This window comes from Staurois parvus, unplaced genomic scaffold, assembly GCF_062004578.1.
Source record: "Staurois parvus isolate SC_StPar_1 unplaced genomic scaffold, SC_StPar_1.0 ptg000530l, whole genome shotgun sequence".
NCBI classification, from domain to species: Eukaryota; Metazoa; Chordata; class Amphibia; order Anura; family Ranidae; genus Staurois; species Staurois parvus.
Window position 1 is genome coordinate 4,823,939 of NW_028318326.1, and position 72,089 is coordinate 4,896,027.

Here is a 72,089-nt window from a genome sequence, read left to right on the forward strand (position 1 = left end):
TTGGAGATTTTTCCATCTTTCCTTGGCTTCTTTATGCACATTAATACAAATGTTTAGCTGGGGTGCCCAAACTTTCGATCCCCACTGTAGCTCTGCAGGCTCCTGTTCTTTTCATGTATATGTAGAGGTCCCAATGGCTTTTTATTTTGTTTCTTTATCAGACACGTACTCCTGCCAATGATCAATGATCAAGGCCGATCATGCAGATTAAACCGGCAGCTCTGTGGGCAAGGTGGAATGTGTCAACAAGTAAGACTGGAACAGTAGATGAGGCCAACACCGCTATTCACACTGGGGAGGTCGATGTGGCATCTGTCTCCTCCATTTTCATGGCCTTCTTTTACACTTCTAATACATTGTTTAAAACAGACAACCTTGGACAGCATAGTGGCTTTGTGGTACTTCTTGTAGCACTTAGGGTCCCTGGTTCAAATCCCAAAGAAGACACTACCTGCATGGAGTTTGCAGGTTCTCCCTGCACTTGTGTGGGTTTTCTCCCACAGTTTAAAGACATGTTGGTGGGTTAAGTGGTTCCTATCTAAACTGGCCCTTGTGTATGTGAAATAGGGACCTTAGATTGTAAGCTCCTTGTGGGCAGGGACTGATGAAAATGTGCTACATGTAAAGAGCTGCATAAACTGTCTGTGCTATATAAATAACCTCAGTGTTTAACAGTCATTATTTCTATTATGTTAATGCGATGGCAGATTTTGAGCTTTTTTTTAATTGTGGATGACGAATTGTATTTTAACTTGATTACTCTCAATGATATATTTTGCATTTCCTTATGACCTTGTATGATTGGTTTTGCTATACAAGTTCCTTTTGTATTTGTTTATGATATGATAGATTTTATAACCTTTTATGATTGTTCTAACTATTCTTTCTTAGCATTCCTGTTTCCACCATAACCCTAATGAGGGGGAATGTCAATGCCCCAAAACACGATGGATTTTCTATGTTTCCCTGTTATGAGCAAACACAACCAGGCCCAGCTCTACTGCTTGGTGAACTAGGAAGCCGCCTAGGGTGCAACCATGGCTGCTGCTTTCCTTACACTTCGCCATGGCCAGATCTAGGGGGGTGCTGGGGTGGGGGCTGAATACAAATGCATGTCACACCATGACCACCATCAAGAGCTAAAAATGAGGCAAACATTTTGTTGCACACTGTCAAAGGTTTGTGAACATCTGCAGTGTAGATATTGGCACAATTAGGGATCTAGTTCAAGGCACTGTATGCCATAGGTCACCACAGTTTGAGAAATACATGCATTCACAGTTTTGAGTAAAGTAGTTCAAGGTTAAATTGGAGATTTGCCTTCATTTCCTCTTAGAATAGGAAGAAATGGGAAATCTTCAGCGGTGTAACAGACATTTTTTAATATGGGGAGGAAGGGTTAATACTTCTTTTTGTGCATGTCTTTTTTTGTGGCATCACAAATGCCAGAGTGCAGATGACATGGGACACTGCATGGTGAGCTATCTGAAAAATGATCTGCCTATTTGTGTCTGTATCAGAGCTTATTACTGTTAGCTCTCACCTGCAGAGCGCTCAGCTGAGAGACTCAGAGATTGCAGGATGAGTGGTTTCTTTGAAAGTTCAGTTCTCACACAACAGATAGAGGGTATACATTAACATGTGCAATGCCATTCCAGATGCCTCATATATGAACACAAAAAGAGACTTCTGACACAGGAAAGTGAAGATTTACTCCACTATAGGCTGTTCGTAAAGGGCAACAAATTACACCATGAAACTACATTATCAATGCACATCTTGTGCAGGTGAAAAACATAAGGTGCAGGTAGGAAGGATCACCTTCCATAGCTGTCCTGGTATCCACTGTCACTGGGACTGAAAGTGAAGAAAAATTTACATTTCTGAGTTGTCACCAGAAAAGGAGCAGGCAAAGGAAAAATTCCAGTGGTGACACTTGTGGCGACAACTATGTAAGAAGATATTTCCCTCACTTTTGAGATATTTCAGCTCACTTCCTGTTGTGCCTGTGGGATAAGACATGAAGAAAAATCTCCTCAATGGGACTCAGACTGCAAACAAACCTTACCAGGCATTTTAACTCTTCCTCACTCTGTCCAAAATAATTAACAAAAAAGTTTTGGTTTTGAATATACTTGTAAGCCTCAGCTCAAAAAATTGAGGTGGACCGAATTCTGACTGAGAATAGAAAAGGCTTTTCTGGACAAGGAAAGTGACAGCTTACATTTCATTTTACACCTTTCAGTCTACATTTTAATCATGCAGCTTTATTCCTGCAACAATATATGAAATGTTCAATTTTTAATGACAGGCCTAGGTGGAACAATACATTATCAGACGTCAAGAGTGTGCTTTTCCAACTTGTGTCAAACTGTGCTGAATGATCCCCTGAGAACACCCCAGACCTGACAGAACATTATATGGAGGAGTTTATACATCAAGGTGGGTCCTGTCAGCATCATCCTTCAATCTTTTACTATGTCCAGAAAATCAAAACTAGCCATTTGTTCTTAGGTGGGAGGAACAACGATGATCAGAACCAGCAGTGAGAAGCACTGGCGACATCTTTAATCAGTCAATGATTTATACAGCAGTTTGTTTGTAGTATTGTGTTCATATAACCAACACATCAATCAAAACTGCAGTTCACCTTTCCTTATTCCAGCTCACTCAGCTTCAAAGAAAACATATAAAACTGTTTTGATGTCTATTACCAGGTCCTCCTGTCACATATAACTTAATCAGTTCATTGTCCATGTATTATTATTCTTATTGTTATGATAATTATTATTAATAAATATGATGAAATTGCTTAAAAAGAAGGTAAATGTATCAACCATTTAAAGTGATATATCCATACCCAAGACTTTTGTATTGTTTTGGATAGAATTGGAAAAGGTTAGAACCCCATTACGTTTTTCTGTTCTCTGTGGCTCCAGGAGATTCCCCTCACTTTCTGTTCTGGGGACAACCCCAAAATATGGGGGGGGATTCCTCTTTCTAAAGAGTGCATGCTTCTGTCTTTCTTACCTAGCTTCCTGGGATATCCACATCATGCATTCCAGGAGACTTCAAGGCTATGTGAAAATAAAAGTCAATATAAAATACAATAATTAGAACAGTGCACACAAATGTGACCAATGTGTTGACATAAAAAGTCCATGCAAAGTTTATATATCCATCACTGTAATGTGCAAATCCAGAACTTCCAAGGATCTGTGACCTAGCTTCAGTTTTTCACCACCCAACAAAACACGAATCAGCTTACCAGATATAAAGACCTTTAAAAAGAAGGTATGACTGCGCTCAAGCAACTGCCACAACCACTAATGAATATCTGAAGCATTCTCCGGTAATGTACACTCTCAACAAGGTCACACAATTATAATATGCCCAAAACAGAGGAGCCGCCATAATATAGTAAATAATATTGTATAGACTGGGACTTACAAACACTGCAGTAAAGGCAATTGAGAAAACACAAACACCGTTCAACTGAGCATGTGCAATGATGTTAGCGCTAGCTCCGCCCTACACGATTGGTCATAAAAGATGTTTTGGGACAGATGACAATGCCCTGAGACAACAAAACAAAATAATTGTGTATATATTTTATTACCATTTACCCATTGTGGTCCTCAAGGTGGTGGGTTGCTCGGATCACAGTTGCCCTGGGTATCCCTCTCAGCTTAGGTTTGATTGAGGTTGGTGCTTTTTTGGGAGGGAGGGTGGAAGTTAGGGGTCTGCAAGAGCGGGTCTGTGTGTGGGGCAAGGGTGGTTGGGGTGTCGGGAGGTCCTGGAGATGCTCTGGGGGGATGGTTGCTCAGGGGGATCATTGGGTTGGGGAGGGGCCATTGGGCTTGTGAAGCTGTTCATTATTTGTTCTGTTTTTATTGTTCAATTAACTTTTTGAGAAGATAGCTTTTTGGGTGTTTTATTCTTTCTTTACTTGCTTTATATTTGGTATATGTCTTTTTTGGTTACACCTACCCAATATTGAGTATGCTTGCACCACCTCTTTTTAAAAATTAAGCTGCTAGGCTCCAAAACCACCATTTGTTTTGGTAGGTTTGTTTATTTTGTATTCAGATCAGGGGCGGACTGACAACTCATGGGGCCCCCGGGCAATAGGAGATTATGGGGCCCCTGTGTCCTTGCCCAAATTCAAAAAAGCCTATGAAAAAGGTACCAGGGGCATCTCATGGGGCCACCTGCTGACCCCAGGCCCTCGGGCAAAGTTTCCAAATGGTCAGTCCGCCCCTGATTCAGATGATTTTGAGTGCTGCTGTTTTATTTATTTATTCATTTTTGAAGCATTTATTATCATTATATTTTTTATTTCTATTGAGCACTGAACTCAGATTTTTTTACATTTTGATTTATATAGGACACACTGTGCATGTGTAGCTGAATATCATCAGGAGGAGCAGCTGCTAGGTCCTGGAAATGACAGCAGGTCTCTTAATAATTTCAGTAAAAAAGGTGGCAGCACAGGACCTGACGTCCAGCAGTTTTTTGACAGATCACAGCAGGATAGCACTGAAATCGCTAGGTGGTTGAGCATGGTATTTCAGCTCAACCTTGTGGATAGAGTGAGGGGCTATCTTAAAGCACTAACAATGCACCTAACCCCTATATATCAATGCACCACAATACATAAATGGTTCACATCTATTTGTACTGGCTTGCTGAAAGCGCATGTCTTTTGCACCGGCAAAGTGTGTTGCAGTGGCATACAAAACAGAGGGCACCACAATGCACCACATAGCTGGTCATGTGTTAAAGATCGCTGGAGTAACACCCAACAAAACATTTCTTTTACTGCATGCTACCACAGTGCATCATTGTAAATTGCCGATAAATGTGTTGTAAATTGCAGGAACATGTACACAAACTGATGAGTGCATCAGAGGTTGTCCAAAGCATTCACCATTTGAACTGACTTTTTTTTTTCTTTGCCATCAACATCTCACATGGAAAATGATGATATGTTTTCAGTTCTTGGGTGGATTTGGACCATGTTCTAATCTTTCCAGAGCTCTGATTCATTGTAAAATGTTGCCTCTTTGCATAATAATTTAACATATCCAAATGATACTAAATGTCTCAAAATGAAATAAATAAAAAAATGTTGGGGTTGTTGATTATAGCCAATGAAATTTCAGCTCTAATTTTTCAGCTGCAGTTGAGAAGATTGAACAAAACACCTGATTGGTTTAACTCCTCACGTTTTTCTTGAATCTAGTTTTTTATATATGAGGCACAAAATAATTTAATCTAACAGCTTGTGCTTCACGTAACACCCAGATACTCATACACAGACATCTTTTAAATCTTTCTTCTGCTGTGTAAAATACCAAACATGCACAGCTTGCAATATATGTTCTGGCATTTATGAAAACATAATTAACCCAGAACCTACTTATTGAATGTGATGTAGAATGTGCCGTAATAATAAAATATTGCAATAAGGGCTAATTTTTCTCCTGAAAAACAACAGCGTTGATTATCTCCTCACAAATGGGTCTCCGTAGTCTCTTTATATATCCACGGAGACAACTTGTCTTCCAATTGAAATGTATTTCTGCAAGCAAATGTTTGAAGGGTCACAGCAAAGGTTCTTCCAATACCACCAGGATTAATTTAAATGTCTTTTCGACTTGGAAAATGTAAAAAAAAAAAAGTTTTACTTTTTTAAATTAGTAAAACTGAAAATAAAAAGGTGTTTTGAAACAGTGCCTTATTTTATACCATATTCTATGCCAGAATTGATTGTAATTTTTAAAACCATTGGAGTCTAGGGGGAATGGTGGTTTTGGAGCTATTGAAAAATAATTACGTTAAGTTTATAATGCATGGTGTGAGAAAACCAGGCAAATGAGTGTGATGCATTTAACTGCAGGGGAGAAATGTATATTTTTGTAGCAAATTTCCTTAGGAGTATATTGTCATGGAACTAACACAAGTGTTACAATACCCCAAATGAACTGAAGCATATATTAATGTAATTATGATTATATATTTTATTCATTTATATGCCAAAAATACTGCATTGGTTTACAGTGTACATAAAACCACTGGCATTAGTCTAGGCTCCAGAAGAGCTTACAGTCTAATGTCCCTACCACAGCCATATAGATACATTATGACCAATTAAGGAGGAGTCTTTCTAAGGCCTACACCCTAACCCACATATACCCATCTTTGCCTCACTCTGTTGCTCTGTCTGAGGTGTTGTGAAATGCCCAGTGCTTCCAGATATGGGTGAGCATGTGACCTCTTCCTATGTTTAGGCATGAGCATTCAATTGTCAGATCTGAATACTGTTGCATAAAGGGGAGGTGAAACCTTTAGCTTACATGGGGTTATCACTCCTGAGGAAAGCAACAGAAATGGTGAGTAAAATTGGGTTCATAGGTGGGCTTTAGAGAGACTCATTCAACTGACTCTGAATGGGCCATCTTGTGCTTTATGTACTATACTGCTTATATTGTTTTGGATAGAGTAGGGCAGGGATAGAGCCTCTCTCAAGTTTGTATTTCCCCTTACATCTTGTCAGGACAGGAAGAAATGGGAAATTTCTCTGATGGGGACACAAAAAAACATTTTAAAGCAGAACTAAATGGTATCTCAGCACTACAAACTGAAAACGTTCTTTATTCGTTTGGAATATTCCAATCAAACTGACCCATCCATCCGTGTCTCCATGGTTTATTTTGTTGGGAAATCAGCAAGAAAAATACCCACCAGCATTTGTGGCTATGGCCATCTTGAGTAGGGGTAGCATTAACTTCCTGAAGTCCATCTGCCCTTAGCTCAGGCATGCACAAAGAAGTGTGTGCTTAGATGAGAAACTCCTCCTCCAGATGAAAGCAGAAAAAAGTCCATGAAGACTCTTAGGATGCATGACATCATTTTGGCCTAGGTGCATGGAGAATGCCACACTCTCAACCCAACTGGAGTGTGAGTACAGGTGTATGACAGTATCAGCCAGCTCTGCTTCACAAACCACACACCCCCATGTGTTTCACCCCACCCACTGGGGCTTAGTCATAGAGGTTGAGAATGAAGGAATCTACTCTGAAGGCTATTGTATTGAGACAGCGGGAGCATCTGAGTCTGTATGAAAACTCGAACATCTGTCACTGCAGTCACATTTTGCTGAGTGATTTTCCACCTGGCTCCTTGGAATTTTTTTGGGCAAAATTTGTCAAGTCAAGTAGTGCCAACTATGCAACCCACAACTTGAACTTCAGCCAATGCAGCAGGAATCAGCTCATATTCGATCTTTCTATTGCCAGCTTAAGGAAGGGTTATCATTCTTGACAATGCTTCTGCTGCTGTCATATTCCAGCGATGTCACAGACAAAAATAATAGACAGAACCTTAACTCTTATCCACTCTATCCAAAAAAAAAGAAAGAACTTTTGGCCAGAGCTAGGCCATAATGACATAGAGTCATTTTTTTAATGTACAGTGCCTTGAAAAAGTATTCATACCCCTTGAAATTTTGCACATTTTGTCATGTTACAACCAAAATCATAAATGTATTTTATAGGGATTTTATGTGATAGACCAACACAAAGTGGCACATAATTGTGAAGTAGAAGGAAAATGATAAATGGTTTTCAAAATGTTTTACAAATAAATATCTGAAATGTGTGACATGCATTTGTATTCAGCCGCCATGAGTCAAATTTTGTAGATTCACCTTTCCCTCCAATTCCAGCTGCAAGTCTTTTTGGGGATGTCTCTACCAGCTTTGAACATCTAGAGAGTGAAATTTTTGCCCAATCTTCTTTGTAAAATAGCTCAAGCTCTGTCAGATTGGATGGAGAAGTCTTGCCACAGATTCTCAATTGGTTTTAGGTCTGGACTTTGACTGGGCCATTCTAACACATAAATATGCTTTGATCTAAACCATTCCATTGTAGCTCTGGCTGTATGTTTAGTCTCATTGTCCTGCTGGAAGGTGAACCTCTGCCCCAGTCTCAAGTCTTTTGTAGAATCTTAACAGGTTTTCTTCTCAGATTGCCCTTTATTTGGCTCCATCCATTTTGCCATCAACTCTGACCAGCTTCCCTGTCCCTGCTAAAGAAAAGCATCCCCACAACATGTTGCTGCCACCACAATGTTTCACAGTGGGGATGGTGTGTTCAGGGTGATGTGCAGTGGTAGTTTTCCATTACACATAGTGTTTTGCTTTTAGGTCAAAAAGTAAAATGTTGGTCTCATCTGACCAGAGCACCTTCTTCCACGTGGCTTTTCACAAACTGCATATGGGACTTCTTATGGCTTTCTTTCAACAATGGCTTTCTTCTTGCCACTCTTCCATAAAGGCTAGATTTGTGGAGTGCACGACTAATAGTTATCTTGTGGACAGATTCTTCCACCTGAGATCTGCAGCTCCTCCAGAGTTACCATGGGCCTCTTGGCTGCTTCCCTGATTAATGCTCTCCTTGCCCTTGCATGTCTTGGTAGGTTTCCAGCTGTACCATACTCTTTCCATTTTCAGATGATGGATTGAACAGTGCTCCATGAGATGTTCGAAGCTTGGGATATTTTTTTATAATCTAACCCTGGTTTACACTTCTCCCCAACTTTATCCCTGACCTGTCTGGTGTGTTCCTTGGCCTTCATGATGCTGTTTATTCACTAATGTTCTCTAACAAACCTCTGAGGGCTTCACAGAACAGCTGTATTTATACTGAAATTAAATTACACACAGGTGGATTCTAATTATTAATTAGGTGACTTTTTAAGGCAATTGGCTCAACTAGATTTTAGTTAGGGGTATCAGAGTAAAGGGAGCTAAATACAAATGCATGCCACACTTATATTTACTTGTAAAAAATGTTGAAAACCATTTAACATTTTTCTTCCCCTTCACAATTATTTGCAACTTTGTGTTGGTCTATCATATAAAATCCCAATAAAAACATTTACGTTTTTGGTAGTAACATGACAAAATGTGGAAAATTTGAAGGGATGTGAATACTTTTTCAAGGCACTGTGTTTGGACCTGGAGATTGTCACTTTCTGTGCTTCACTGTCAAATTGTACATTGGGGGCTGTACCCACCATTTCTGAATATCTAATGATCAAATATGGCTGCTCTATGTATTATGTATATACTGTACATACAAATGATATGAAGAAGTAATTACTATAACATTAACACACACTGATAAGATTATCCCTTTAAAGCCCAACTCTAGAACCCACCACCCATACTCCCCTCCCAAGAGGCATAGATGTTATGCTGTTTATGAACTTACCTCTTCCAGCTGTCCTCAGGCTGATCACATGAAGTGCAGGGCCCCCTTCATCTTTGCAGTGAGAAGTTCCCAAAGATGCATAGAAGCATTGGTGCTACTCTCTGTATCATTACACTGTGAGTACATGGTACACTCACAGTATGTCCTCAGTCTTCCAGGGTAACCCACATGGAAGAAAAATATATTTCAAATATATTATTAAAATATTATTTCCAAATATATTGACATATATTTGAAATACTACAATTTTGGCCATACTCAATATATTTCAAAATATATTTATATTTCAATAAATATATATATATATATTGAAATGCATTTTTATTACAAAATATATGAAAAATATCTTTAAAAATACATTTTCAGATATACTGTATGTCTTTAAAAATACATTCAATCTACATTTTTGGAATGCATTTACAAATATATGTAAAAATATATGTTAAAATTACTTTTTTATATGTTAAAAAAAATCTGAAGAATATATTTAAAAAAATATATTTTTTAAAATATTTTTCATATATTTTGTAATATATAAAAAACACATTTCAACATGCAGTGTATAATATACATATATATATATATATATATATATATATATATATATATATTGAATACGGCCGAATTATAGTATTTCAAATATATGTCAATATATTTTAGAATAATATTTTAAAAATATATTTAAAATATATTTTTCTTCCATGTGTGAAGTAACATTGGGTATTAATCAACCCAAAAGATTGGGGCCATCTAGAGTAAAATAATAGCAACCGTGGGGGAAAGCTCTGGACCGAAGTTCAGTATTGCAGCCAAAGCTATTTTTACTTTTTGTACCATTATTTTCCTTTTGCTGTTGTTTACTCAAAAATAAATTAGCACGTAATTAAGTTTTAACCACTTGAGCGCTAAAAGGTTTTACCCCCTTCATGACCAAGCCAATTTTTGCCATTCAGCACTGAGTACTTTAACTGGTAACTGCGTGGTCATGCACACTGTACCCAAATGAAATTTATGTAATATTTTCACACAAATAGAGCTTTCTTTTGGTGGTATTTGATCAGCACTGGGTTTTTTAATTTTTATTTTATAAATTAAAAAAGACCAAAAATTTTGGGGGGAAAAAATATTTTTTACTTTCTGCTATAAAACATTATAACAAATTTAGGCCAAAATGCATTCTGCTGCATTTTTTGGTAAAAAAAATCCTAATAAGATTGATTGCTTTGTGTGAAAGCTATAGTGTCTAAAAACTATGGTAAATTTGCTGGAATGTTTATTTTTTTATACTAGTAATGGTGGTAATCAGCTGCTTATAGTGGGACTATGATATTGTAGTGTGCAATCTAACACTGGGTGGGAACTGAATAACTGACACTGACATCACCAGTGGCACTAACACAATGATAATACTGTACTCTGTCACTGTATTAATGACACTGGCTGGGAATGGGTTAACATCTTGGGGTAATCAAGGGGTTAAGTGTGCGCCTAACAAGTTTTAATGTGTGTATTATATGCCACTTTTTAGTAAAAATCTATTTGTTCCTTCTCCCTGCCGTACAGGGAGAAGAAACAAAGAGATTGTTCCCTCTGTACATAGCCCTGTGTTGTTTGTCTACATCGGCTGTGGCTGTGTCGGCTGCGGCTGTGTCCAATCACAAAATTCCTCTCAGCGTGAGACAGTGAGGAAGGGGTGGCTCACATGCGTGCCCTGAACTTGGAAGGACAGGTACGTTGCTGTGCCTGTAGGAGCCACCCGGCCACAGTACAATGTGGGTGGGTGGTCCTAAAGTGGTAATCTTAATATATAAATACATATACCTAAAAATATATATACAGTATATATAATAAAAGACTATATATGTCCTTTAAAAAATTGGGAAAGAAGGTTGGGCACTTTAGGCTTAGGCTAAAAATACCCTGATTTTTAGTTTAATTTTCTCTCAGATAGAAGCATCCTTGCATATCTTACATGGCAGAATGTGACTAGAATAAAAAGACAGCAAGCTGATTAGGTATGACGGCACGGTAAAGTAAAGGTTAGCAGTAACCAAAATTAATGCAGTATTCATTTTTCACAGAAAACTATTGTCAAACAGTTGGAAAGGTAACGGAGAAATGTAATGTAACAGCATTTTATGGTGCCTTTCAAGCAGAAAGCTGGTGTCTGGGCTCCTTTGATATTAGGCCTCAGTGTCCCAGTGTAAAGTGACAAGGGAGATGGACACAGAATTCCATAACAGAGATTTATTAGCTGAAAAATATGGATCACGGTCTGTCAGCTTCAATCTGCTGCCTCATACAGTTCCCCTCTCTCTGTGTCTCCAACCAGAGTCTGCTCTTGTACCGCTAGCAGTGAGTGTGCCACATCGGAGGATTAACCTCTGCACAACTGAGACAGGGTTGTACCATGGCCTGATGGATTATGCCACTTATTCTAAATAGAATTTCCATACTAAAGAATAACTGCTTAGCTCAACACATCTAACCATCACACACACATTAGTGTTCCATGTTTATTTTACAGTAAAATGTAGCAAGTATGGATTTCTGTGTGCTGAGTAACTAAAAGATCATTTCAAGAATCTGAATATACACCAGAATATTTATTTATGTACAAAATGTACAGATCACAGAGGACAATTAGGCTGGCTTCAAACATATGCATTGCAGGAATGCAGTGCCGTGGAATGCAGTGCTCAGGGGCGGACTGACCATTTGGAAACTCGGACACTGCCTGAGGGCCCGGGGTCAGTAGGGGGCCCCATGAGATGCCCCTGGTACCTTTTTCATAGACTTTTTTGAGTTTGGGCAAGGATACAGGGGCCCCATGATCCCCTTTGCCCGGAGGCCCCATGAGTTGTCAGTCCGCCCCTGGCAGTGCTATTTATTTTGAATGGTACCCCAAAACACTAAACCAGGGGTCTCCAAACTTTTCAAACAAAGGGCCAGTTTACTGTCCTTCAGCCTTAAGGGGGGCTGGATTGTGGCCAGTGGGGGTAGAAAATGTCCCCGGCCTGGCATCAGTGAGAATAAACATTTGCTCAGGGTTGGCGGTTAGCAAGAGGAAGAGAAATGCCCCGTTATGGGTATCAATGGGAGGAATAGTGCCCCATTGTAGGTGTCAGTGGAAGAAATAGTGCCTCAAATCACTGGGAGGTATAGTGCCCCAAGGGCTGGATAAAGGCTAGCAAAGGGCCGGATCTGGCCCTCAGGCCGCTGTTTGGAGACCACTGCACTAAACCAACACTCACGGTGAAAACTGCACTACCCTGCATAGAGGTGCACTGCATTACAAAAATTAGCACTGGTGTGACTTTTGGTCCATTGTGACGCATTGGAAACCCATTCAAATGCAACCCACATTAACATACAATATAACACATGTGCAGTGATGCACCGCATTGGTGTAAATGGAGTCTTGAAGATAAACTCCAATCAGAATTGAGAATAAAACCATGCAATGCATACACAAAGCACAGGCTGTCTACTGAGCATTTCAGTGTTTCATCCAGTTATGGTTGTATTGCACCACTCCACCCTAATCTCATTTGTTGGTAATCTGGTGTTTCTAGGAGCCAGTGCTAATGATCCTGGAACATCCCTTGTGCTATTCAAATGCAGCAAACCTAATGTGAGAAAATGTACTACTAAGAAGCTTTTCACAATCATCAAGCAGATTCAGACCTACTTCTGAATGTGATTAGGTGGCAAGAAGCATGCTCCCACTACTCTGCATCTGATCTGGTTAAGATGGCCTGTGCGAATTTGAAACAATTCATATTCAAATACTACAGAATGAATCTTCTGATATTGGCACTGTTGCAGTGTTTTATAGCATCAGATGATTTTCTCAAATGGTTCCTGGAGCTTCTTGTGTTAATTTGTGTTACAGTCTACATAGCCCTACAAACAGAGGTCCCTATACTATGGACATGCAAGTCTAAATACCTTTTGAAAGTAGATCAAGATCCAGATCATCCCCTGCAGCTATTACCTTTTGTACCACCTCCCCCTCCCTTTAGATTGTAAGCTCCATGAGCAGGGCCCTCCAATTCCTTCTGTATCGAACTGCATTGTAATTGTATTGCCCCCCTTATATTGTAAATTGCTGCGCAAACTGTTGGCACTATATAAATCCTGTATAATAAAAATATTCGCTAAAATCTCACTATATTTTAAATATTCAACTTTCATGTAAATAATACCATGTGATTCTGCCAAAAAGGTTTCAGATCAGGTACTTCTTCCTATGGAATGATAATGATCTTTCTCCCGCTGGTTCTTCTGCATTTTCACCCTGTCATACTTCGTCCCATTGTAAACTGTAGTTGGCTGTGCACATTCATTCTACTATTGGCTCCATCAGGAAACGTATCCTTAGAAAGGACATGCTTCGTTTATTCATGTATGTATTTGTTTAATAAATAATCATTTTTATTCAAGTTTTACAAAAGAGAGGTAGAAGGTAGCCTCTCCTCCCAAAAAGGCATACATCACTGTCCACAAGAGATATAATACAGGGAGCAGAACACATGCAAAAATAATAAAGGGCATGCCGCGGTAATAGGAGCTATAAATACTCTCATCCCCAATGGACACAGCTGGGGAACCAAACAGTAGGGGAAAGAGGGAAGGAGGGAAGGGAACTCAGCCATGGTGGGTCTGAAGTTTGTACTGTCATCATCCAGTTTCTATAATAATAGAGATAGAGTTGGAGGTAGAGAATGCAATCTAGGTGCTCCATGTGTTAGTGAAGTTAGCTATTGTGTAGTCTAGCCGTCCATTCTTCCTTTCGCATGATGAGATTCATTTCAGTGGTACATTCCTCTATAGTGGCAAACGTGGACCTCCACTGTCTAGGAATCAGTATTCTACCAGCAGAGAGAAAAAAATCTCACTAGGCCTCTTTTAGTCACTCTAAAAGGACCAAAGTTAATTAAAGAAAGTGCAATCTCTGGGAACTCCTGCAGGATTTGGTCATTACCATTGTATAGAGATCAAAGATGGCCCACCGTAATGGTTGAATATGCTTGCAAGACCACCAGATATGGGGCATTGTACTCTCAGCATTCCCAATTCTCCATCACTGACTGGGTACCAAACAAAAGATTTTCTGCAATGTGGAAGGGCAGCAATACCACCAATACAGAATTTTATAGTTCTTCTCTTGTACATGACTGGCAAACTGAAGCTTAAGAAGTATGTTTATTTCCAGTCCTCATCATAAATAGAACATCCCAGCTCATGTTCCCACTTTCTAGTGTACAATTGTCACAAAATACATTTTTCTGAATATTTTTTAATGAAATATTTGTGTTTTTCTGAACTTTTACCTTGAAGCCTATTTCCACTTTAGGAGCCAAACTTGAGAAAACCCTATCACATGTTCGTTGTGTGTTCCAATTTACACAGCATACCTCAACAGAAATTTTAAAAAATATGTTTCTTACCTTTTAGATGTTTCTTAGGAGAAGATGTCATGACATACTGCTAGCATTTCTGAACAAACTCAGTGTGGGACTGTTTCAATAGAAAGGCAAGGGGCAGGCTGAGTTTTCACTCATTAACATATAAAGCAAAATCCCACCTTCTAAATCTATAAACCTATGTTGGGAAAGACAGTGTTCAAATCTAGTTTACAACTGACAACGAGATTTGTCAGACAGGGTTAATTATGGCAAACACAGCTTTCTAGCCTACTCATAAAAAAGAGAACTAATAAGGATTTCCCAGTGCTGGAGTTATCAAACGCAGCCACAAAAATGGTAATCATTTTTTTAAAATTGTTTTTAAATTTTATGCTACAGTATGTGCATAGGGACATGTAACAAATATAAAGTAGGTGTTCTCCTATTTTGGCAGCAAAATTGGAAATATACTTTAAAGCATTTCTGTCATTATTTAGTTGTAGATTCTGGGTGTACAAAGTACACCCCAAAACACGTTTTCAAATTTCAGAAGCTTGACTTGTACATCCTGGTCTTCTCCTTTTCCAGGCTGTTCTGTCAGAATAATAACTGCGACCCAGCCAATTTAACAGCCAGTTCCCTGTCCCACTGTATTTTGAGGAGCAGCTGCAACCTGTGAAATTGTATTTTGCCATCAATAAATACTATGTAACAGTATATTGCTAAAACCTATTTACACCCCTTCTTTTACATGCAGATCAAAAGAGGGCCTTTTGATCTGCACATAATGTCAGTTATAGCATCCTTACAAGTTACCAAGGTTTTACATTTTTCTCACATTCAAATATGCGTATTAGTTTTAATATCAGTATTGGCACTTAAAGTGCAGTGAGCATGTCATTTTTTTTTACTATAAACAACTTTTATTGTCAAGATAATAGAGAAAATGGAACAGTACTTACAGAATCCACAATGACAGTACTGCAACAGCAGGAATACACATAAATAGAACAACGTGGATACGCAGATCCCGTAATGGACAGAATAACAGAAATGGTAATCAAACAAAACAGAGACCACGAGGATCCAAAACTTTCTTGACAATACCTTTCTTTTTACTTTTTACACCTTATTCCTTCCTGACCAGATGTAAACAGAAATGGGGGAAAGGAACAAAGCCCAAAACATGTCTTCAAACAATTAAAAAAAAAAACACATCAACAACAACCTCTGGTTCACCCCTGACGTCTCATCAAAAAGAATGGGAGATGCACATGAACTCCCCCAGGGGGAGAGTGGAGCCACGCACCTGATATAAAATATCACATCTGCAGAAGTCGGTTCACTATCAATTGAGGAGCGGTGAGCCCAGGTGTATCCAGCCAACCCTGCCATACCTGCTGGAACTTACGATAAGCAGTGCGATGTTGGTATGTGAGTTTGTCCCATTGGAGTAAAGAGTTAACATAATCTACCCATTGCTTACTAGTCGGAGGAGCCGATGATAACCAATACCTTGCTATCAACTTCCTAGCCAGATATAAAAGTCTAGATACCATAATATACCCTCCTGGCTGGAACAGTTCTTGGTCCAGTGCCTCCAACAGACAATGCAAGAGGTCCTGAGGAACAGTATATTGCGATAATAGAGAAATATGTTGGAGAACCTCACTCCAATATCTATGGCAGTGAGCATGTCTGATTAAGCATCATACAGTGAGAGCTCATATAAAAGTTTTTAAACTTTAATAAAAATTGCTTCTCTTTAACACCTTGTTGACTGTGATCCGCCCAAATTAAATCCTTCTCCTCTTCTGAATATTATTTTTGGCTGATTTTCAGTTTGTTAAACTTTTTTTTTCTATGTAAACTTTTTTCATTTTGTAAGTTTTGTTCTTTTCTTGTAGCTTCACAATAAAAAATACCCCAAAATAATTTTTTCAACATTTCTAAATAACTTAAAATGTGCACTTTTTATCTATAGTGAAACTAGTAGTTTTAAAACTTTTACTGGTCAAACAAAAATAAACTTTTTTTTCTTAGCTTTTGTGTATCTGCTGTTGGTAAAATCATTTTTGCAAGACAAATATTATCAAAAAGCCTTGTCTGTACAGAATGAAATTTATACTTTTTGCTTCTCCACCTAAATTTATCTCTGAATTAACAGGTTCATAGCTGAAATGTAAAAATTGCTCTGGCCCATCAGGGGTATTCAAGCACTAGAGGTGAAATAGTTAATACAATGAATATAGTCTTCACTGAATAAAAAAACATGGGAACCAGGATGATCTTTTTTTCCAAATATTTTCCAGACATTTTCCACTTGCCTGTGCCAAAAACAATTACCTCCCATTAATGACGCGTGCCACACATGCAAACCTATTATCACCTTTGAGTAGACACTGTGAATACTGGAAATATTCTATTCATGGGGGACCTGATGGCATATGTACAATGGAAGTCGAGAATTTTGATCTCTTTCCTCTACTTGCCGATGTATTTCCTGCGATTGTGATTGGAAGACAGGGGCCATAATGATGTGTGTGAACCTGCTGAAAGAATACAAGGTTGTTGATTATATGATGGAAGTGTGGAAATCTCTTCATACTTCCGACACACATTATTTCAGAAACTTCAAAGCACGCTGTTAGTAATACAACATCCTATGCTACAAAGAAAAAAATATCCTCTCTCATTATCCCTGAATGAAATACAGCTTAAGTTCAAATTGTTTTTGGTCAATTGTTTTAAAATTTAGAAATGTTTAAATTGATGTTTTATATGTTTAATAAAATTATTTTATACATTTATTTTACAAATAGGTTTTCTATTAGAAAGGCTAAGCATTGCTTGCATGCTTCTTGGCAACCCATGTATTAAAGATTAAAGTAGTTACAAAGTCTAAAGGTTTTTTACTTTAATGTATTTTTTCCATTAAGGTGAAAAAAATCCCCACTGGGGGATTGATTTATTAAAGGTAAATTGGCTGTTCACTTCACAAAGGATCCTGTTCCAGAGCTTAGTAAATGAGAGGAAGTTCTACTGTCTTCCATCATCCAATCATGAGAAAGCAAAAATGCTGTTTTTTTATTTTCCTTACATGTGATTGCAAAATGAAGCCCTCCCCCCCATTTACTAAGCTCTAGAGCAATTGCTCTTGCAGAGTGCAGCTGTACTTGCAACATGCACAGTCTTTTGCTTTTAGTAAATCAACCCCTATCTGTCCTGTCCACCTACATCCCTAAACACTTACCTGACTGCTTTCATTGCTGTGTTGCCTCAGAGTAGACACTGAGAGCAGCAGAAGCCATAGACGCTTGCTGTTGTTAACCAAACGTCTGTGAGGAGAGAGCAGGGGGCATGACATATTGGTGCTGTGTGTGTCAGTGAATGCACACAGCCCTGCTCGGGAGCAGGCACGCATGCAGGGTGCCTCCTTAGCACACAGTTGCTAAGGAGGCACCTGAAGAGTGAAAAAGACAGCTCCTGCTGTCAGAGAGGAGGTAAGGAACCACTCTGTGCAAAATCATTGCACAGAGCAGGTATTTATAACATCTTTTTTACACTAAAATAAAAAAGTTGGCATTTAGAATCACTTTAAGACAGATAGGTCTGCCTGTGCAGGGTGAAAGGGTATAACGTGTCTTCCTCCACTGTGTTATTTACCAACCTAGGTACTCTGATACAAACATTGAGTCAAAACAGGTATGCAGATGTATAGTTCTAATATCCCTGTGAATTAATTCTTGAATTGATTCTCACAGTTCTGGGGCTCAAAAAGTAATTCAAGTATTCAAGAAAGAGACAGTCAAAAAAATAGCATTTTCAAAGGAGGCCAGCAATGACAACCTAGGTGTTTCTTTCATGAAACCTTACAGTCCTTGCAAATAAATGATTGGTAATTTGTTAGTTAATTCATTTAATTACCTAATTAATACACATCAGAAAAATATACAGGGAAGCTGTTTTAACTATCAAAGGATTTGTATTTCTTCCCATCCAGTCCTGAAATTTAGACAGCCCTGCCAAAAAACAAAGCCAGTCTGGTGAACAGATTTTTTTGTACCGCAAGTTCCAGTCACTTTTTTGTTTAGTAACAGTCAGCAGCTACAAAAACTGCTGACTTTTATTAAACACAGACTCACCTGTCCCAGGGTCAAGTGATGTGCTCACCCGTGCCGTCCCTTCTCTCTCTCTTCTCTCCCGGCACCGGAATCTCAACTGTGGACCTGTGAAGTGTCCCAGAAGACTGCGGGAGGAAAGAGGGGGGCCGAATTTTCATCTCACTTCTCTGCAGCGAACTGAGCCATAAGTGGGAGAGGGTAACTCTCAAAACTAGGTATCTGCTCCCCCCCCCCCCAAAAAGTGCCAAATATGGCAGTGGAGTGGGGAGAAGAAGGCAAACAAGTGGAGCTTCTGCTTTTGGGTAGAACTCCGCTTTAAGCAACACAGCTAGCTCAACTCCTCCCTGGCTCCAGCCTGTGTTTGGACAGAGAAGTAGCAACAGCACACTGATAAAATCAACTGCTTTATCAACCTGTCAGTATATTTGAAAGCTCCACATCTGATTGGTTCCCAGTACTGCCCCTCCCACTACCATTATGAGCTGTACAAAGCATTACAAGATGCACATACCAGGTCAAATTCATTTGCTGCATTTAGATAGTACATTACATTATTTATATTAACTGCATAACTGCTTTTGTTTATGATTTGTTATATCCACATGGAGTTCAAATCAGGCATCCAGTGGTATGTTGTGAAGAATGCCAGTCTGACATCACGAAAAAAAGCTCTTGGTTGGAGTAGAGGTGGAAAGCAGATACTGCTGAGACTTGGCATTTCTGAGAAGTGGTCACCTCATCATTATGGAGACAAAACAAGAGAAAAAATAATCATATTTTTACTGTTTCAATTGAACACAATATTCCTGATTTACTTCAAGTAAGTCTTACATAGCAAAGCTATTTCCTTTTATGCCTTTTGTAGCTGCCGAAAATTGCATTTCAGTTGTTTAATCTGAAGGTGTTTTCCTTCTTTAGGAAAATGAAGTATTAAATCAGGTACGTAATATTAAACACATGTGTGTGAAATATAAGAGACATGCTCGAGGTGTCAGTTGTGATGTATGAGTAATCTAAATGCAATAAATGTTAACATTATCAACTCTCTTCAAAATTGAATAAACACAAAAGGAATAACTGGTAGTTTTCACAATTTTGTAATATTCTTTTATAAAACAGAAAAAAAAAAACATTTTTCTACTGTCTAAAGCTTTGCTCAGATAAAATAGCAACATGCTGTTTTGTGTCTCTGCTTTACTGAGTATTGAGAAATTCCTAAAAGTACACCTATTCAGTCACGTCAGGTGAATACAATCCAATGGTCACATCAAAGTTACACAAACATAGACATTATTATTATTATTATACAGGATTTATATAGTGCCGACAGTTTGCTCAGCGCTTTACATTATGGTGACAATAATGCCAAGTTTGGTAGAACACAACCTACCTACAAACACTGAGGTTGGTGGTAGAAACAGGAGCACCTGAGTGCAAATAGCCACACTCAATATATTCTCATCACACACATTCCAGGATAAGGCCTAGAAAAGCCTTTCTCAACATTTTCAACAAGAATCATTTACATATTTTTCCAGTCTCAGGGAACCTCTGCTAAAATGACTATATCATTGAGAAGAATCCCCCCTTTACAGATAGCTAAAAAGATCATTGTTCTCAGTGGGAACTTATCTGAGAAGCACAAATTGCTCATTGCTCAAGGAACCCCTAGCAACCTCTGGAGGAACCCTAGTTGAAAAACCCTGGCCTATAGTAGGAGGGTGCTCTGCAGCAACTGACAGACTCTTGGCTGGAGTCAGAATATAGAGAACTACAGTATGTGGACTTGAGGAAGGGACCCTACCTGGCCTACAAACGTTACCTTATTTGACTAATGTGACATTGCTCTAATAATTGAATACATGTGTTTCCAATGCAGTGCTGGTGATGTCCCATTTAACTATTATTTATGCAGTGTAAACTGCTACAGTCACTACAAGCACCCATCTATTACCAAGGTCAAACATCTGAAAGGAGTTTGGTCCTAATCTTTGATTGAAGCACATAGAGAAGAATATATGTCACCAGCACACTATAGATCCATAATCAATAGTCCAAAATGTTTACTCCAATTACATTACACAGAGTGTCAGTGCAAAGTTTCAAGGCCATACAAGGCCTCTTCGTCAGGCACCACTGACAAAGAGGTCCTATGTGGCCCCAAAACGTTGCACTGACACTGTTTATAATGTGATAATTTAAGTAAAACATTCTGGACTATTGATTATGGATCTAAGATGTATTGGTGGTGTATGTTCTTTTCAGTTAAACAGCCAATTACATTTAAGGCTTACCAGAAAGCAAAATTACTGCTGCTTGCTAATTTTTAAGATCTCTAACCAGAAAGGAAGACATGGAGCAATGTGGGCCTGAAGAAACTCACAATAAAAAAAAGAAATAGCAAGCCTACATTTAATTTGAACTTTGGCATCAACAGAATTTACCAACAACTGTGCAGTGTAGTGTGATAGTCTGTGTGGTCTGGTCTGTGACATGTCCTAAGACCCAAGACCATGTATGTCATTTGGAAGGATATTATCCTGAAATGGAGAAATTTCGGGCAGTCCCAGAATATGTGACTGATTGTGCCTACCTCTGGGTATCAGAATGGATAATATTTGAAAGGATTGTATAGGTACAGTAAATCTTTAAAAAACATACTTATTGGCAAATATTGACAGATCTAATATAAAACAATCTGACTGTGGGTTACCAGCCCTAGACCCTTTCAGGATCTCAAAAGTGGGCTGCTCCACCATAATAGGAACAGTTGGCAAGTATATAAAATGCTGAATGACAATAAATTTAAATGAAAGAGAAATTCTAGACAAGTGAAACCAATTTATAACCTGCTATTGATATCCAGAAAACACTGCTATGGTTCTCAACTCAGAGAGTTCCTCAGTTTACCCTAATCTGTGTTTTATGTACTTTACTGAAGCCAGAATGCAGAGACTGCCATGCAGGGTCACTGGGAGTGGACTTCCTAAAGCATATGTAACTTCCTCTTTGTCTGCTTATCACATATCACACACCATTTAAATTGGATTGGTGACTGTGAGGCACATCTCAGTACTGTTTGTTAAGTTTTTTTTAACATCAGGCATTACATATGTGGGAGACTGTAGGAGAAACCCACAACAGGTGTATTTAGGAATAGCAATGAGCTTGTGTTTGTTAAAACTGGGTTTCAAACCTGGAAATCAGCTGTCATTCCTGGCCAATGATTGGTGGGCAGGGGATTCCCTGTCCCTCAGCTGACGTACACAAAGGAGGATGTTTGTGCCGTCATTGACCTAATATAGCCACAAGACCATATTAGGTCAATGACATTGACCATGACCTAACATGGCCATATTAGGTCAAAGATGTCGCAAGCACACTTGCCCTGTAGCGGATGTACACAAAGGGGCGAGGATGCTTGTGACATCATTGACCTAATCTGGTCATGTGGCCAGATTAGGTCAATGATAGCATGAACATTTGTGTATCTTAGCTTGTAGGCAGGACTATCAAAACCTGGGCATAACGTTTCATTCCTGGGTACCGCTAACAGGCTTCATGCCATAATTTCACATTAGTATGTGGCCCCACAACCCAAAGAGAACACACATTTACCAGCACAAGCACATATGCCCATGCCCGACACTTCACCCACCTGAGCCAGACTCCTGGTGGAATAAATCCAAAACAAGGAGGAGTCGAGTCCAATATATGTTCAGTGCTTTACATCCACATCATCGGAGCATGTAGAGCATACAACTTCACTGCCACCTGAACCCTCCAACTCTCTGATGTAACCCACTATTCTTATGTTAGGTAAAAGCACCAGCTAGTGGCCAGACAAACAATTGTATGAACACCCCCTTACAAGCTGTGGAACAGAAATTCTCCATCACTGCAGTTGTTCTCAGATCATCAGATTACTGCTGATTTTAATGGACAGATGTACTATAGCAGTGTTTGCATGAAAAGCAAGAGCCCAGCAGTTAGGCTGTGCTCCAAATGTGCATCACTTTTGAATAAAGTATACCTTTAAGTGGTCTCTTGCATTGTTGTACTAACTTATTTTAACATTATTCGTCTCTTGTAAAACCATCACTGTACACCAATATTAATAATCCAGCTATCACATTGAAAATTAAGTACTTTTCAAAACTGTATCTCTTCCAAGCCATCTGTTTTTTGGTCATGTGGCCATATTAGGTCAATGATGGCATGAACATTTGTGTATCACAGCTTGTAGGCAGGACTATCAAAGCATTCTCCATCACGGCAGTTGTTCTCAGATCACCAGATTACTGCTGATTTTAATGGACAGATGTACTATAGCAGTGCTTACATGAAAAGCAAGAGCCCAGCAGTTAGGCTGTGCTCCAAATGTGCATCACTTTTGAATGGAGTATATCTTTAAGTGGTTTCTTGCATTGTTGTACTAACTTATTTTAACATTATTCGTCTCTTGTAAAACCATCACCGTACAACAATAATAATAATCCAGCTATCACGTTGAAAATTAAGTACTTTTCAAAACTGTTTCTCTTCCAAGCCATCTGTTTTTTGGTCATGTGGCCATATTAGGTCAATGATGGCATGAACATTTGTGTATCTCAGCTTGTAGGCAAAACTATCAAAGCATTCTCCATCACGGCAGTTGTTCTCAGATCACCAGATTACTGCTGATTTTAATGGACAGATGTACTATAACAGTGCTTACATGAAAGGCAAGAGCCCAGCAGTTAGGATGTGCTCCAAATGTGCATCACTTTTGAATGGAGTATACCTTTAAGTGGTTTCTTGCATTGTTGTACTAACTTATTTTAACATTATTCGTCTCTTGTAAAACCATCACCGTACAACAATATTAATAATCCAGCTATCACGTTGAAAATTAAGTACTTTTCAAAACTGTATCTCTTCCAAGCCACCTGTTTTTTGTTGATTTAAGGATACCTCTGCCAAACAGAAAGCAATAAACTGCTGAATGATGTTTTTGCCTAATCCTGCAGGTTATTTGAGCCTTTTAATTGCCACCCTGTGCTTGTCTTGGAACGCAGATCTATACCTGCCTATTACAGCTGAAATTTCATAGAGAGACCTCCGCAGTACACATGATATGAAGCAGTTTATTAAAATAAAAAGTGATGTATCATTGCTGACAGATGTTACGCATTGTTTTGATTGCTCGGCTTCATAAATATTATGAATATAATCACAACCGCTAACCGCAGTGATACAAAAAGTAATAATGATGTGTTGTTTGAGATAGCACCAGTGACTGCTGTATTTCCTTGATGGTGTTACAATGGCTTAATAAATGTGGCATAAATCTTCCTCTGGTGTTCAGCTGTTTCCTTCTACCCATAATGACACTCACTGCTTCCATACAAATGTGAAATATATAGATTTCATTGGAAAGGCAAGCCATACATGTGTGGAGTGTATTAAAGTAATATATAGCATTTTAATACATGTAAAGTCTTGCTGACGACCAATGCTACCGGATTTAAAATGATTCAATCTGGTCTTCCTTTAAAGCTGTACTCCCTTGAAACATGAATATTTTGAGTTTATTATTCCACTCTAACTTATGTGCAAAAGAATCCTAAGAATCAAAACTGGATTATGATTAAAGTATATGTAAACCCATAACTTGTAAAACAACCCATTCAGTTTAAAATAGAAATGAAAGGCAAAACATTTGTATATACTGTACATATTAAAAAAAAATTATAAATACCTTTTTTCTCCTTTTTTATAAGAATTCAGCTACCCTCTGCTCTCAACTGCACAGAGAAATGGGGGAGGAGAACCAGCAGCACACAGGACTTCCCCAGTGAATGGCTGTGCAGGACCAGCACAGCTAGAGAACTGACCACGCTGTGCTCTCATGCTTCATGTAGTTAGTGTTTGTTAGTAAAGCAGAGGAACTGGCAGGAACACCAGGGATTTCACATGAAGGAAGCAACACGAAGAGAACAGGATACAATTTCATACAAGTACATGGTACAGCAGGCACATATCAGGAATATGATGGGTTTACATATCTTTAACTGACCAAATGATCCAAAATTACTTATTTTTTAGCTTTAGGACTCTTGTCTAAGTAGCATCTTTAAAATAATGCTAATCATTGAATAAAGTTCCGCTGTTACTCACTGTGAGCAGGTAGACTCTTTTCTTTAGAGAAGAGACATGCAATGTCTCTTCTGAAATAAAATCCACCAACCTACGTATAAGCAGCTCAGCTTACAGTGCTGGCCCAATCTCTTTCTGCTGAGATGACTGGCTCCTGCACATGCACAGGAATGGCATCATCCTGTGCTGGCCAATGAAGATGGCCAAAGACGGCACACAGAAGAAGATGCCAGCACCAGGGAGGGACTGAGACCATCTTAGGAAAGGTAAGTAAAGCCTCTCTTTACTTCCACTTTAAGAAAGTCATCAAAAGCTGGTCATACACTGAATGAATTTCAGACTTTTTTTGAGAACAAAATTCTTTCAATGGTTGGCTCTATCTCCATGCTCCATTTGACAAACATTCATCATTTAATCAACCTGTTGAAAACTTTTGAGATGAAGAGCGGCTGCATACAATCTGATTAAGCTGCTGACCAGCAATTGTCAGAATACCATAGCCCAGCAGGGATATTCATCCATCCTGAATGAGGAAAGAACAGAGGGCACACAGGCCTAGTGCATTGCCATAAAAAAATGTTTAATAAGAAATAAAGTAGGTGTTGTACTCACAAACGACAATAAAGTCATGGCACGTCATAAAAGAACTACAGCATTTATGCGCAGGAGGTGTATTGCTTTAGTGACCTATGGAAGCAGGGTGTTCCAGAAAAGGTTAAGGCTGGTAACAGTGGAGTAATAATATTAGCCACCCTCTTATTCCTGAAAGGCAGAGCCACCATGAGACCTCTTGGACTTAAGAAAGTACCTTAATTACAGGGAATGGATGACATACAGTATGTTGCACCTTTTTTACTATTAACATTGAACCACAGTTCTACGCCCTGTAGTTTTCTTTAAAGACACTCACTGTATGTTAGTTGCTACTATAGCTGAGAGGCCATGACTGTACTGTGGTCACCTAACCCTTAGTAAAGTCTTTCTAACCACAAGATTTCTGGTGTCTGTGCCAGGGTTGGTCTCTAAAAGGACTCAAGGAGCATGGGAGGAAACAGGGACTATTTCAGCAATTTTTTGGACATATGTGAACCTTATTACAGCAATGAAGGGGTTATTTCCACAGATGTTGTATACATCCCCTTTTAGAACTCTGGATAATAAAATTGCATTTTTAGTATGTCAGCTGTGATGCACCATGTGTGAAAGAGAGAAAGAGTGAACTTAGTGAAGAGTAAAATATGAAACAGTTGAACAGCAAAATTAATTAGAAAGACCGGACCACTGAAACCAGAGTTAGTTGGCAGCATGGTGCGCAGTTGCAGGTGTGTAATAAATTACTATTAATGACGCGTCCTTGTGGCTTTACAAATACTAACAATCACTTGACACACTCTTTTGAGGAGGAACCTTTTTTTTGACAGAACCAATTGACAAATAGGCAGTAGGGTCCATCATATCATATTACATACCACAGAGGACTATTTTCTAAAGAAACATAAATAAACAGGGTTGGAATGTTTTCACCAAAATCTATTATTCTTATACTAATATAATAGTATAAGAGCGATTTTCATAAGTTCACATATACATGCACACTTATAGAACAAGATAGAAGCTGCTAACTAACAACCAAATGTGTACCCATTAAAATACATGGTTAGAAATAATAAAACCATTTCATTTGTAATCAAATTCTAATTTTTAGACGTATAATTGTTTACCTTCCATTTATAATATCTGATAGACATTGCTTATCGTTTTTACCCAAATGGAAGAAAAATATATTTGAAATATATTTAAAATTTATTCTTCCCAAATATATTGCCATATATTTAAAATACTACAATTCTGACCATATTCAATATATTTCAAAATATATTTCAATAAATATATATATGTATGCATGTTGAAATGCGTTTTATTACAAAATATATGAAAAATATTTTTACAAATACATTTCAAATATACTGTATGTCTTTAAAAATACAAATCTACATTTTTGGAATGCATTTCAAAATAAATGTAAAAATATATGTTAAAAAAAATCTGAAGACTATATTTTAACCTCTTCACTCCTAAGGGTAAAACAAATCTAAATGCGTAAGCACAATTTTTCAACATTGACATGTGTTAGTAAAACCGTACATATCATCACAACTACTTTGTACATTCAGGTGAATTATACAGCGTATTTTTTCATTTGGTGGTAAATGGTAATGGATATCTCCTGATTTTTTTGTGTGTTTCTTGTTACTACCATAACCTACTACCAAAGACAACCCAAAATAAATTCTCCAGCTCTTGATGATCGCAGCGATACCATATACGTGTATGTTATTTGTTGTTTGTACCCGTAGTAGAGCCCAGAAACAATAGTGCGCATTTTGTTTTTGTCTTTTTTTTTACCTAAAACACTCTGACACTGACATTGACACTAACTGACACTGATACCAATTTTTTTTTAAATCCTGACCTTTGACCCTGACCTTGTACCAAACAATAACCCTGGCACTGAACTAGATCAAACCTTGATCTAGATATTTTTCTTTATTTTTTATTTTATTTTTTAATATTTATCTTCTTTTTTTTTTGCAAACATTTTTTTTTCTCTCTATGCCAGGAGTTAGAGCGATACAATGTATCTCTCTTCTCCATTCATAGAGAGAGAAAAAAACAAGAGAGCTGATCACTGTGATAGCCAATCAGAGGCTATCACAGCGATCATGTAACCTGAAATCAGGAGTCCCGGGTCCCGATCGTTAGAACGGGACCTGGGGCCCATGACAGCACGGTCTTTGTGCAGGGAGCGCGCAGTGCAGCGCGCTCCCAGCACAAGGAGAGGTACATAAATATGCGGTCTCAAGGAAAAAAGCCCAGTTCCGTGAGGCCACATATTTGTGTGACGTCGGCATCAAGGGGTTAAATAATATATTTTTTAAAAAATATATTTTCTAAATATATTCTTCAGATTTTTTTTAACACATAATAAAGTCAAACTATTGTTTGCATTGTTATTACAATGCTGATGTTATAAAATGAAAGTGTAATGCTGTGACCATAGATCTCCTTTAACCTCACCATTATGTGGACCCTACTATTTAATCTTACTTTTTGAGCCATTAATACTTATCCGAATTCCTAAAATGAACACTTAACACTTAAAGCTCTCCAGGCAAATGACACAGAAGCCAGTGGCCTATCATGATAGCCAGACAGCTAGCATTTACAGAAGTAGATGAGCAACAGCAGCCCCATATTTTGCTCTTGATAAGTTAACTTTAACCTGACCCTAACACCTACACCTTTCCTTTAGGGCTTATTCACATCACCGTGCACCCTGGATGCACAAGCCCAACAGTAAAGCCATATATCCCATTGATGAAGGCAAGAAACGGTGGCATGCAAGTTGGTAATAATAGCTCTTTAAAATTATGCCTGTGTTAGTGCTAGACACCAGCAGTTCTGGATGCAGAGAGTGTTAAAGCAGACTGATTTACATGACTTTGCCCTCTTACCTACCAGCTGAGATTGAGCTCCTTGTTCTGGAAGTAGTTGCATGTAAATACCTTCTGTTATAAGAAGGCAATGCTGAATCTGACAGTACCATAGACACTGGCTTTTCAGGTCCTTTGGAACCACCTGACCCAATAGCTAATCCTGCAGATTTAGGCTCCATGCACACCGGGCGTTTTGATAATGCTGGTAACGTTAGCTGATTTTTCAGCTTTTTTGTATTGGCGTTTAGCGGCATTTTCCACGTTTTTCCACGTATATGTTTTTTAGCGTTTTGTTAAGAAAAAAAACAATTTTGGGGGGTCAAAAAAGTCCACAAATGTCACTTTGTGGTGTTTTACCATGTTTTTCAATGTTAGATCATTTTTACAACTAAAACCTCTAGTCCTGGGTTTTGTTTCCAGCCAAAATACGCCCCTGCCAAAATATGTTGATTACAGTCTATGTGTGCATGAACACATAGGATAAAATGCTAGTGGTTTACTAGCTGTAGAAAAAAATGTCAAAAGCCAAAAACAGCCGCTGTAAAAATGTCAAGTGTGCATGAGGACTTAGGATCATTTAAGACTGTTACATGCAGAATCTTATATGAGCCCAAACATGACAAGTTCCCTTTAAACCTAATGCGTAAAATGAACCTTTTACAGTTTATCTGAACCCCAAAACTTAACCCAGCATTTTTGTCCTAACCCTAAAACCTAGCCATAACCTTAATCCAGTACCTGACCTACAAGCTAACAATAAATTAACCCCTGCAAACTTGCATTTATCAAGTCTGACATGGAAATTATTAGCACTGTAAGCTCCATCTCTATCTACTAATGTCATGAACTACAGAAAAGTCTAATAGACTTCCCCTCTCTGCTCTCTTTAGTCTGGAAATATAGTGAATTCTGAAACATTTTGTAGGTTAGGACTGCTCTAGCAGCAGCTGGGGCTATGATGTGGTATATGCTCTAGTAGCTTATAGGAATGTGGAAAATATGATAAAAGGGTATTTCCAGGAAAAATTGGAAACCTTTTTTTTGCCTGCCTTTAATCACAGAGGGAATTCCCATCTTCCTCCCATTGTTGTTTTCAGTGCTTGGATGTCTGACATTTTGCTAGGGATGGGCTGGATTCACAGTCCAAAAACCAGTTTGTCCAAACCCGTGGAAAGATGTCACATGATCACATACCTGTCAAACCAATGACCTTGGGCAGGAGATTCCCCCCACCATGCAACTGCATGTAACAAAGGGATAGGGATGCTTATGACATCTTTAACCTAATATAGCCATATAGCCTTGTTGGTCCCACCACTTTGTATTTGTGCAGCTGTGGGGCAAGAAATCTCCTACTTGCAGCTCAATGGCCCAGCAATACAGCTAATTTCAAGGTTGGACCAAACCCAAACTCACCCCTACAGAATTACTGCATTTTGTGGTCCTTTTGCAATACCAGTTTTCACCAGGAGATGGCAGAAGTATATGTATTTTGTAGCTTAATAGATACAATCTAGGACTAAAGTAAGGATATGGCTCCCCGGAGGTAAAGGATATCTAAACCGAAGAACTAAATTTAATGTATTGAAGCTTACAACACTTTGAACGTGTTCAGCAAGAACAAAAGAACATGTTCAGCAAGTACAAAAAAATACCTGTTGATCTTACAGCAATGCAGTACCCTCGTCATCTTCTGTGAGCTGATCTGAAATCACAAACAATAATACCTTCTTTCTGTAATCTACTAATCCCCCATCCTCCATGTAATGGAGATAAAAAAAAGACAGACTTGTTTGAAGTCTAACCTTGGGTGACAGTCATGGCTCCATTCTTAGATACAGTACAGAGAGTAGGCATAGCCACCCAGGGACAGGAAGTGTGTTACTGACAGGCTAACCAGGTGAAAAAATGGAAAAAAACCTAAAAAAGAAAATGAATGCAGCCACCACATTTAGGGAGTGTTTATCTGTAATATTGTAGAGGTTATTTTTTAATAACAAACATGCCATATTTACCTGTTCTGTGGAATGTTTTTGCCCAAGCACCCCTAAATCTTTTCTTCTGGGGTCCCCCGCCAGTGCTGTCCACTCCTCCTATTCTCCGTCTGCCTCCGTAGTAGAGTGCTTGCTACAGGGGCAGCTGTGCGGGCTCAGTCCTGAGCTTGGTTGTATGCATGTATAGACACACATAGCATGGTTCAGCTCCGCTCCCTGCCAAGTCTTCTCTTAGAAGGGGGAGAGGGAAAAAGAGCTGCTGTAGACGGGTACAGCTCTGGATCAAGATCGGACTCAGGTTGGGGAGGCTCTCTTGAAAGGTTTTTTACTTTAATGCAGAGAATGCAATAAGATAAAAAATATATAATTTTGCCTGTAGAAATACTTTAATATTGGGGAGGTTTCAAACAAATCTAAGTTACACATCTAAGTTGGTTCAGGTTTTTGTAACATTTTGCAAAAAGTAAAGAAGAACATTTTCCTCTTGTGTTGCTGTTTATTTCTGGATTATTGTTGTTCCCTGTCTTTTGTCTTAGAGGGATAACTCCCAGAAAAACCCCTGAGAGAACACATAATTGTATTGCAGTCCTTGGCATTTCACCATAACTAATGCTATCTCTCAAATGTCCAGTTGAATATTTAATACACAAAGCTGTATAACTGTCAATGGTAACTTAATATTCCATTAAGAGCATTGTTTTTATTATCCTCATTCCAGAAGCCTGTATATCCATCTAGATAATTGCATTTCATTCACAAATGCAGCAATAGTATTCTGCTTCACGGACAACAAAAATGAAAAACAGATAATACAGAATATTGGCTTACACTCTGGTTATTGCAGTATTTCCACATTCTGTCACATTCATGTTTATAGAAGATCTTGTAAAAATGTGTCTAGTTGTCTGTGTGTCAATACAGAAAATAGTGAATTTACTAATTTTCCTGTATCTGTAGGCTATTCCGGCAATTAGGTAATTTGTATTAGGTGGCACCTACCGAGAGGCAGCAGAGCCAATACTCCCACACTACCCTCTGGCTCCAGCAGACCTCTCTTCATGTTGCTACAATTATAGTTAAGGAGAAGTTTGGAAGCTTGGGATGATGCAGGTCACATTCTCTGCAACTGCTATTCAGAAACCCTGGGGAAGGTGACCTGCATTAGGAAGGGCATACATTATGCAATTTTCTTTCCTTCATGTTGGGATACAGTGTTCAAGTATTTTGGGCAGCAACTACAGATACATTCTTCAACCAGTAGATGGCAGTGTTTATAGGTTTGTATCTATATCTATGACTATACTCTAAATTTGTTTGATGAATAAAGTTCCTGTTTCCTTTTAGCAGAGAAGCAGCAGATAAACACATGTGGACTGTGGACTGTTCTGTAGGGCTATATACAAAATCTCTAACAGGTTATGGGCCTGGACACCCAGTCATATCCTGCTACAGCAAAGAAGTGCAAGATACAGCAACAGAAAGAAGACTGTACTGGAATAAAAGAAAAATGGCCAATGAAATGGCTGCAACAAAGCTTTCATTTGCAAATTTGACAAACCAGAACTACCAGTCTTCAAGATGAAAATGCTGCTAATAAGAAAAGGTATGTGGAAATGTATAAATGAAGTCAGCCAGAACACCCTTCAGACAAATGGATAGAGAAAGACCTGAAAGCTCAGAGCACAATCTCTCTTAGCAGAGAAGATGATAAAATCATACATACATGTAAGTGTGAAAGAAATGTGGGAAGATTACAAAAGGTGCATGAAAGAGCTGATCTCAGCAATAAACTGTATTTTATTGAAAATCTATACCAAACCAAGCTGATAAAAGGCCAGGATATGCAGGATTACATAAGGCATACCCTGGAAATGCCTGAGAAGTATAAGAGAAGAAATAAAACATTTTCATGTTGCAGCACTATTACTTAGTGGTTTACCAAAAAGTTATGAAACACTTGTCACAGCAATTGCTGCAAACCCAGATGGTGAACTGACATTGGAATATGTTAAGGGAAAGCTTATAGATGAATATAAGTGTAAAACAGAAAACTTAAACCTCCCTTTTTTGCATGGAAATATGTTTTTTTATTGTAGGCTTGTAATTCTTAGGAATAACTCACTGAAATCTGTTCGAACAAGAGTCTAGTAAACATCCCAGGTATGATAAAATTTGAAACATGAAATCATAAATTATAATATGATAAATAATCATAAAAATAGTAACATAATAATAAATTTAATTCAATAATGTAATCAAACCAAAAACACTGAAATTTGAAAGTTTGCACATCACTGAGCTTAGTCGCAAAATCGTTTTCAGTGTCTGATAACGAATTTCCCCACGATAAATTATCATTCAATTCTGCAAGTGGTTCTAATTTACTATTGCTGTTATCTAGCTAGTCTAAAATAGCTTTTGACCTAAAGGGACGCTTTTTGGACACCATGGACGTTTCTCAGTTTCAAGGCAGAAAGAACAGTAAAAATGCAGGCAGGGTACAGGACAAAGCACTCGGGACAAAATGTATGTAAAATGATGTGATACAGTAATGTTATACTATGAGATTTTAGTGTATTGAGCGAATGTCACTTTTAAAATTTTTGAATTTCCCGCCGGTTCCATCCCCTGTACATCTTGTACGTCCCGACGCTCGCAGGGAACGGAACCCGGAAGACGGATGCCTGCATCGGCCGGAGGAGATGGCCAGGGACCCTGTAGGGGGGACATCGCGGGAGCGCAGGACAAGGTAAGTGCTGGAAGGATCCCTGAGCAACGCTGCAGGGTAATCCCGAGTGTAGCTCGGGGTTACCGCTTTTGGTACTAAAAGTTAACCCTGAGCTACACTCAGGAATAATGCCAGGGAAGTTAAAAGTGACGGTGCTTCTGTCGCAGAGTCTGCGTTAAAGATGAAAAATAGGAATAAAAACAGTAACTTGCAACAAGAAAAGCATGAATGTTTTGTATGCAAGAAACAAGGCCATTTAAAAGCAGATTGCAGAATATGGAAAGCTAAAATGCAAAAACAAACAAAACTACAAAGGGCTAAAAGTGTGAAGGAAGAAACTGATTTTTCTTCAGAAAATGAATATGTTTTTCAATCCAAAAGTTGCACCTCATCTTTGCAGGCATGGTGTGTTGATTCAGGAACTACGTATTGCATGACAAATGACAGAAATTTCTTTATTCACCTTGACCAGAGTAAAACAGAACAAATCACCACAGCTAATGGACAAATAATGGAATCAAAGGAATAGGAGAGTTTTCTTCACTGTTTCTTACCTATTTACCAGAGTGTCACCAGAAAGATACCTGTGAAAAATGTCCTGTATGTCCCTGCTCTTGAAACTAATCTTTTGTCAGTGAAGAAGCTCACAAAAAAGGAAATGTAGCAACCTTCCAATATGACAGCTGTGCCACCACAAAAGGGGATATAAAACTTGCAAAGGCTAAAATTACTGATGAACTGCATCTGCTGAACTGCAATGAGGTGGTTAATACTGCCAAGGAGGAAAAAATTCAAACTATATTCACACATGGCACAGAAGTCCTGCTATAATAACAAAATTGACTGAGAATGACTATGCAAATGGAAAAAAATTTCTTCATGTGATTAAACAATGAAATACACCAGCTGCATAAAAGGAAAAATGACAAGAAAAGCCTTCATAAAGCAGAGTAACAGCAGAGAAAAAAAACCTCTGGACTTAATTCATTCTGATCTTTGTGGTCCAATGGAAACATTTACCCCAGCAAAAAAAGAGGTATTTTCTCACGTTTATGGATGATTACTCCAGGTATACTGCACTATATCTGTTACACAACAAAAGTGAATGAAGTATGAGAGAAACTTGAAAAGTATTTGGCTGTCAATGGAACTGACAGGTGATAATACACTGGTGGTTCTCAGAGAGCATGGCATAATATTTCAAACTACTGTATCAGACAACCCAGAAAAAAACGGGGTTGCAGAAAGAATAAACCGTGCTCTGTGTGATAGTGGAAGGATCATGCTGTTTGATCAGATATGCCAACCACATACTGGGGGGAGGCAATTATGACTGCATGTTGTCTCCATATGAATTGTGGAATGGAAAAGCCCCAAATTTGAACCATCTAAAAAATTTTAGAAGCAAAGCCTATGTGCACATCCCAAAGATAACTCTACAAAATGGAATGCTTGTGCAAAAGGAAGAGGGACACTAAATCTCACAAGAGATACAGAATTCTACACCAAGAAACAAACAAGACAGCCATCAGTAGAAGTGTAATTGTCAATGAACTTCAGTGTGTTCAAAATTTCATGAACTAACACAAATACTTTAAACTGAGGGAAATATCATATCAGTGTCAGATAAAGATAAGCAAGAAAGTGACACAGAAACAGAAATTAACGCAGACAATCCAAGTATTGTAAAAGAAGAAACCAGGCCAAGAGAGGCTTCAATTAGGGAATCCACTAGAAGCAATAAAGATACTCCAGCCAAACGTCTGTCCTATGTTGCTCGCATAGCATTAAAACCACAGCCAGATTCATAGGACGAGATGCAAAGACTTCCAACACATGAGAAACAAAAGTGGATCAGATGGTATGTAGTTATAAGTGCAGCGCTAACATTGTGTTATAAGCATAAAAAGGTGTAAACAAACAACCTCAGTAATGCTGGATTAGTAAAGGTGCAAATCCACACAAAATTATCACATTTTTAGTCCATGCAAAGTCTTCATAGGTCTGCAAGTGCTGGTGCTTGGAAAGAAAGACATAGACAGACAGAATCCTCCACTGACCACCCAATCACACAGCCTCCTACCAAAGGATTTGACCACCCTAAGGATTGGTCAAACAGCACAGTTTTCAAGCAAGTAGACTCTCAAATGTGAATTATCAATTGATCCTCTTTGTGTGCAGCACGTCTCCTGATTCCAATCTCATGTGAACTAAATCTCTCTCAGGGCAACAAACACCACAGAAGAGAACAAAGCCAGCTCATAATAAAACCACAAACCATAATTTATTAACAACCGGTACATGGGCTGTATAAGATTTTGCTCCTTAGGGCGCATATCTGGTGTTTGAAGTGCAGTTAACACTTTTTGGATATTGCTGGCTCCAGTAGCTCTCTCATGTTCAGTGGGCGCAGTTCTGGAGATTGGAACGCATTGTGATTGAGACAGAGGGTCCTTCCAGTCTGTATACAGCATATACAGCGTGATGCAGTCCGCTGGCCACGCTCTGATGACATCTTTTGATGACCAAATGCATAGGGGGGGAGTCACGGTGTGACGTCATCACGCATTAGCACGGACTGCAGCCATCTTGTTGGTTTGAAACATTGTATTGATATGCTGGCTTTTATACTGGGCCTGAAAACTGCACTATTTGTCCAATCCTTAGGCTTGTCAGATCCTTTGGTAAGAGGCTGTATGATTGGGTGGACAGTGGATGATTCTGTCTGTCTATGCCTTTCTTATAAAGCACCAGCACTTGCAGACCTATGAGGACTCTACATGAACTAAAACTTTTATAATTTTGTTTGTATTTGCACCCTTCCTAATCCACTATTGGTGTTTGCTTACAACATTGTGTGCTTATAACATGTTGTTAGTGCTGCACGTATAACTCTATACCATATGATGTGTTTTGCCTATTGAATGTGCTATCTTTTTTTAACTCGTACTTTTTGATACCTGAGCGCAAGTGTTTTGGATATATAAAAGTGGATCAGAGCAGCTGATGAAGAGATGACATCTCTTAGTGAACTGAAACAGCTTTATAGAACTGAAATCCAAAATGGAACTAATATAAGGAGTAGTTGTTGAGTGGGGGTGTTGGAATACAGTGTTCATGTATTTTGTGTAACAACTACAGATATATTCTTCATCCAGTAGATGGCAGTGTTTATTGGTTTGTAGCTGCATCTATGACTATACTCTATATCTTCTTCCTGAATAAAGTACCTGTTTCTTGTTAGCAGAGAAGCAGCAGATAAACATGTCTGTTCTGTAAGGCTAGAAACAAAATCTCTAACACGACAACTACAGTTAACCCTCTCAGCCCCTGTATATGGGACACAACAGACAGCAAAGGCTGTACTAGCACAAGGGAGTGGTAGTTTGAGACTGGATACACAAGGGCTATATATCGACCGGTATCAGTTGGGTTAACAAGAACCGGCTGAAATTTCATCAGTGTGTACAGCTATCTCTCCAACAGAAGCCAGTCTAACAACCAACATTTGTTGAAGTGACATGCTGGAAAATCAGCATCTGATCAGCGCTCGTAGCCTAAATGCTGTGAGTGCTCATCACTTTGTTTTGGTGGGGGGGGGATAGGCCCCCTGTCAGAATTCAAAGGCACAGCAGGGGAGATCGATGCACATCATTTGTGTTAGTACAGCGATCACTCGATTTTTAATTTGTTCAGCCTGCTGGGTTTAATTAAAAAAAAAGTTATGTGTGTACCAAGGTTAAGTAAGCCACTTTGGTCTTTTGTTCAACCATAGGTTTATAGTAGAAGGTATGTACAGGTAAATAAACATCAACATCCATGGAGCCCTAGAGGTTCCTAGAGCTGTGGCTGATTAACCTCCCATCTGATCATGCCTGGATTGTGCCAGTGGCATGACTCTAATCATTTTTTTAACTATCTGTAAGGGTGCTGTTCTAACTACCACTGTAAAATAAGGGTTGCATTCTTCCTAGTGACCAGTAAAGTAAGAGTCATTTTTGCCATTGACCCCCAATACACTGGTTTTAGTAACAATTCCCTCGAGGCCAGAACCTTTTTTTCTGCCCCCACCAGCAGTTTTGGACCTTTTGATATCTACACAAGGTAGGTTTTTACAGGTAAATATTGTAAAATATATGTTAAATGTCCATATAATGTAATGGAAATATTTTTGCTAAAATTAATGGTGCGGGGTCTCTCAAATCCCAAGTGCACATAACCATACATTATCTAAATTCATTAGTTTTATACTGACCAGCTTTTTCCTCAGCTGGTATAAATGTAGCACCAATTGCTAAAATAATACATTTAGTGCAGCTGCATATTAAAGTTTTTACATTTCAGACAAGCTACATTTAATTCTACTGTAAAACTTTGCAACTAATATATATATTTCATAAGTGCGTTTTTAGCTTCATGGCCCATTAATAAACTCAAAGTCGTGTTTTACACAACTCCATCTGATTTTAAAGTAAGCAACAATTGTTTTTAATAATGCATTTCAACCTCCAGATGTAAAGCTTCTAAGTAAGTGGGGCCTCCTTCTAGATGGATTTACAAGGGCAGTTATATAATCCACAATACTTAAGACACTAAATAATCTGTCGTTTGCTCTCTCTTCTCTGCTTCGGCAGTAAATTAGAGAAGTGTAAATCAGGAGCTATCACTGCTGAGAAATGCTTTACACATGTGTAGACCTTTGTGGTATGTTAGAGACTCCAACTGTGATGGTTGATGGAAGTAAAAAACGCTTTTGAAACACCCATCACTTAATGGTATGGACCTTATCCAGGGCAATTATAGAGCATTGAGATAATGCAAGAATGTTCAACTTGAAGAGAAGCTATTAAATATAGCATGGTTTAGGATGCATTAGGGAAAGTGAAGATACCTTTACCTCGGTTGTCATTGGCTTGTAATATATTCAAAGTTTTTTTACAGTGCTCACTGAAACAGAAAAGCAGTGATCCTGTGACATCAACTTTGCTGAGGCTTCTTAAAGGACAGCTAGGTATGAATGACCTGTTGATTTTATATATATATATATATATATATATATATTCAGTTTTTTGTTTTTATATATATACTGTATATATATTAAAATAACACATTGACCACATATTTTTATTTAAATATTTATTCATTTCCCATATAAAATACACGTTCCATCATTACTCTCAAATAACATACAAAAACCATCAATTTATATCCATTTCTACTTTTTGATAAAATTCTTAACCAAGCACTTGCAGTTTACAGCTTTCACTGCTGCTGACTCCTGCTCTCTTAATGCTGCATCTCTCAACTTCTGGTCTTAACCGTTAACAGTAGACAGTGCGGTCTCCAATCAGTCTGTTCGCTTGGAGAGGGGAGAGGAATGATGAGGGGAATATCTTGCCATCCTAAGCTATGGAGCTGTGTGTGTTTCTATTGAGGCACATGGTGTAGGGAGACAGAACTCTAGTCCCTGCATGCACGGGTTGCACCATAGGATGCTGCAAGAGAAAGGAGGCACCATGAAACAGGAAACCTGGGGTTTGTAATATTCACTTTCAGCTATCATAACAACAGTCTTTTTACAGCATTCATACACATATGGAAAAAATATATATTTGAAATATATTTTTTAAATATTCTTCCCAAATATATTGACATATATTTGAAATATTACAATTTTGGCCATATTCAATATATTTCAAAATATATTTAAATAAATAAAAATATATACTGCATGTTGAAATGCATTTTTATTACAAATTTTATGAAAAATATTTTTAAAAATACATTTCAAATATACTGTATGTCTTTAAAAATACAAATCTACATTTTTGAAATGCATTTACAAATACATGAAAAAATATATGTTAAAATTACTTTTTTATATGTTAAAAAAATCAGTAGAATATACTTAAAAATACATATATTTTTTCATATATTTGTAAATGCATTCCAAATATGTAGACTTGTATGTTTAAAGATATACAGTATATTTCAAAATGTATTTTTAAAAATATTTTTCATATATTTTGTAATGAAAACACATTTCAGCATGCAGTGTGTATATATTTATTGAAATATATTTTGAAATATATTGAATATGGCCAAAATTGTAGTATTTCAAGTATATGTCAATATATTTGGGAAGAATATTTTTAAAATGTATTTCAAATATATTTTTCTTCCACGTGGGTAAGAAAACAAAGGAAATGTGAAAAGGAAACTTCTGCTGAGTGGTTTAAAGGATACGTTTATAATATTCACATGCAATATATTAGATTTATCTGATTAGAAAAACATATGTTTATATATTTTACCATTATGACCACTGACAGGTAAAGAGAATGACATTGATTGTCTTGTTACAGTGGCATCTGAAAGTGGATGGGATATACTGGGCAGCAAGTGAACATGTTGTCCCTGAGGTTCATGTGTTGAAAGCAGAAAAAAATGGCTAAGTGTAAGGATTTGACTTTGACAAGAGCTAAATTGTATTGGCTAGACAACTGGGCCAGAGAAACTCCAAAACTGCAGCTCTTATGGGATGTTCCCACTATGCAGTGGACAGGACCTACCAAAAGTAGCTGGAGCTGTCGGCTTGTAGTTTTCAATGAATCACTGTGGTAAGTCATTGAGCTTTCCTGTCAGTAGTTTCTGCTTGCTCCTACGAGATGTACAGACAAGCAGATATACTGACAGGTCAGGGGGAGACCGGCATGGCACCAGTGATCTGCTGCTTGCTGGTGCAATGCTTTAGAGGCTCCACAAACAAAAAATTATAAATCCATATTTTTTTACCTACAAAAAAATATGCAATTATTATTTTTTGCTAAAATGTAAACTTTTTTTTTAAAGGACAATTTTTTTTTTATTTTTGGATATAGTTTGAAAATGATAAAGCCCCTGTGACTTTTTATTGCCAACTACAGGAAAAAAAAAACAGCACACCAACTTGAAATCCAGATGAACAATTTACTGAAGTCCCATATCAATACATAACACCAAAGCTTCAAGGGGATGAAAACCCTCTTTTCCTGGGGAATCATGGCAGCATACAATGGGCTGTGCCACAACCCATTGTATGCTGCCATGAAGATGCATCAAGAAAGGAAAATTACGGAAAGGTAAGTATAAAATTTTCCGTTTTCTAGGTGACAAGCAGTGACCTCACCATGATTAAGAGAATCTCCATACCTTCAAAACTTTGGTATCCTTTACTAGTATGGGACTATAGTAAATTGTGGATATGGATTTCTGGTACCAAATTTTCCACTGAAATATCCAAGACCAGTACATACAAAAAAGATTTGGCAAGTGCGGTAATAATAAAATCGTAGAAAAGTTACCAAAGGCAAAGTGGGAACCCACGCAGGGGTCTGTAAACCAACAAGTTTGGTCAACAGTATAGCTCCCAACTATCTCTGACTTAGCTATCAAAAAGTGTTTCATGGTACTAAACCTTCCATCCAGTTTCTATTTGTAAACTTCAAAAGCCAATATAAAGGAATAGTAGTGGTAAAAATGCACTTGTCATTTTTTTTACAATTCTTCTTTAAGGGGGCATGGCAGGGGGTGTGTCCTATGGCGTTATACTTTTTCTAGTAGGTGTCCCTCATTCCCATCTCAGAAAGTTGGGAGGTATGCAACAGTGGTGTAACAAAGTGTAGAGATCAGGAGACAGCGAACTGAGCCAGAAGTGGGAGCAGGTACCTGTCAAAGCCAGGTACCGGCTTCCCCCCAAAAAAGTGCCAAATGTGGGGGAGTCTTGGGGATCAGGAAGGAATTTATTTTCCCCTGCTGGTGTAAATTGGACCATGCTTTAATGGGGTTTTTTACCTTTCTCTGGATCAACTGTGGGTATAGGGTTCTGTATATGTTTTTATTAATTTATTCTATTTTTTTTCTGTTGGTCAGCTTTTCTCAACCAGGGTTCCAGGAAACCCTAGAGTTCCTCCAGAGGTAGCTAGGGGTTCCTTGAGCAATGAGCAACGTACGCCTCTTAGATAAATAACCCTCCGCAACAATGAACCTTTAATCTATCTCACCAATGGCCACAAATAAAAGGAGCATTGTCCTCAGTGGCCATCACATTAATGTACCCTGAGCCATAGATATAGTAATCATTGGCAGGGGTTCCATGAGACTGGAAAGTTATTTTAAGGTTTCCTCCATTTTAAAAGGTTGATAAAGGTTGAACTAGAAGGACTTTTGGATTTGTTCAACCTGACTATGCAACTATGTAACACATTTTCCCTTTAACAGTTGTTTTAGGTGGAACAGCAACCTCTCATCATACAGTATGACTCTGTGCTATACAACCATTCATTCTCATGATGTGCTTGGCACTCGGAGACTTGGGAATACTTGACTTGCATCTTTGAATGCTCGGATCCAGGGACCTTAAAACACACACTGGCCTCTAGCTTGCATGCCTTTGTATAAAATAATTTTTAAAGGAAATCTGTCATAAAGCAAATATCAGTCCTAAAAGCCTCTCATGAAAGCAACTTCTGGAACACATGTTAATCCCAGTCACTGACTTCAAGCTGGGCGCTGGACAACTTAAGTAATGACAGTACTGCTCCTCTAGGACAGGTCTGAGTTGCCTAGTACACATATACTGTAGATAGAGAACAGGGTGCAACCATCTAAAAGCCTGTATTATAAAAGGTGTAAACAGAAAGGTGATGCACTCACTGCATTGATGGTGATGAAGGCACATTAATGGTGTAGAAGGGTCTCCATAAGGCTGTGGGAACCATGCAGAGTTCGCCATGCAAGCGGTCAGGCTGTCTGCAGAGATCGGCAAGCAAGAGGCTGGAGAGTGTACCCAGAACTGTCAGGCTGCAGAGTGGGGCGCCTCCCGCAGCTTAGCGGCTTCCGGGAGTTTTTGGCAAACTTCAGGAACAGCTAGTAATGACATCATTATGTTGGAAGCATAGCTCTACATGATGCACACTGACAGTTTGGAATTATGCACCTGCTCTCAGCCACGGGCTGTCCTGGCTGGGCGGAGGCAGAGATGCTGGGTGTCACCCCTCTGGTGTCACCCAAGTGCAGTCCACACTCCCTTAGTGACACCACTGCATCATGAGGAATTTAATGTGAACCTGTATGTGGTCAATTAAAGGCAAAGTAAGAGGTTTAGTAATAGTCTGTCTCATCTTTTGCTGGTGCTTACCTTCTTTGTACTCCCACACTAAACTGTTCCCCCTCAGAAGTCATGAACCTCCAAGTCATCCTGGTCAGAGTTCACACAGGTTTTTAATACTCACCCCACCCCACATTGACAGTGCCCGAGCATGGCAATTGACCATAGCACTGCACTGAGAGAAAGGAGAGAGAATCCTATTTTTTACCAAATCCTGAAGTATGATTATTATTATTATATTATGAAGATTTATATAGCGCCAACAATTTGCACAGCACTTTACAAAATGAAGGTAGACATTACAGTTACAATAAAATTTGGTACAAGAGGAAACAGAGTGCCCTGCTCATTAGTACCATGAGGAGAGAAGGAGTGTTCTGTACTCCTGTTCTAGGGTGACAGCTCTACTTCTCTATAGATTCAATATGATGAGTGAACGTTATTGGCAGCATTACCAGGTGAAAATAAAAATAATAAAAAACAAAAAAAATTAAAATATTGCATCCACCATATTTAAGGACTAGTAAGCTGCAATACATAATTTTGTTAATTGGTTTAGATATAAAATATTATTAAAATCAGTATTAAAAGATTCTCCAGGAATGACCGCATGACTGATGTCTCTGCACTAGTCACATGGCTCATTGCCAGCTTAAACCCAGAATTACCATTTTCTTTATTTCCTTATTAGAGTAACTTTCCTGAACTTTTAGCCACTTTAAACTATGGAATATTTGTTGAATATTTATTTTCCTTATGAATCTAAGGGAACTATGAGCTCCATTTTAAGATGTGGTGTATAAAAAGATTTTATAAAAAAACAAAAAAAGCTTTTCTCATGTTGCTCTACATTCAGAAGTTCTAGTGAACATTTTGGCACTATGTCCAAGTGACCTTCAACATCCTTCAAATTAATTTATTTCACAGGCTTTATGTTGGTATATCTTTTGATTTGCTATAGGATTTTGAGATCTGTTTTGCCATTGGATGGTACTGCTTGGTTTTAGCATAGGGACTGATTGGTTCCAGCACCAGTCCAGGTGTATGATGACTTAATACTTTCAGTAATGAAAAGGTAAATACTACTTTGAGTTAACTTAAAATGAGGTGTTGGGTTAAAGGTAAGGTTAGGGTCAGAGTTTGGGTGTTTAGGTTAAGGGTTTAAGTAGAACTATGGTCAAAACAAAAAAAATGCATATATGCTGCATTTAATATAAAGCCTCGTCTTTCCACCACTGTTTATTATTCACTTTCTTTGGAGTGACCAAACTTTTTCTACTACAGTGAAATCACTGGAAACTCATCTGTTCAATGAAGCCTATCCAAACTAACAACTGAAATTTTACTTTCTCTGTCAACTCATCATCCCACAGTTACTCCTTTTTTATCACTTGCCCTTTTCTTTTAGATTGTAAGCTCACACAAGCAGAGCTGTCCTAACCAGTGGTGAGCTTGGGTTCAGGTTTGAGTTTGGTCTGACCCAGAAGTTATCTGACATTGCTGGGTCAATGGGCTGTGGGTGTTAGGTTCAGGCCCAGTCCGTTGTATCTGGCTCTCCTGCGATACCACATGCCCTCCTAAATACATGCATCAATCAACAGCCCTGCTCAGGGTGTGAGAGCACTGTTGGTTGGTGTACTGTTTAGGAAGGGGGTGATGGGCTGAGGTAGAGGCAAGGTGCTGCTTTGTGTGAGAGAGCTGTGGTCCAACTCTCCATAGTGCTGCAGTACAGGGGGTTTAAGAAGAAGAATTCTATTATTCTAATATTCTGTATGCAGCCTTGCTGCATTACAGTAATAAATCTTAAAGGGCTTACTTTTCATATCTGCATCTCCATCTGTGTGTGGCTTTAAGCAGGAGTGTCTCCTAAATTTAGTATTGCTTGGGCAGTATTCATCTTGAGTTCAGTTTTGATTGAATTAGTCTTTGCTCAGGCTTCTCTAAACCCCAATTGATTGTCTACTTCTACCTACTACTAGGAAGGGTCTCTGCTAATAGATTGGGAAAAGGCAATAAGTCGGGATATTTATGCCCCTTTCTGGCCAACCATCAGGAGGGTTATAGCTATGGTGCATGCCAAGGAAAGGTATAAATATAAAGGATGACCTTCTGGAGAGGTCTTCCCCCCAGGAGGGGGTGTATTAGATTCTTCTCTCCTCCTAGAAGTGCTGCCTAGAGGGCCTACATGTGAAGCAGGCTCTGCCTGTATGAAGGGAAGCTGGTCCCAAGACAGTGTGCTACAAGAGGAACTCTGCTGCTGGAGGTATGCTGGAAGGCTAAAGCTGGAAACTTATAGGTAGAGTGGTAACTCTTTTGGCACAAACATAGAGCCATTCATCTCTTGAATAAAGTACTTCAAGATACCAAATGCTGGTAATGGCTTAAAGCCCCCTTTTTCGGTATGACAGGGAGTTTGGAGTCTGGAGTCTGTATGCACCCACATCTATTCATACCTCCACATTTCTAGTGATGAAATAAAATCTAAATTCACCATAAAAGTGACTGAGGCCCACTGTTTTACATCCCAGACTACCAACCAAGGGTCCAGCCCTAGGGTATCCATCATCTTACCTTACCTCTGACCTGACCACTACATGTGCAAGTCAGGTTTACCAAATCAGGATTCATATTGTTACAGAATGACATAGTGGATCTGATTGCTACAGTCCCATTATGTGTGCTCCAACTTTCATAAATCATCTATATTGTATGAAATGGCTCAGTATATACTGAAATTTTGAATACACATTTTTCTTCCATTTCTGGATGATGCTTAGCTGATGTGATTTGCAGTCGCCTTTTAATCCCTGAGAAGTGATTCAAAGCAAATTTATTTCTGACTTATTATCAGTTTATGAGAGGTATTTTCTTTTTTTCAGGCTGGCAAGGCCAAGACAAAGCTCTTTCTAATATTCGTGATACAATCTGGCAACGGCTCTGCGAAATGCAATTATGATGGAAATAAATGCATATGCTAAAAGCTTGTCTAATAAGCAGATATTAACCTTCCCCAAAGACACACAAGTGATACGCTCAGTTTGCACGATGGAATGTGGCATCTCAATACGTGAACTGGCAGTCTTATTCCTTACAAAACTTTCCCAAGCAGATGAGAAATATGATGTTATTTTCATGGTTTCCAAAGGAACCTCCTAACTGCAGGGAAGCTTCCTCTATTTTGCAGACTGTCCCTAGTCTCCCTGTGCCCAGCAGATCTATTTAACACAAGTAGACTGTTCACTTTGCAAGAAAAGTTGCATTTTGTAAGGGAGCTTGCTCCAGAGCTTAGTGAATGTTGTGAAATGTCATGCAAAGTATATCCAATCACATGCAAGGAAAATGAAAAAACAGCATTTTTGCTGGTTTTACTTCTGTCTGTGACCCCATCAGGAAGAATTTTCTTCACTTTCTTTTCTTGTGACACTCATCAACGAGGGGAATGGTTGTCACTGGGACTGGAAGGCACAGGCAGCAACAGAGACATTGTTAAAAGCTCAAAACTTTCCCCTTTCTACAATAAATGTGTAAGTTGAAGACATTTCTCATTTAGAGACTTCTTACCACTTCTTGTCCTAAGGAAATACTGTCCTGCTCACTCCACTTAAAACCCAACTCCATTATGTACAGTCATTTCCCGGGGGTAACAGGAGTGTTTTTCACCACTGAAAACCTATCATTTCATCTGAAAAGGTATCCAGGTATTTTTATTTCATTAACCTTTATTAAACTGGTTGTAAACCTTTGAAATGAAAAATAAACAAATCATATCCTTCTATAGTGTGTATGTGCCTTAATCCAAAGCACCTAGTGTGATTTTTGCCCCCTCTCTCATTCCTCTGCTATCTGCATGAGTCACTTGTTGCACTTTATGCCAACACCAGACAATCCTGGAAGACAGCTCAGCGCACCTCCAGCACACAGCACATGGTTGAAAGTGTCAGCTGTGCATGTTTCCCTATGAAGCTGTGTATAAGGGGGTTTTGTCCATTCCCTTCACTAGAATCTCCGATTACACTCAGCTTTCTGTTCTATGCTGTTCATGTGTGAGGTCAGATCTCCACCCCCTGCCTTCTAGAGTTGAGTATTGCTGTATAAATTCTGTATATTGAATGGCTGTAATGGAGAGAGGGCGGCAGATAAACAGGTACAACTTATTTAGGAAGATTTGTTTCATCTCTGTGTATCACCTAAAGCTAGTCACTGCACTGTATATGCTGTATGTAAGGGTTTACAACCACTTTAATGTGCTTTGACAACTTGTATTTATATGGTGACCAGGGGCGGACTGACCATTTGGAAACTTGGGCACTGCCCGAGGGCCGAGGTCAGTAGGGGGCCCCATGAGATGCCCCTTGTACCTTTTTCATAGGCTTTTTTTGAGTTTGGGCAAGGACACAGGGGCCCCATGATCCCCTATTGCCCGGGGGCCCCATGAGTTGTCAGTCCGCCCCTGATGGTGACTGGTACTTCTGAGATAGACTATTTCAACTAAGAGCTCATGCACATGGGTGTAAAAATGTTGTGTTTAGGTCCGTATAACATATACTTTTTTAAGGTACTAAATGAAGCTTGGTTGTACTCAATAATCTTGTTCTGCCTTCTGCAGGCGTAAAAGCAAAGTAGAAAATTATGCATCCACACATGCGTTTTTTATGCAGGATCTTTCTGTCAGCAGGATCCTTCGTACATATCAGTATTTTACTTTGCCTGTGTGTATAAATGATTGATTTCATTTTTGATCAATATTTTCCGATCTAGAGATTGTGTGTACATTCTGGGATTAGGGCTTCATGTACATGGGCACATTTGGCTATGCAGGATGAAGATACTGCATGTTTCTGGTGTCTGCGATGACCTTGAGCAGGGGTCTCCAAACTTTCTAAACAAAGGGCCAGTTTACTGTCCTTCAGACTATAGAGGGGCCTTTGTCCTGGCATCAGTAGGAATAAACCGTGCCCTATCTTTGATATTAAGGGGAGGAATAGTGCCCCATCGTTGGTGTTATTGGAAGAATTATGCCCCATTTTTGGTGTCAGTGGGAGAATTATGCCCCATTGTTGGTGTTAGTGGGAGGAACAGTGTCTCGTATCAGTAAGAGGAATAGTGCCCCAGGAGCGGGATAATGGCAAGTAAAGTGCTGCACTAGGCCCTTGGGCCACAGTTTAGAGACCACTGTCCTTAGACATGAATAAGTGAAGGTGGCTACTTGCTGCTATTTGCTTAAAGTGGAGTTCCAGCCATTTTTCTGTTTATTGAAAGTCAGCAGCTACAAAAACTGTAGCTGCTGACGTTTAATAAACACACACTTACCTGTCCCAGAGTCCAGCGATGTTCTCACCCGTGGCGTCCCTTCTTCCCTTCTCTCCTGCATGGCACCGGCATCTCTACTGTAGGCACCAGGCTGTAACAGCGTCTGGCTTCACAACCTGATGCCCACTGCGCATGCGCGAGTCGCGCTGCGCATTCTCATTGGTCCGGCAGTCTTCTAGCACCTACGAAAGTTCCCAAGAGACTGCAGAAGGGAGGTGGGGGTACGAACTTCTGGTGAGCTGAGCCCTGGTGAACTGAGCCCTGGTGGAAGTGGTAGCGGGTACCTGTCAAAAACAGGTATCCGCTCCCCCCCAAAAGGTGCCAAAAATGGCAGTGGAGGGGAGGAGGAGACAAATAAGCTTCCACTTTTGAGTTGAACTCCGCCTTAAAGTAGCACGTAATGCACTGGATGCACATTAAGTGATCCGAATTTATTAACTTATATAATAAATATCTGTATACATTAAATGTACATGTATTCAGTAACTTTCAATGACTCTTTCCTGTACATAATTGTTATGATTTTTTTTCTTTGTATTGACTTTTACGTGCTTTTGCATTCACGCATGTAAAGGCACATCCATGTGTTTACACGCATACACTCATAAAATGGATATTAACCCACTTGTCCCCATTGAAAACAATTCACCTGCATTCAAATTTGTAAACAAAAAATTCTTTCAATTGCGTGTGCATAAGGCCTAAAATCAATGTAGAAAACTCTGCATCTGCAGTTAGTACAGGCTGGGATTACAAACTGAGCTGGAGGAATGAAAGAAGAATTTTTAAGTTGTAAAAGTTCTATGAATGTTTTAGTATGTGTAAACAGAAGCACTTTCCAGAAAATGGCATGCCCTTTTTTACACAGGATCTTTCTGCCAGCAAGATCCTGTGCAGATATCAGTATTTGACTTTGCCTGTGTGAATAAATGAATGATTTCTTTTTTGATCAAACTCCCCCGATCTATAGTCCAAAATTGATGTGATTGATATTCCTGTTTGATTTATGATTGTAAGTTATCAATCATGTCTCTGTGTCCGCCATGTGATCTCAGATCTGATCAATCAAAATATGATTGTATTCATGAACAAAGTAACTTGAGCAAATCCAACCTAAATCGAGTCTGAATCTATCAGAAGGGAAGTTATGGCTATTCGATTGTTTGCAGATTCAATCATTTTGACTGAATCACACATCAACCAGTTAATTAAATCAAAGTGTGTATGGCTAACTCTACAGTGGCTTGGCTCCTGAGAAATATTATTTTTTAAGTTATATACGAGGGGCGTTCAAGTCAAACCAGGACTTTTCATTTCGCAGGTATAAAAAGGGATGGTAGCGTGGCGGTACTGCATGCAGTAATAAGTGGCAAGTGTGTCCTATTACTAACATGCCAGTCCAGAAACCGTTAATCAAGATGGCAGACAGTGCATGCGTGGAACAGCGTGTGGTAATGAAGTTTCTTGTGAACAAAGGCATAAAGCCCACGGATATCTACAGAAGACTTCAAGCACAGTACGGGGATGAGATGCTCAGCCGGAGTAAGACGTTTGAATGGTGTAAACATTTCAAAGATGGCCGTACGTTCATCAGTGACGGTCCCAGCCATGGTGGTTCCCATCTCACAGCAGTCATCCCTGTGAACATTCAGCACATGTAACGCCTCATCCTGAATAATCGACTGGCACAGAAGCCTGCACTACGTTGAAGAAGCATTTTGACAGGGAAGGCCAGGATTTTCTGGATCGCATGTGATGAAACCTGGGCATCTCATTTCACTCTGGAGTCAAAACAAGTATCAAAGCAGTGGAAGCCTGCAGATTCACCACCACCAACAAGATTTCGAACAATTGCATCTGCAGGTAAATTGACAGCAAATGTTTTCTGGGAGAAACGTGGCATTATTCATGTTATTTATGTGGATTTTCTACCACGTGGTGCCACTATCAACAGTGAATATTACTGTTGTGTTCTGAGTGATGTGCATACAGAGAAAATGGCCTGGTTTGATCACCAATTGCATCCTTTTTCTCCAGGACAACGTACAAGCTCATACTGCTCACCTCCCTACCTGCACATTACAGCAACTCAGCTGGGAGGTATTGCATCCCCCTTACAGCCTGGACCTCATTCCCACTGATTTCCACCTGTTTGGACCCCTAAAAGAGTTCCTCGGAGGTCAGTCAGCATTTCAACATTGATGATGAAGGCTGTCCTAGGATGGTTCAGGCGTACTGACAAATCTTTCTATGCCGAAGCTTAAAGCGGAGTTTCATCCATTTTTTCATGTTCCTTGCAACACAATTCTCACTCGCAGAACAGTCTGTAATGGCAATTGTTTTATTTAAATTTTTTTCTAAATAACTTATTTTTCTATATGTAGTCTCCACTTCTGATCCTGGCCACCTAGGCGATTTTGTCATTAGGCGATTCCCTAGTGCTCCTGGGATATCGCCTTCATCTATTTCAGGAACCTTCAGACCGCACTTGCCTGCCTTCAGGGTTCTGTGTTGATTGACAGGTTGCCATAACAACAGAGCGGGAACTTTCGCCGACACCGCCATTGTTATGGAAACCTGTAAGTAACACAGTGCGCCGTGCTGTGTCCTTACTGCACAGGTGCAAATTCAGCAGGTGCATGCTGGGTAGCCAGCTGCACAGAATCCCAGAAGCAAGGATTCTAGGAGCTGGCTTCAGATGCCCACACTAGTAATGGCTGCTGCCTGTCTGCTGGGATCCTGTGATGAATGTCATATTTACAAGTAAGAAGAAGAAATACACTTATAACAGTCTCCTATTTATATTGTACAGCTAAAGAGAATCACAGGGGTGGCCTTTTGGAGAAACCTGCCAAGGAGACCGGAGCTCCGCTTTAAGTGTATAAATGTAGCAGGGGAGTATGTAGAAAAATAAATGCTGTATCCATTCCTTGAAATTTGTTCTTTTATTATATAAACTCAAAAGTCCCAGTTTGACTTGAACGCCAATCATATATCATTTTATTTTATTTTTATATATATATATATATATATATATATATATCCATTTGCTGCCCACCCTATGGCCGAATGGTGGCCGGCAAATGTCATCAGCGTTACGGGTGGACGCCATATCCCGCAGATGCGCAGATTGCGCTCCTGCAGAGCCGCGCAGCGGTGCGATCTGTCACCGGCCGTGTACCTCGGACACGGCCGATGACAGATCTGAGTATCGGCCCCTGTTGCTGGTACCATGTGACCTGCTGTGACCAATCACAGCAGGTCACATGACAGTTGTATATAATGGATGGCTTCATTTATGCCATCCATTGTATACTAGTGTCTAGCTGTGAATGGTCACAGCTAATCACATGCACATGTCATGTGATTAGCTGTGGCCAAATCACAGCTAAGCACAAAAAAAAAAAAAAAACCCTGAATGAATTGATGTCATTCAGGTAAATGCTTGCTTATAGCAAAGTAATTCTTTGCTATAAGCAAATTGTGTAAAAAAAAAAAAAAATACTGATTACTTTGGTCATAGTGAAATATGAAGAAAAAAATCTTAAAAAGAAGAAAACAAATGTAATAAAAAATTAAAAATAATAAAAAAAAATATATATTTTTTTCATACTGTCACCATTCAGTGTCCCTGATCACCGCAATGCCAGTTATATGATGACGCTGTACTGCACTGGTGACAATATGTAAAAAAAAAAAATAGTGAAACTAATTTTTTTAATTTTTTAATTTTCTGAAAAATTATGACAAAAAAATACAACTTCAAAAAACTCGCCATGCCTCTTATGAAGTCTACTGTCTACTTTGCAAAAAGGGGTCATTTGGGGGATATCTGTACTGTTCTGACATTCTTAGACCTCAAGAAATTAGATTGGCCATCAGTACTTCAGGATTGATCAATATTCAGATCTATACCATAGTTTGTGAACTCTATAACTTTCCTATAGACTAAATAATACATCCTAATTTGGGTTATTTTCACCAAAGACATCTGGCAGAATACATCTCGGCCTAAATTTATGAAGAACAATTATTTATTTGCAAACTTTTATAACAGAAACAAAGAAAAACGTGTTTTTTTTCAAAATTTTTGGTCTTTTTTGTTAATTTAGCAAAAAATAAAAACCCCAGCAGTGATTAAATACCACCAAAAGAAAGCCCTAGTTGTGTGAAGAAAATGATAACATTTTAGTTTGGGTACAGTGTTGCATGACCACGCAATTGTCATTCAAAGTGTGAGAGCGCTGAAATCTGAAAACTGCCCTGGGCAGGAAGGAGTAAAATTGCCCAGTATTGAATTGGAGATATATATATATATATATATATATATATATATATATATAGTGTATATAGTTTTTCATATATATATATAAAATATAAATAAAATAAAATTATATACGACGGGCGTTCAAGTCAAACCGGGACTTTTGAGTTTATATAATAAAAGAACAAATATATATATATATATATATACACTGTATATAGTTTTCCATATATATATATAAAATTTATTTATTTTTAATTAAATAAATGTCATTTTATTTTATAGGTTATATATCATTGTAGGTCATGAGAAATATTATTTCCAGAGACAGCCAGAACCCCCTAGAAAACAATAGTTTATTTCACAAAATGGCTGCATGGGTGCGTGACAGGTTCACTTTGAAAGCAGCAGCTTAGAGTCATTATACCAACATAAAACTGTTAAACAAAAGGTCTCGGGTGGTGTTTAAAAAGCCAGTAAAAGGCAGACACAAGAGGATGACAAAACTCTTATTACATGCCATAAAATGCTGTTAAATAATACATCGAGCTCAGCATCCTATAAAGCTGACAAGCAGAAATGGTGTGTTAATGTTATTTTAACAACTTCTAAATATTTAGCACATACTAAACAAAGGTTCATTTATGTTTGTTTGCTTGTTAACTTGTAAATAATATTTTTGGTTTTTGCATACAGGGAAGGAAGATTAGAGATCCACAAATGCACATATAGGCTTGGCTGGGAATACACACATAAAATATTAACTGGGTTTAACTGGAACATCCAATAAAAAAAGATAAGATGTGATAGTAATTAGCTTTTGTTCCCTGCATGCGTTAGAAAATCGCATCTACAATCTGATTGGCTGTTAGAGACAATGCCCGATGTCATCTGAGGCTTGAAATCCGGCACCCTGATTTAAAGGGGAACTCCAGTTTTTCATTTTGTTTTTTTTTAATATACACTTGAAAGAAATCAGTTTAATATGAGAATTTTAATATAATAATCATATCAATGTTTAATAATGTATATAAAAACTTTGTTATGATACACATAGAGGAAAGCAGCCACATTTGCCCCTTACACAGACAAGCTTTGCTTCTTGCTTTGCAGTCAAATTTGAAAAATCTCCACTATATGTTTGTTATGTGCTCTTTTTAAAAATATTCTTACCTTTTAGATGTTTGTTAATACAAGATGTCATGGCCAACTGCAAGGTTTTTGAACAAGGTCAGTGTGAGCCTGTTCCGAGTCTGTTCTTATTAACATACAATTCAAGAAGCCTCACCTTTACATGTTTAACCCTTTGTTAGGACAGAGTTAAAATCTAGTGGCAATTAATAATAAAGATATGCTGCACAATACAGACAGGGTTAAAGTGGTTATAAAGGTTGAAGGTTTTTTTTACCTTCATACATTGTATGCATGAAGGTAAAAAACCTTCAGGTTGCAGCGGCTCCCCAGCCCCCCAAAACTCAACTGCACCCAATCTTGGTCCAGCCATGTGCATGGGAGTCTGGGCTCTCCTAGGTCTCTCTCTCCTCTTTGGCTCAGACACAGCAGCGGGTACCACTCTGGCTCCTGCTGCTGTCAATCACAGCCTGTGAGGAAGGAGCAGAGGCAGGGCCGAGTCCCGCTCTGCTGTGTCTTATGGACACAGAGATCAGGGTTTGGGAGCGAGCAAGCACCAGTGACCCCAAAGCTAGCCGCTTGCTATGGGGACCTGCTCAGGGGGGAGGAGCCAGACGTGCTGGTGGGGAACCCAAGAAGAGGAGGATTGGAGCTGCTCTGTGCAAAACCACTGCACAGAGCAGGTAAGTATGACATGTTTGTTATTTTAAACACAGCTTTCCAGACCCTTTACAAACAAAAAGTACTAAGTAGAATTTTTCCTTACCAGAAGGCCCAGAATAGAGCATCTAAAAAAGGTAAGTTGCAATTTTTAAATAATTTTTAGGCTATGCTTTGCGAATGGGGTCATGTAACAAACATGAAGTAGGTGTTATCCTAATTTGGCTGCAAACAGAAAATATACTTTAACCGCTTCTGCGCCGCCCTATAGCAGAAATACTGCTTCAGGGCAGCACAGGTGCACAAAATCATGTATATATATATATATGTGATTTTGCAGTTCCGGGTAGGGGGCCATTCATGGACTCGGCTGTCAATCACAGGGTCCCGGCCCGTGATTTCTAGCCGGCACCCGGTGATTGCTGAGTATCTCCAAAAGGGGAGAGACCTGTGTATAAACAACACAGATCTCTCCCCTGTCAGCTCCTGCACACTGCTTTGTATGGTTCTGCATAGCAATGTGCTTACAGTGAAACACAGCCTAATAGTAAATCAACACACAGTTAACCCATTGATCGCCCCACATGTTAACCCCTTCTTGCCCAGTGCCATTAGTACAGTGTCAGTGCTTTTTATTAGCACTGACCACTGTATTGGTGTCACTGGGGATGTCAATGGTATTGCACAGGGTGGCCTTGAACCTCCTTTTCTGGGGTCTCCACGCCAGTGTTCTTGGCTCCTCCTCTTTAATGTCTGCCACCATAGGAAGCAGCTTGCTATGGGGGCAGATGTGTGGGCTCTCTCCCTAGAGGGGCTACGTGCAAGCATAAACACATACAGTGCTGCTCTGTCCGCCCCTATTACCGCCTCACAGGATTTGATTGACAGCAGTAGGAGCCAATTGCTCCCACTGCTTGCCTCAGTCCCTGTGAGTAGAGGGAGAGCGGAAAGAAGAGATGCAGCTGTTCACAGAGCTGCATCGACTGAGGACTCGGGTAAGTATTTAGGGAGATGGGGGAGCATGTAAAATATATTTACCATAATGTATGGAATACATTAAGGTAAAAATGTTTTAGTCCTAGAACCACCTTAAGCTGGCCATACATTAGTAGATTTTCCACCTAGTAAGAGAATGAACAAACAAACAAATCTGTTCATTCAATGACTTCACAAATGTCATAAAGTACTTTATAAACATTTGTTTTTTGGATTTTGGAGTGAATGTTTTTTCCCAAATAAAAGCCACAGTCACAAATTACTTTGTTCAAGAAAATTTCCTAATCCTGCTTCTTTGGATTTTCTCATCTCTGTGCTCTGAAAACACGTTGATTTGACCCCACTAACAATTAGAAAAATTACCAAACGTTCTTAAAACAGAAATTCGGGAACAAAACTCTGCTAGTGTATGGCCAGCTTTAGTGAAGTTGCACATTTGTTTCTTGCTCCCTGCACGTCTCCCTGACAAAGTCTGCCTAATTAAAACAGTAGATTTACTGCAGTCCCTAACTACATGAAGCACCTACAATCCTCCTGGTAGTCAGGGACCATGTGATCTAAACTGCTTAGGTCCCAGATCACCTGCGGGAGCTGAAGCACAGTAGCCTGTGACCAAGGGGGAGTTCGGTAATGCTAACATGTGCCCTGTTGATTCATGTGATGTGTGAATTTTATTGATAGTCCCACTTTAGGGGCCCATTTACATTTTTACAGTGCATTAATGCAAGTGTGTTAATACGCATTATTTCACATGTTAATGTATGTTAGGTTAAGGCAGCCCATTAAAAATAAAGGCTGCCAATGCACCAAATTTTCCTGATACTGGTAAAAAAATCCAAAAAATGTTCTGTCACAGAAATGAACAGGGGTTATTCTAGTTCTGTTTCTGGTTGCGAACTCAGATATCTGCTTAGAAATTCTCCATTATGTAACGTTTTGGAGTGACATCCAATTGAAATTTACACTATGTTGCTTATATTTACAATATATAGGTATATATTGTAACATAGTCTTCTAAAAGGTATTTGTATATGATTTTCTGCTGTGTTGTGCCTCAGAAACATCCCTCTTAAGGGTCCAACAATAGTCTGCAACAGGGGCAGACTGACCATTTGAGCACTCAGGCACTGCCCGAGGGCCCGGGGTCAGTAGGGGGCCCCATGAGATGCCCCTGGTACCTTCATTGTCTTTTTCGTAGGCTTTTTTGGGTGTGTGCGAGAACACAGGGGCCCCATGATCCCTTATTGCCCGGGGGCCCCATGAGCTGTCAGTCCGCCCCTGGTCTGCAAGCATACTGGAGCTACACTTGCCCTGGTACCTATTTTCCATTACTGAAATATCCTGATGAAACCGTTCCCCATGTTCATTGCTGACTGCTCCTAGATTTGCAGGGAAAAAATCCAGGTGTGAATCCAAGAAGTGCATTTTCAAAGACATGTTACATCCCAGTTTCTGGTAAGACTTCAGTAGAGTATCCACTAATTCTGCGTAGTTGTCTGACTTGTTATTTCCCAAGAAGTTGCGGCAAACAGTCTTAAAGGACTCCCATGCAGCTCTTTCAGTTTTATTCAGCTGACCGTCAAAGTTTTCATCTTTCATCAGTTTCCTAATATCAGGTCCTACAAAGATCCCTTCTTTGATCTTTGCTTCACTGATCCTTGGAAATGTCTTTCTTAGATATGTAAATCCAAGTCCACTTCTATGCATCGCTTTTACAAAGTTCTTCATAAGACCCAACTTTATATGAAGTGGAGGTAGATATACTTTATTCGTGTCCACAAGTGGGTCATGTGCAACATTTTTCTGTCCTGGGACTAGTGATGTTCTCTTTGTCCACTGTTTCCGGATGTAATGATTAATGGCTAATTTACAGTAAAGTACAAACTTTACTAGAGCATAACTCCAGAAGTATGGGTGATAGAAAAATTCTGATACCATATTTGCATACAAGAGGAAAAATTACACATGGAACAGGTCAGAGCAGGTCTGTGACAAACATTGTGTTGAACAGTGAAATTGGATGTACTACAAAATTTATAACGCAACACCCTATGGTACTCTGCCATGTGTGGCAATGCATGTGCATCCCCTTAATGTGTTGGGTGCTATTCAAAATGAATGGCACCACATGGCATGTAATGTGCATTGCCACATATTAACACATATATTACCACAATGCATGACTTTAAATGAGTCCTAACAGATCTGGCCTGGTGGTGACCATACACAAGATAACATTGCATGACTCAACCATACAAGAATCATAATGTAGGGTATAAAACTCGACAGAGGTTCTAACCCTTTCACACTATCCAAAATAAAAAAAAAAACATTTTGACTTTAGATACACTTAGCTTACAGCTGAGTATGTCACATATAAGTTGCATTGCTTACTTCAGTCCAGATATTCAATGTCTAAAACCCAACTCCAGTTTTTGAAGTCACTCTATCCATACTTCCTGCTGTTTTTCTGGAAGGTCACGTTATATGATATTCGTTTTCTTCTACTCTGTGGGGGGGTCTTGTGTGCTGCACATGTAATGACATTAGCACCTTTCCCTGCAGCATTCAAGTCTGAGCTTAATAGTGCACCCCTATGGGGTGTGTCCATGACACCCTGGGCTCACAGGAAGTTGATTGAGTGACACATAGATTTATATTTACTAAAACTGGAATCTGGTGCAGCTGTACATGGTAGCCAATCAGCTACTAACTTAAGCTTGTTCAGGTAAAGTGGAAGCAAACCCACAACAGTAAAATCAGTCTGTATATGCAGTAAAGCATGCTTGTAATACTCCCTGTAGAACCTCAGGGGTTAATCCTCTGCATTGTGTTAAAAGGCTGTTTGATCCTGACTTCTCTGATCCTCCCCTTCTTCCAGTGCCCCCTCTTATCTCCTGATAAGACATATGGTGTGGAGACACTCTGTACATGCTCAGTTTGGTGTGTATTGCTAGAGAGTTTGGGTTTTTTTTCTTGGGAGAATGCATGTGATCGGCACAGGGCCAATCATCACTGTTCAGAGGGGTTCTGCATCCTCCTAGAGCAGAAAGAACACTCCTCCTACAAGCTCAAATTAGTGCTCAGCTGGACACTGATAAGTCACAAGACTGCTCTAACTGCTGATGAGAAAAGATATTTAGCAGTTTATATTTACTAAAATAATTGCACTTCCATGTTGTGTGTACTGTGGGAGACCAGATATAGTGAATGCAGGGTCCTGGGTTTAGTAACACTTTAAGCTTTGGTAATAAAACCTGGAAGCTGATTGGTTTCTATGCAGGTTTGCACCAGATTTTGCACTCTCCAATTTTAGTAAATAAACCCCATGGTGTCATTAAACCCAAAAAATGAGCAATGCTGGATGGCATAGCAGTGCATCTTCAGTGGATAGCTCTGGAGATAGAGTGAGACTTGCAGCAAGAGCTTTTTTTATTCTAACTGCTTGGGGAAAATAAAGTGACACTAAACAATGTTGTTATTCTTCACAAATAATACAGACACGTCCATTACTTAACCATTTGCCTACCGGGCACTTTTACAGTCTTCCTGCCCAGGCCAATTTTCAGCTTTCAGCGCTTTCGCACTTTGAATGACAATTGTGCAGGCATGCAACAGAGTACCCATATGAAATTTTTATAATTTTTTTCACACAAATAGAGATTTCTTTTGTCAGTATTTAACCACCACTAGGATTGTTATTTTTTGCACTATAAATGAAAAAAGACAAAAAAATTTGAAAAAATGCGTTTTTCTTAATTTCTGTTATAAAATTGTGCAAATAAATGATCCTTCTACACAAATTTAGGCCAAATGTACTCTGCTACATTTCTTTTGTGAAAATAACCCAAATGAGTGTTTATTATTAAGTTCATAGAAAAGTTATAGAGTTCACAAACTATGGTATATAAAGTACAAATACCCCTCAAATTACCAGTTTTCGGAAAGTAGATAGTGTGAGGTATTTAGTAAGAGGCATGGTGTGTTTTTTGAAGTTGTCATTTTTTTGTCAAAAATCACAAAATGGTCCTTAACCCATCAGCAGGACCGGTATTGGCTCCTTTGTGTAAGGAGGAACAGGATGAGCACTGCCAGAGCCCTACAAAATGACCTCCAGCAGGCCACTGGTGTGAATGTCTCTGACCAAACAATCAGAAACAGACTTCATGAGGGTGGTCTGAGGGCCCGACGTCCTCTAGTGGGCACTGTGCTCACTGCCTGGCACCATAGGGCTCAATTGGCATTTGCCACTGAACACCAGAATTGGCAGGTCCACCACTGGCGCCCTGTGCTTCTCACAGATGAGAGCAGGTTCACACTAAGCACATGTGACAGACGTGAAAGGGTCTGGAGAAGCTGTGGAGAATGTTATGCTGCCTGTAGCATCGTTCAGTATGACTGTTTTGATGGTGGGTCAGTGATGGTCTGGGGAGGCATATCCATGGAGGGAAGCACAGACCTCTACAGGCTAGATAATGACACCCTGACTGCCATTAGGTATCGGGATGAAAATATTATTATTATACAGTATTTATATAGCACCAACGGTTTGCTCAGCGCTGTACATTATAATGGGAGACAATACACGAGACAGTACAGAAACAATACAATACCATACACGAGGGGTTCGAGGGCCCTGCTCCTTGGAGCTTACAATCTAGGAGGGAGGGGAGAGTGGTACAGGAGGAAATAGCTGTGGGGGATGGAGTGGTGGGAAGAGCGGAGGAGATCAGCAATTAGGTGAGAGCGGGGTAGGCTTCCCTGAAGAGATAGGTTTTCAGAGTGCGCCTAAAGGTGAGGAGGGAAGGTGACAGTCTGATGGATTGGAGTAGTGAGTTCTAGAGGATGGGGGAAGCCCTGGAGAAGTCCTAGAGACGGGCGTGGGAGGAGGAGACCAGGGAACTGGAGAGTAGGAGGTCTTGTGGGGAGCGGAGAGTACGTTTTGGGTGGTAGATGGATATCAGGTCGCTGATGTAGTTTGGGGCAGTGTTATGAACAGCTTTGCACGTCAATGTTAATATTTAGAATTTTATACGTTGGGCAATCGGAAGCCAGTGGAGGGATGGGCAGAGGGGGGTGGCGGATACGGAGCGGTTGGTAAGGTGGATGAGTCTGGACGCAGAATTCAGGATAGACTGAAGTGGGGATAGCCTGTGTTGGGGTAGGCCGGCGAGGAGGGAGTTACAGTAGTCAAGTCGGGAGATGATAAGGGAGTGAATGAGTTGCTTTGTAGTTTCTGGAGTTAGGAAAGTGCGTATTTTGGAGATGTTGCGGAAGTGGAGTCTGCATGAATTTGTCAGCGATTGGATTTGGGGCTGGAAAGACAGATTGGAGTCTAGAATGACACCTAGTACTCTGGCTTGCGGGGTGGGGCTGATGGTGGCGTTGTTGGTCGTGATGAAGAGGTCGGGGGGGGGGGCACAGGCTGGGGGGAAAACTAGGAGCTCGGTTTTGGCAGGGTTTAATTTGAGGAAGTGGAGTGACATCCAGTCCGATATGAAATCCTTCGACCCATTGACAGACCCTACTGCAGTGGGTCCTGGGTTCCTCCTGGTACACGACAATGCACGGCCTCATGTGGCGAGAGTATGCAGTCAGTTCCTGGAGGATGAAGGAATTGATACCATTGAATGGCCCACACGCTCACCTGAGCTAAATCCAATAGAGCACCTCTGGGATATCATGTTTTGGTCCATCTGATGCTGCCAGGGAATACCCCAGGACACCATCCACCATCTTATTAGGAGCATGCCCCGACATTGTCAGGCATGCATACAAGCATGTGGGGGCCATACAAACCATTCTGAGTTTCTCAGTACCATTCTGAGTTGCTGCAATGAAATTTCAGCAAAATGGACTCGCCTGCTGCATCATTTTTTCACTTTGATTTTCGGGGTGTCTTTGAATTCAGTCCTCTGTAGGTTGATAATTTTCATTTCCATCAAACGATGGAGCATCCTTACGTTCCTAACAGATAATAGATATCCTAATAGATATCCAGCATGATATTTTTCCCCATTGAGATCTGATGTGTTTTATTATTATTATTATAATACAAGATTTATATAGCGCCAACAGTTTGCTCAGCACTTTACAATATAATGGGAGACAATACAGCAACAATACAGTTCAATACAAGAGGGTTAAGAGGTCCCTGCACCTTTAGTTTTCAAAGTATTCCTTTTTTTGAGCAGTGTGTACATATATATATATATATATATATATATATATATATATAAATTTCATTAGTTATTTATTTGTATATATTTATGTTATATTTATGTTATATTTATTTATTTTGAGCAGTGTGTGTGTGTGTTTATTTAGTTTTTTTTTGTTATTTCTTCTAACCAGTGATTAGTGTTGCTTTAAATTTTTATTTTTTTTTAATTAAGCTAGAGTTGGGCTTTAAAAAACAAGCTGTAATAAGCGTCTGCAAGAGTTGGAAGGGCACACTATTACTCAGTCAGCAGTTATTCCAGCTCCTCGATGGAAAAGAGGTCAATCTCTTACTATGTGCACAGCATCCAAGTCATCAAGAGAAGATCTGATTCCAAAGCAGCAAATGAGGACAACCAGATCTCACCTCCAGATATTCACAGTAAGAAATCAGCCAATGTTTGGCAGCCCTAAGCCAATCTCTTGTACTAATAAAGCCAGCAGCATCCAATGTGCCTGATGCAGCAAACCACCCATTAGGACACAGATTTTGTGTTCCTGGAGGTGTAGTTCCTCCCAAGGCCAGTAGGGGGAGCCCAGCCTGCAGAAACTTCTCTAGCACTGACTATTTTTCTCAGCACTATTAGCATGAAGTGAATATGACATTGCATTCCCAAAACCTTATTTGAATCAGAAGGGGACCAGCAATAACTGTTTTAAAATAAAGCTTGATTTATGACAACGCTTATAATACTTGATGAAAACCTTTAAGATTTATTCTCACAAAAACCTGTAATGGTATATTGCAAAAACTTTTATCTCTGACTGCATGTGAGTGGTGTCGATGTAACCAATACACCCGGGACTAGACAAACATGGCTGGAATTGTTTCAGGATGAATGTCTATTACTTTAATAGCAATTTGTTTGCAATGTGACAAGAAGAGTTGTGTGAGTATCATAGGTTTGGTATTACTGAACAGTAACAATGGCCATATACACTGCAAATTTAAGGCACATTCAACCAGCTTTGCATTGCAAAATCACTGAATTGCTCAATGCATCCTTCCACGGACAGTGTATATTGAAACTGTTATTAATCAAAATTGTGGCTAGGGTGGTAGACGACCTTGAATTGTTTGATGGATTTTGCAATTAAATCCTGGTTTAACGTAGCTGAAAATTGCAACAAAGGTTCCTTGTGTTGTTATGTGTTTTTCGATTTGCTGCCACTATCACTATTGCCCACATAATGTCACATGTTTTCCGCATTGCCCATTTGTTGTCCACATAATACCATGATTGTCCATTTGTGCCCGTGTGTTGCACATGTTTTTTCACAATTGTTAATTTGTTGCCCCTGTAGTACCATGAATATCCATGTGTTGCCACAGTTCTGTTTTGTGTTTTTCAGTTTGCTGCCACTATCCATTGCCCTCATTTGTTGCACACATAATACCATAAATGCCCATGTGTTGCCCATGTTTTTTCACAATTGTTTATTTGTTGTCCACATAATACTATAATTGCCCATGTGTTGCCCATGCTTTGTCACAATTGTTAGCCATTGCCCATGTAATACCATGATTGCCTGAGTGTGGCCCATTTTTTTCACATTTGTTCAAATGTTGGCCACATAATATCATGATTGCCTGAGTGTTGCCCAGGTTTTGTCACAACTGTTCATTTGTTGTCCACATATTATGACTGCTCATGTATTGCCCATGCTTGTCGCAATTGTTCATTTGTTGTCCATGTAATACCATAATGATCCATGTGTTGCCCATGCATTGTTACAAATGTTCATTTGTTGTCTATGTAATACCATGATGGTCCATGTGTTGCCCATGCATTGTCACAATTGTTCATTTGTTGTTCATGTAATACCATGATGATTCATGTGTTGCCCGTGTTTTGTCACAATTGTTCATTGGCTGTCCATGTAATACCATGATGCTCCATGTGTTGCCCATGCTTGTCACAATTGTTCATTTGTCATCCATCTGATACCAGGATTGCTCATGTTGCACATGCATTGTCGTAATTGTTCATTTGTTGTCCATGTAATACCATAATGTTCCATGTGTTGCCCATGCATTATCACAATTGTTCATCTGTTGTCTATGTAATACCATAATGGTCCATGTGTTGTCCATGCATTGTCACAATTGTTAATTTGTTGTCTAGGTAACACCATGAGGATCCATGTGTTGCCCATGAATTATCACAATTGTTCATCTGTTGTCTATGTAATACCAGAATGGTCCATGTGTTGTCCATGCATTGTCACAATTGTTTATTTCTTGTCTATGTAATACCATGATGATCCATGTGTTGCCCATGTACTACCATGATGATCCATGTGTTGCCCATGCATTGTCACAATTGTTCATTTGTTGTCTATGTACTACCATGATGATCCATGTGTTGCCCATGCATTGTCACAATTGTTCATTGGCTGTCCATGTAATACCACAATTGCCCATGTGTTGCCATTTTTGTCACAATTGTCCATTTGTTGCCTGCTGCCTGTGCAGGACCAATGTGCTCATTGTTTTTTTTTTGGCCTTCAAAGTCACAGAACCGTTGTCTTATACTTTATTTCCTATCAATACTTTGAAACAATTAACATTATTAAAGCATATGCAAATCCTAACCCTGAACTTATTTTATTTGGTCCCTTTTGATCTGTTAAATATCCAATTGAAAGCATTTTGTTATATATGTGCATTAAGTTCACAAAAAAAAACCTATTGATCCTGCCAGAAATCCAGTGTTATCCAGTGTCCTGTGCACTCTGCATTGTTAAGTTAGTCTTATCAGTCCTGCCCAGTTCATTTCTGCAATATAAAGAACACCTTTACCCCTAGTAAACCCCCCCACCTCACCCCCTCGGTCTCCGACCAAATCACACACGCACTGAGCGACATATCAGACTGGATGTCGCTCCACTTCCTTAAACTGAACCTCTCCAAAACCGAGTTTCTTGTCTTCCCCCGAGCCCGGACACCACCCCCCATTGACTTCTCCGTCACATCCAACAACGCCACCATCAAACCCGCCCCGCAGGCCAGAGTACTTGGTGTCATTCTGGACTCCAACCTATCCTTCCAGCCCCAAGTCCAATCTTTAACAAACTCGTGCAGACTCCACCTCTGCAACATCGCCAAAATACGCATGTTCCTAACCCCAGAAACCACTAAACAGCTCATCCACTCCCTCATCATATCACAACTCGACTACTGCAACTCCCTCCTCACTGGCCTGCCTTGCCACAGGCTATCCCCGCTTCAGTCGATCCTGAATACGGCTGCCAGACTCATTCACCTTACCAACCGCTCCGTTTCCGCCACCCCTCTCTGCCAATCCCTCCACTGGCTTCCGATTGCGCAACAGATCAAATTCAAAATCCTAACACTGACGTACAAAGCCGTCCACCATACTGCCCCGTACTACATCACTGACCTAATATCCAAGTACCGCCCAGCACGCACACTCCGCTCCTCACAAGACCTCCTTCTCTCTAGTTCCCTGGTCTCCTCCTCCCATGCCCGCCTCCAGGACTTCTCCAGGGTGTCACCCATCCTCTGGAACTCCCTGCCCCAACCCATCAGATTATCACCTACTCTCCTCTCCTTTAGGCGCACCCTGAAAACCCATCTCTTCAGGGAAGCCTACCCCACCCCCTGCTAACTTGCCGACCTCCTCCACTCTTCCTACCACTCCATCCCCCACAGCTATCTCCTCCTGTACCACTATCCCCTCCCTCCTAGATTGTAAGCTCGAAAGAGCAGGGCCCTCGATCCCCTCATGTTTTGCATTGTATTGGTATTGTTCTGTCACATGTTCTGTCCCCCTTTGTAATGTACAGCGCTGAGCGAACCATTGGCGCTTTATAAATACTGTATAATAATAATAATAGTAATGGAGATGAGATGGGAAAATGTTCTATAGTCCTAACACACTTCCTGTCCTTGGGTGACAGCACCGTTCCTCCATAAATACAGTACAGGAAGAGTTGTCACCCTAGGACAGGAAATGTGTTTTTGGCAGGATCACCAGGTTAAATAAGGAAAAAAAGCCTAAAAGAAAGGAGATTAAAGCAGCCACCATATTTAATGACTGGTAAGCTGCAATATATTACATTCCCATGTCCCATTAACACATGTAACACATTCATTTCTGTAATGCATAGCCATAACTTGCCTCTTAGGGCTCCTTCAGACAAGTGGTAATGCTTACGGCCCTCTTTCATAGGACGGTATAGCTGTGGCTGGCAGGTGTTCAGGAACCACTACGGCCATCTCTTGAAGCCTTTTTTTTTTTTTTTTAATTTTACATTGCAGGATCACACCGCAAATGTGAGACAAGCATTTTTTTGCGGTTGCTGTGCGACCCCATTGATCTCAATGGGCAAGTTTGACAGGTGGTGCCACCTGTCAAACTCTGCAGCCCAAGTAAAAATTGCTTTGACGGCAAAGCAACCCATTGCAGTCGTGGAATGTGTACAGCCATGTCAGGCTGTAATGTTAGCATTCTGGTGAGCAGCTGTGTGTGTGTGTGTGGGGGGGGGGTAAGACTATGGCTCAGCTGCCTGTTTTAACCAGCCCCCAGCTGCCAGTGTGAAAAAGCCCTTACAGTGTCTTCGCCTTTATCCTGTGAGTGAAAGACAAGGCAAGAGCTCAGGCTGTCTGACATATGTAAAAATATCTCCCACGTTCAGTCAGCAAATCTTGTCCTATGAATGTTATTAGTACAGCTGTTTCAGATAATATTTTGGGATGGATGACAGTTTAACACTCATTCATCTGCTTCTGATTAACATTCTGGCAGCTGAGAACATATCTCATCCACCTTTTCCTGTCACTGGAAATTCCCGAGCTAGGATTGTGTTTGTGTATATATACAGTATATATATGTATTGTATACAGTATACAGTATACAGTATATATGATCCAATTTCTCACTGATGAGATATCAAATATCAGACCTTTATTGTTAAAGTATGTCTAAACAAAGACACACAAATTGATAGTAGTACATCTTACCCATCTTTAGATGCGTTGGCTGCATTCGTTTTCTTTTTCACACTTTTTTCTCGTTATTTTAACCCGGTGATCCTGCCATTGCCTCACTTTCTGTCCTAGGGTGACAACTGTACTGAGCAGTGTTATCGACGTAGGGCAGTGAGTGCACAACACTATGTTAGGACTACATAACACCTTCCACTTTTCTTTATAACAAGGGAGGAGTTTTGTAGTCCACAGAGCTAGCGGAGAACAATGGAAACTGATAACAGTCCAGAGGCAGAGAGTACAGAAAGTCACCAGCTCACAAGCTTTCTGTCTGGATGAACAGCTATTTTTTTCACTTGTCCAACAGATACGAGAAAACACTTTCAGGCTGCATTCACACTTTTGCGTCCCGTGAAGGCACACAAAATTGCACGCTATCAAGGGAACACGCAAAAAAAAGTGTGTCATGCTCCTATTGCCATTCGTTGTTAATGGCAATTGAAACATGGCAAGCGGACACATATTTTTTAATTTGAATAAATGCACGTCAAAGAGCGTGGAAATAAAAATGCACAAAGCTCGACTTTTAAGAAGGGTGCCTGAGCTACTTTGCCACATTTGCTGCTCATAGGGGAGCCCAATGAAATTAAATGCCTGCCCTATGGGTGTGGTTTGACAACATGCAAAAAAAAAAAAAAAAAAAGAAGGAGTATCATGTATCATGTCATAGTGTGAATGGGGCCTCAATTATATATTTAGCAGACCAAAGAGGGACAAATAACCACTTGATGACCGCAATACGTATATAAACATGACGGTTGTCAAGTGGCTTACTGGGGTTATGGCTGAAGAATCAGTCATAACCCTGTTTTTTTTTGGCTCTTCAGCCACTGGATCACTTTCCGTAACGGCATCCCCCCTCCCGCCAGTGTTTCTCGGACTTACCGTTAAAACTGGCACACCAGAGAAACGATCTGGCGGTGCGGCCAGCTGAAGATGCATATTTCTATTTTCTATTCCTTGTAATAGGAATAAAAGTGATTAAAAATAAGTAAATAAATAAAAGGGACAGTGCAATTAAAAAAAAATTAATAAATAAAAAAAAAAATGTTTAAAGTGCCCCCATCCCTCCGTGCTTCAGCGCAGAAGCGAACGCATACATAAATCGCACACACATGTAAACGGTGTTCGCAGCACACGTGTGAGGTATCGCCATGAACGTTAGAGTGAGAGCAATCATTCTAGTGCTATACCTCCTCTGTAACTCTAAACAGGTAACCTGAAAAAAATTTTAAAGCATTGCCTATGCAGATTTTTAAGTACCATAGTTTGTTGCTATTTTACAAGCATGCGCAATTTTAAAGTGTGACATATTAGATATCTATTTACTCACTATAACATCCTCTTTCATATTTTACAAAACAATTGGGGTATATATATTGTGGGTTTTTTTTTTATTCACTAAAGTGGATTTTTTCCAAAAAAATTGTGTTTGAAAAATTGTTGCACGAATACCATGTGATATAAAAAATTGCAATGATCTCCATTTCATTCTCTAGGGTCTTTGCTAAATATATATATATATATATATATATATATATGATTTTGCATTTCTGGGTAGGGGGCGCATGCGAGCTACGTGCACGCCCTTCCCGTGCCACTATTTGCAGCCACGGCTATAATTACTCGCCAGCGCCCAGTGATTTCCGAAGATCTCCGATGGGGAGGAGGACTGTTTTGTTTATAACAGTTCTCCCTGTCAGCTCGGGCACACTGTTCTGGATGGCTCTGCACAGCACAGCCTTCCAGTGCAGTGTGATTACAGTGAAGCACACTGACACCGCCCCCTAGTAAAACACTCCCTGCACACTTTCCTGCCCAGTGCCATTAGTACAGTGTCAGTGCCATTTTTTAGCACTGATCACTGTATTGGTGTCACTGGGGATGTCAGTGACAGCAAGTCAGTTCCCCCCCAGTGTCAGAATGTCCGCCGCAGTCCCACAGTCCCACTATAAGTCGCTGATCGCTGCCATTACTAGTAAAAATAAAAAATAAATCCCAGTATATATATCGCCACTTGTAAACGCTGTCACATAAACCAATTAATTTACACGTATTGGGGTTTTTTTACCAAAGACATGTAGCAGAATACATTTTGGTGTAAATTTATAACATTTTGATTATTTAAATAATTTTTTACTGGACATGTTTAATAGCAAAAAGTCAAAAATATATTTTTTTTCTCAAAATTTTCAGTCATTTTTTTTTTAGCGCAAAAAATTAAAAACCGCACATGCGATCAAATACCACCAAAAGAAAGCTCAATTTGTGGGAAAAAAGGATGTAAATTTAATTTGGGTGTAGCATTGCCCGACCGCACAATTGTCAGTTAAAGTAACGCAGTGCTGTAACGTAAAAAATGGCCTGGTCAGGAAGGGGGGTAAATCCTCAGGAGGGCAAGGGGTTAATAGACAAGAAAGATAATAATAGGAAACTACATACAGTATCTGCCAAAAGGAGCCATTAGAACTAAGTGACCGAATATACTGTATGTGTTAGAAAATTAAGGCTACATGCATACCAGAAATTAAGGCTGGTGGGCATTGTAGCGGCAGTTCCTTCTGTGACTCTAAGCTGGTAGGTGTAGTCGCTGGTCAGGTTGCAAGCGGCTGCAGCTATTCGTGGCTCTCTGCACAGCCAGTGAATACTTGCGGTGATCTCTGCTGGACACACTTTGTATGTATCCATCAGCAATACCTGCAGGTAATCGCTGGTTGTACAGAAAGCCATGAATAGCTTCAGCCCCGTGAAACGAGGCCAGCCACTGCACCTTGTCGCTGAAAGTCACAGCAGGAACTGCCACCACAATTCCCACCAGCCTTCATTGCCTTGTGCATGTAGCCGAAGTCCCCGGTTACACTGAATCCAACTTTGAAATTGTGCAACTTCACTTGAGAAGTCAGATGTCAGTCCGGCTTCAGATGCAACTTAGAAGACATCTGTGCGACTTCATGCACAGATGTCTATGCAAGTCACATCTGAATTTGCAAAAAGTAGTGCATGAAGGATGGAGTCAGAATCGTACCAATGTGACTTCTTCTATTGCGGACAATAGGGGGCGACTTGTCATGTTTGCATGACAAGTCATGCCGGGGACTTAAAGAGGAACAACAGAAATCTTTTTTTTATAATCATTTAGGTAAGGCCTCGTTCACACGGGGTGTATTCATGTGAACACCAGCACTGTCTTTGCCCGCATAGGATGCATAAGTGTTGCATGCATCCATGTGCAGATAGTCCCATTCATGTCTTGTGAGACACAGCTGCTTTGGAGAGCAGAGGAGGGATTTAATACACCCCTGATCTCTCAATAAAGGGCACCTGTCAGTGATCAAGCTATCATAAGGGATGTTGTTCACTCTTGTGATAATGATAAAGTTGAAAATGTTTTTAAATGTGTAAAAACAATACATTTACAATTTAAAAAATATTTTAGCACTCCCGTCCCCCCATGCTTACATACAAATGCAAACAGGCCTGTAGGCCCGGTATGCATGTAAACAGTAATTGCACCACACATATGAGATATAGGTTTAGGAGGGTGTCTATGGGAATATTTGACCATTCTTCCGGAAGCACATTTATGAGTTCAGGCACTGATGTCAGACGAGAAGGCCTGGCTCACAGTCTCTGCTTTAATTCATCCCAAAGGTGTTCTATCAGGTTGAGGTCAGGACTCTGTGCAGTCCAGTCAAGTTCCTCCACCCCAAACTCACTCATCTATGTCTTTATGGACCTTTCTTTATGCATTGGTGTGCAGTCATGTTGGAACAGGAAGGGGCCATCCCCAAACTGTTCCCACAAAGTTGGGAGCATGAAATTGTCCAAAATGTCTTGGTATGCTGACGCCTTAAGAGTTCCCTTCATTGGAACTAAGGGGCCAAGCCAAACCCCTGAAAAACAACCCCACACCATAATCCCCCCTCCACCAATTTTTACACTTGACACAATGCAATCAGGCAAGTACCATTCTCCTGGCAACCGCCAAACACAGACATGTCCATTGGATTGCCAGACAGAGAAGCATGATTTGTCACTCCAGAGAACACGTCTCCACTTCTCTAGAGTCCAGTGGCAGTGTGCTTTACACCACTTCATCTGATGCTTTGCATTGCACTTGGTGATGTAAGGCTAGGATGCCCCCTGGAAAGGCCACATCACTACTGCCTTCAGGGAGATCCCATACAAAGCTCCAAAATCTCACTGTATGGATTAGTGTCATTTGATGTTAAAAAGAAAAAATTATTCTCGATCTCGCAAGGCTTTAAAAAAAAAACAAAACCAGATGAGTGTAATGTCGTATGTGCAAGACAAGGTGCATGATGTCATGCGTTCCATCTTGCATATGCATGCTAAGCTGCAAGATCTCACTGTATGGCATTAGCTTTATTTGCTGTTAAAAAATGTCTCCCTGAGATCTCGCAAGGTTTTTAAAAAAAAGAATAAAAGATGAGAGTAATGGTCAGGTGTGCAAGACAATGTACATGATGTCGTGCGTTCCATCTCGCACATGCGTAATAAGCTGCAAGATCTTGCGAGATCTCGCAGCATTTTCATCTCGCACATGTGCCTTATGGCATTAGTGTCAATTGCTGTTAAAAAGAATATTCTCCCCAAGATTTTTCAAGGTTTAAAATATAAAAAAATTAGTGTAATGTCATTTGTGCAAGACGAGGTGCATGACGTCATCTCGCACATGTGCAGGACAGCATAGTTTCCAAAATGACAGTGTGGGAGCCACAATCCACAAAAGGGATCCATTAGAAGGGAAGGCAGTGTGGACATAGATAAGTGTACTTGTTAATATGTAATGTATTATATATTGTTACCATTTTATTTCAGGAGGGTCATCTTTCAATAGTTTAGTTTGGGCCTCATATAGCAAATTTTGGTACATCTTCAAATGATTGCACAAAGATTGTCCTATCAGATCGTAACATGTATGGCTTAAACAGCAGATGCCTGCAGGCGTCATCAATCACAGCTGGAGCTTTCCATGACACCAAAAGTTGTGTCACCACTTGTCACTGTGCTTGGGTGACAGGTACACTTGAACTCCCTGATCAGGTAACTCTGCAGTGTCCTTACTGTTCATACTGTATGATAAATATTAATGAGCTGTGATAAGGATCTGGTAGCTGGAAATGTCCCATGTTCTTTATTGCTGACGTGTGAAGCTTCACAAGGTCTCATTGCTGTATCTCCCCTTTCCATCTTCTGTAGAGAGATTTCACAATCTAGCCGGGAGTTTTACTAGAAGGCTCTATAAAGTCAATGCAGATACAAATGGCAGATTAGAGATCATGTTTGAAGTATCTGCTCCATAGCCAGGAGTGGGACAGGAGGGTCTGCAGCTCCATAACTCTTTGTAGGTTGATGAATAGCTTTTTAATCACCAGCTCTTGTTCTAGTCTGCTCCGGGTATGTAACCGGCCATATTTATGTGTCACAATACCATTTCCTCCATCTATATGACAAGTACAGATATGACACTGGAAGTATTTTAATGTAATGGACCCCTCTGGATAAGAAGTTTGCCTGTCTCAACTGATGTATACATCTTCTTAATAACTGCCACCCATGCTGTTATATGAACACTCAAACCAAAAAATTAGCACAGGAATGCATATAGCTTATCACTTCTAGCACCACAAGGACCAGGGCTTGTTCTTGTCACCAGCATTGCTGGAATATGCTAAGCTAGCCCATTGTCTGAGTAGAACCCCTGTCAGGTTTTTATTGCTGTCTCTGTCTTCATTAGGGAGATTAACCCCCTCTATTTGTCCTGTTTATGGGTTGTCACCAGAACGGGAATTGCAGGGAATTCTAATGGGGACAACCAGGGATTCCCTCACTTTGGAGGGATTTCCTCTCACTTACTGCTTTGGTTATGGGACAGAAAGTGAAGGGAAATCTCCCAGATGGCAAAAAGCCGACAGGGGTTGTACTCCTCCCTTAATCTATCCAAAAGGAAGAAAAACTTACAAGCATACAAGTTTATTCAGAATTATTCACACCTTTCTTCATCTCAGAGGAACAGGGGTTGATTTACTAAAACAGAAGAGTGCAAAATCTGGTGCAGCTCTGCATGGTAGCCAATCAGCTTCTAGCTTCCGCTTGTTCAGTTAAGCTTTGACAAAAAAAAAAAAACTGGAAGCTGATTGGTTTTTAGGCAGA